This window comes from Triticum urartu, chromosome 5A (assembly GCF_056163025.1).
Source record: "Triticum urartu cultivar PI428250 chromosome 5A, HENAU_Tu73, whole genome shotgun sequence".
NCBI lineage: Eukaryota > Viridiplantae > Streptophyta > Magnoliopsida > Poales > Poaceae > Triticum > Triticum urartu.
Window position 1 is genome coordinate 30,111,925 of NC_141877.1, and position 72,089 is coordinate 30,184,013.

Here is a 72,089-nt window from a genome sequence, read left to right on the forward strand (position 1 = left end):
TTGATGGAGATTGCCCTCTCCCGATGAGAGGAGCGTTGGTGATGACGATGGCGATGATTTCCCCCTCCGGGAGGGAAGTTTGTTCGGCAGAACGGCTCTGCCGGAGCTCTAGATTGGATCTGCCAAGGTTCCGCCTCGTGGCGGCGGAGTTTCGTCCCGAAAGGTTGCTTCTTCTTTTTTCTCGACGAAAGACTTCATATAGGAGAAGATGGTCATCGGAGAGCCACCAGGGGGCCCACGAGGTAGAGGGCGCGCCCTAGGGGGGGCACCCTCGTGGGAAGGGTGTGGGCCCCCCTGGTCTTCATCTTTGGCGAGGATTTTTCATTATTTATTATAAGGTATTCCGTGGAGTTTCTGGACTTTTGGAGTTGTGCAGAATAGGTCTCTAATATTTGCTCCTTTTCCAGCCCAGAATCCAAGCTGCCGGCATTCTCCCTCCTTATGTAAACCTTGTAAAATAAGAGAGAATAGCCATAAGTATTGTGACATAATGTGAAATAACAGCCCATAATGCAATAAATGTCGATATAAAAGGATGATGCAAAATGGACGTATCAACTCCCCCAAGCTTAGACCTTGCTTGTCCTCAAGCGAAAGCCGATAACAATAAATATGTCCCCATGTTTAGAGGCAGAGGCGTCGATAAAAATAAAACACGGACATGAGGGCATCATGATTATTCTCATAACAGCAACTTATACAATTCTTGTCATATGATTTCTTATGCTAAAGTAGTAATTCAATCACAATATCAAGTATGAATCATAAACTTCATTGAAAACTAACAAACTATAATCTCAGTCATTGAGGCAATTGCAATTTATCATAACATAGGAAAGAGTCAATGTATAAGAGCTTTTCAGCAAGTCCACATACTCAAGTATCATATAACCTTTCACAATTGCTGACACTCACACAATATTTATGGGTATGGAGTTTTAATCAGACACAGAGAAAGATAGGGGCTTATAGTTTTGCTTCCCAATGTTTTACCTCAAGGGTAATGTCAACAGTAATAGTTCATGAAAACTCACATCCAATTAGATATATATATATATACCAAGATCTTTCCAACATATTGTGCTTGCCAAAAGATAAAAAGTAAAAAGGAAGGGTGAAGATCACCATGACACTTGCATAAGGTAGAAGATACTAATAATAGATAGGCCCTTCGCAGAGGGAAGCAGAGGTTGCCATGCGCTTTTATGGTTGGATGCACCAAATCTTAAAGCAAAAGAACGTCACTTTATATTGCCCCTTGTGATATGAACCTTTATTATGCAGTCTGTCGCTTTTATTACTTCCACATCACAAGATCGTATAAAGCTTATTTCTCCCACACTAATCATACATATTTAGAGAAATTTTTATTGCTTTGCACCGATGAAAACTTACTTGAAGGATCTTATTCAATCCATAGGTAGATATGGTGGACTCTCATGGCAAAACTGGTTTAAGGGTATTTGGAAGCACAAGTAGTATCTCTACTTGGTGCTGAGAATTTGGCTAGCATGAGGGGGAAAGGCAAGCTCAACATGTTGGAGGATCCAAGACAATATAATTTATCTCGGATGTAGGAAAACATAACCCATTATGTTGTCTTCCTTGTCCAATGTTAACTCTTTACCATGTCATATTTTAATGAGTGCTCACAGTCATAAAAGATGTCCAAGATAGTATATTTATATGTGAAGACCTCTCTTTATTTATTACTTCCTATTAATTGCAACGATGACCAAAACTATGTTTGTCAACCCTCAATAACTTTTATTCATCACACTCGTTCTATGTGAGCTCATTACTCTCCATAAGAGTCACATGATCTCTTTGTTTCTTTTTATTTCTTTCTCTTTTCTTTTATTCACTTGGGATCATGGCAAAAATAAGCAAGCCCTTGACTCAATACTAATATTTATTATATAGCTCATGGACTCGATTACATAGAAGGATAATAAAGCAAAACTCACGACTAGATCATACTAAGAACTTTTACTCTACTAGATAAAAATATTACCAAAAGGATCGAACTAAGAAAAACGGTAAAGATAAAGGTGAGGGTGATTGTGATACGATACCGGGGCACCTCCCCCAAGCTTGGCAATTGCCAAGGGGAGTGCCCATACCCATGTGATTCTCCTTGGTTGGTGAAGAAGGTGGAGTTGTTGATGATGGATAGTCGCACATCGAGCGTAGGAGGTCTTCTAGCTTGCGGATAATGCCCTTGAGTGCGATGATATGCTCCTTCAACAGAGTATTTTCACGTGCGAGATACTTATTTTGTATATGAGCCAACTCAATCATCTTGAAAGCTTCGATTTCTATAGGGGTAAGAAGATTATGATCCAGTTGAAGGGTGTCTTCTGTTGCTGGAACTTGGTCCTCCATGGCCTTCTTGAACCCTTCATCCTTGTTTATCTCCATAGGTTCTTCTCTCTTCAGCTCTATCTTCATTAGCCAAGCATCGTTGCCCTCATGGTTGGAGGAGGAGGGAGACGACATAGTGCCTGGCCTTGACAACCCTGACAGAAAACAGCTCGAAACAAGGACAGAAGATATTTGCGTGATACTGGAGTCAAAACCTTCGGGAGAATATATAATGAATTTTTACCGACCAAAATACGTATTCTGCAAGAAAACAGAGTCCGGAAGGCACACGAGGTGCTCACGAGGTAGGGGGCGCGTCCAGGGGGTAGGGCGCGCCCTCCACCCTCGTGGGGCCCTCGTGTCCTTCCCGGACTGCTACTTAATTTTCTATTTTTCTAAATATTCCAAAACGGAGAAATATTGCCTTAAAAATTGTTTTGCAGTCGGTTTACTTACCGTACCACATACCTATTCCTTTTCGGAGTCTGAAACGTTCTGGAAAGTGTCCCTTATGTATTCCTCTAGGGTTACGGTTTCAATAATATTGGTTTCAACATTTATGGGATTACTTGAGATATAATGTTTGATTCTTTGACCGTTTACCACCTTCGGATTTGTGCCTTCGAAGTTGTTAATTTTTATGGCACCGGAACGATAGACCTCCTCGATAACATATGGGCCTTCCCATTTAGAGAGAAGTTTACCTGCAAAAAATCTTAAACGAGAGTTGTATAGCAATACATAATCACCTACATTAAACTCACGCTTCTGTATCCTTTTGTCATGCCATCTTTTAACCTTTTCTTTAAACAACTTGGCATTTTCATAAGCTTGGGTTCTCCATTCATCAAGTGAGCTAATATCAAATAACCTCTTTTCACCGGCAAGTTTGAAATCATAGTTGAGCTCTTTAATAGCCCAATATGCCTTATGTTCTAGTTCGAGAGGTAAGTGACATGCTTTTCCATATACCATTTTATACGGAGACATACCCATAGGATTTTTATATGCAGTTCTATAGGCCCATAATGCATCATCAAGTTTCTTGGACCAATTCTTTCTAGACCTATTAACAGTCTTTTGCAAAATTAATTTGAGTTCTCTATTACTCAATTCTACTTGACCACTAGATTGTGGGTGATATGGAGATGCAATTCTATGATTAACATCATATTTAGCAAGCATTTTACGGAAAGCACCATGAATAAAATGTGAACCACCATCGGTCATTAAATATCTAGGGACTCCAAACCTCGGAAAAATAACTTCTTTAAGCATTTTAATAGAAGTGTTATGATCAGCACTACTAGTTGGAATAGCTTCTACCCACTTAGTAACGTAATCAACAGCAACCAAAATATGTGTATATCCATTAGACGCAAGAAAAGGTCCCATATAATCAAAGCCCCAAACATCAAATGGTTCAATAACAAGTGAATAATTCATAGGCATTTCTTGACGTCTACTAATATTACCAATTCTTTGACATTCATCACAAGATAGGACAAACTTACGGGCATCCTTGAAGAGAATAGGCCAATAAAAACCGGATTGCAATACCTTATGTGCAGTTCTATCTCCCGCGTGGTGTCCTCCATAAGTTTGGGAGTGGCACTTGCGTAGGATCTGTTCCTGTTCATGCTCAGGTACACAACGTCTAATAACACCATCTACTCCTTCTTTATAAAGATGTGGGTCATCCCAAAAGTAATGTCTCAAATCATAGAAGAACTTTTTCTTTTGTTGGTATGTGAAGCTAGGTGGTATAAATTTAGCAACTATGTAATTAGCATAATCAGCATACCAAGGGGTACTACGAGAAGTACTTATGACATTTAATTGTTCATCAGGAAAGCTATCATCAATAGGTAGTGGGTCATCAAGAACATTCTCTAACCTAGATAAGTTGTCTGCAACGGGGTTCTTAGCTCCTTTTCTATCAACGATATGCAAATCAAATTCTTGTAGCAAGAGAACCCATCTAATAAGTCTAGGTTTAGCATCTTTCTTCTCCATAAGATATTTAATAGTAGCATGATCAGTGTGAATAGTTACTTTAGAATCAACAATATAAGGTCTGAACTTATCACAAGCAAATACAACTGCTAAAAGTTCTTTTTCAGTAGTAGCATAATTTCTTTGAGCATTGTCTAGAGTCTTACTAGCATAATGGATAACATTTAGTTTCTTATCAACTCTTTGCCCTAGAACATCACCTACAGCATAATCGCTAGCATCACACATAATTTCAAAGGGTAAATTCCAATCAGGTGGCTGAACAATAGGTGCAGAGACTAATGCTTTATTAAGTATTTCAAATGCTTCTATACAATCATCATCAAAGACAAATGGTATATATTTTTGTAATAAATTGGTCAGAGGCCGAACCTCCTATAAAATCTGGCGTGACCAAGGAAACTTCTTATACCTTTGATGTCCTTGGGACATGGCATCTTTTCAATAGCATCAACCTTGGCTTTATCAACTTCAATACCTCTTTCAGAAACTTTATGCCCCAAGACAATACCCTCATTTACCATAAAGTGGCATTTTTTCCAATTCAAGACAAGATTAGTTTCTTCACATCTCTGCAAAACTCGATCAAGATTGCTCAAGCAATCATCAAAAGAAGATCCATAGACGGAAAAGTCGTCCATGAAAACCTCACAAATCTTTTCACAAAAGTCAGAGAATATAGCCATCATGCATCTTTGAAAGGTAGCAGGTGCATTACACAAACCAAAAGGCATACGTCTATAAGCAAAAGTACCAAAAGGGCATGTAAAAGTAGTCTTTGATTGATCTTTAGCCGACACAGGTATTTGAGAGAAACCAGAATAACCATCTAGAAAGCAGTAATGTGTATGTTTGCATAATCTTTCTAGCATTTGATCGATAAAAGGTAAGGGGTAATGATCTTTCTTAGTAGCCTTATTTAATTTGCGGAAATCAATTACCATCCTATAACCTGTAATAATTCTTTGTGGAATCAATTCATCTTTATCATTAGGAACAACAGTAATACCTCCCTTCTTAGGGACACAATGAACAGGACTTACCCACTGACTATCGGCAACGGGATAAATTATACCTGCCTCCAGAAGCTTTAGTGTTTCTTTTCTTACCACTTCTTTCATTTTAGGATTCAGACGTCATTGAGGATCACGAACTGGTTTGGCATCTGCTTCCAAATTTATTTTATGTTGACATAGAGTGGGACTAATGCCCTTAAGATCATCAAGAGTATATCCAATAGCAGCACGATGCTTCTTCAGAAGTTTTCAATAATCTTTCTTATTCATGCTCTGAAAGGTTAGCACTAATAATAACAAGATATATCTTCTTTTCATCAAGATAAGCATATTTAAGATTATCAGGCAATGGTTTAAGCTCAAACACGGGATCACCCTTATGTGGAGGGGAATCCCCTAGGATTTCAACAGGCAAATTGTGTCTCAGCATAGGTTCCTGTTTAAAGAATACTTCATCTATTTCCCTTCTTTCATTCATAAACATATCATTCTCATGGTCTAGCAAATATTGTTCTAAAGGATCATTAGGAGGTACGGCAATAGAAGCAAGACCAATAATTTCATCCTTACTAGGCAATTCTTATTCACGGTGTTGTTTACTAAATTTAGAGAAATTAAACTCATGAGTCATATCATCTAAGCCGACAGTAACAACATCCCTTGTGCAATCTATGGTAGCATTAACAGTATTTAAGAAGGGTCTACCAAATATAATGAGACAAAAGCTATCTTGTGGGGATCCAAGAACAAGAAAATTAGCAGAATATTTAGTTTTCCCACACAAGACTTCAACATCTCTAACAATTCCCATTGGTGAAATGGTATCTCTATTAGCAAGTTTAATAGTAACATCAATTTCTTCTAACTCAGCAGGTGCAATGTCATGCATAATTTCTTTGTATAAGTCAATAGGTATTGCACTAGCACTAGCAACCATATCACATAAGCCATGATAACAATGATCCCCTATTTTAACAGAAATAACAGGCATGCCTACCACATGTCTAGGTTTATCTATATCACGGGGTTTAGCAATTCTAGCAGTTTCATTACAGAAGTAAATAACATGCCCATCTATATTATTAGACAAGAGATCTTTAACAATAGCAATATTAGGTTCTACTTTAACTTGCTCAGGAGGTGTATATGTTTTAATATTGCTTTTACGAACCATAGTTGAAGCTTTAGCATGATCCTTTATCCTAAAAGGGAAAGGTGGTTTCTCAACATAAGAAGTAGGAACAATAGGATCATTATAAGTGACAGTCTTTTCTTCAACTTTAATAGGTGCAGCTACTTTTACTTCTATGGGAGGATGATATTTAAACCACTTCTCCTTAGGGAGATCAACATAAGTAGAAAAAGATTCACAAAAAGAAGCTACTATCTCAGAATCAAGTCCATATTTAGTGCTAAACTTACGGAAAATATCGGTATCCATAAAAGATTTAACACAATCAAACTTAGGTGTCATACCTGACTCCTTACCATTGTCGAGGTACCAATCTTCAGAGTTGCGTTTAATTCTATCCAATAATTCCCATCTAAATCCAATAGTCTTCATCATAAAAGAGCCAGCACAAGAAGTAACAAGCATGGTGCGTTTGTTTTCAGAAAGCCGAGCATAAAAATTTTGAATAATCATTTCTCTTGAGAGCTCATGATTGGGGCATGAATATAACATTTATTTGAGCCTCCCCCAAGCTTGAGTGATGCTTTCTCCTTCGCGAGGCCAAAAATTATATATATAATTGCGATCATGATGAACAAGATGCATAGGATAAAACTTCTGATGAAATTCCAATTTCAATCGTCTGTAATTCCAAGACCTCATATCATCACATAGCCTATACCATGTCGATGCATCTCCCCTCAAAGATAAGGGGAAGACCTTCTTCTTAACAACATCTCCGGGTACACCTGCAAGCTTAAATAATCCACAAACTTCATCCACATATATTAGATGTTCATCATGATGTTTTGTTCCATCTCCTAAAAAGGGATTAGCTAGCAGTTTTTCTATTATACCCGAAGGAACTTCAAAGCAAGTATTTTTATTTTCATTTTCAGTAGGTTCAGTAGGTTGAGGAGCAACTCTTTGCTCTACTGGTCGGGGTGAAGATACCCCGAACAAGCCCCTCAGAGGATTACTTTCCATAGTAACAAGTGACAGTAAATTTCAGCACACTATATAATTTTTTCCTTACCAAATTCCACCTACCAAAGGCGCTTCACTCCCCGGCAACGGTGCCAGAAAAGAGTCTTGATGACCCACAAGTATAGGGGATCTATCGTAGTCCTTTCGATAAGTAAGAGTGTCGTACCCAACGAGGAGCAGAAGGAAATGATAAACGGTTTTCAGCAAGGTATTCTCTGCAAGTACTGAAATAAGTGGTAACAGATAGTTTTTTGATAAGATAATTTGTAACGAGCAACGAGTAACAAAAGTAAATAAAGTGCAGCAAGGTGGCCCAATCCTTTTTGTAGCAAAGGACAAGCCTGGACAAACTCTTATATAAGGAAAAGCGCTCCCGAGGACACATGGGAATATCGTCAAGCTAGTTTTCATCATGTTCATATGATTCGCGTTTGGTACTTTGATAATTTGATATGTGGGTGGACCGGTGCTTGGGTGCTGTTCTTACTTGAACAAGCATCCCACTTATGATTAACCTCTATTGCAAGCATCCGCAACTACAATAAAAGTATTAAGGTAAACCTAACCATAGCATGAAACATATGGATCCAAATCAGCCCCTTACGAAGCAACACATAAACTAGGGTTTAAGCTTCTGTCACTCTAACAACCCATCATCTAGTTATTACTTCCCAATGCCTTCCTCTAGGCCCAAACAATGGTTAAGTGTTATGTAGTCGACGTTCACATAACACCACTAGAGGCTAGACAACATACATCTCATCAAAATATCGAACGAATACCAAATTCACATGACTACTAATAGCAAGACTTCTCCCTTGTCCTCAGGAACAAACGTAACTACTCACAAAGCATAAACATGTTCATAATCAGAGGAGTATTAATATGCATAAAGGATCTGAACATATGATCTTCCACCAATTAAACCAACTAGCATCAACTACAAGGAGTAATTAACACTACTGGCAACCTACTAGCACCAATCCCGGACTTGGAGACAAGAATTGGATACAAGAGACGAACTAGGGTTTTGAGATGAGATGGTTTTGAGACGACAAGATAATATAATAGCATGGAACAATCAAAAATTATAGATACGTTGGAGACGTATCAAGGGGTGGCTAATATTTTCCATGCTAGATGTGTTATTCTCAAGATGAGTGTTTATTCACTTTTCATTGCACGAGAGTAAGGCAAAGGTATTAGGGATGCCCAGTCCCGAAATAAAAAAATGAATTTACTTCATGTTGTCAAATAATAAATTCCTTGAAAAGTGTTGGTATGGCGGGCACCCGTGGATACGGTTAGCCATGGAAAGTGAAAGTTTGGTGGAAAAACGAATAAACTTTATTTTCTGTTTGGGAACCGTCTATGATATATCTATGCATGGAAAGTATTGGGAACTCTAAGTCATATTCGTTGGTGGGATGGATACACCTCCCAAAATGTTTTTATCTCTAAGTTTTTCGTTTGAGCTCTGGCACCTCTACAAATCCCTACTTCCCTCTACGAAGGGCCTATCTTTTACTTTATGCAATTTTTATTTTGAATTTGAGTCTCCATCTTCTCTTATAAAAAGCACCAACTAGGAGGCAATATGATTGTACTTGAGTATTGGGTGTAGCTAATATGCGAGTGTGTTTCATGAATGGATCGATGGTTGAGCATGATGGGCTAGGGATAGCTTGTTTTAGCGTTGATATTTTGAAATACATGGTTGCTTGTTGATATGCTTGAGTATTTAAATTATCATGTCAAAACTAGACTATTGCTTTGAACAATATAAAAGTCCAAATTTCCATGCTATAAAGAACGAAATATGATATGACATGTTAGGAAGCATTCCACATCAAAAATTCTGTTTTTGTCCCTTCCCTACTCGAGGATGAGTAGGAGTTAAGCTTGGGGATGCTGATACGTCTCCAACGTATCTATAATTTTTTATTGTTCCATGTTGTTATATTATCAATCTTGGATGTTTTGTAATAGTTTTATAGTCATTTTATATCATTTTTGGTACTAACCTATTGACATAGTGCAAAGTGCCAGTTGTTGTTTTTTCCTATGTTTTTTACATCGCAGAAAATCAATATCAAACGGAGTCCAAATGCCAAGAAACTTTATGGAGAATTTCTATGGGCCAAAAGGAACACAACGGGCCCTGGTTGCGCCTGGGGGGTGCCCTGATACGTCTCCGCCGTATCTACTTTTCCAAACACTTTTGCCCTTGTTTTGGACTCTAACTTGTATGATTTGAATGGAACTAACCCGGACTGACGCTGTTTCAGCAGAATTGCCATGATGTTGTTTTATGTGCAGAAAACAAAAGTTCTCGGAATGACCTGAAACTCCACGGAATATCTTACAATAAATAATAAAAAATCCTCGCCAAAGATGAAGACTAGGGGGCCCACACCCTGTCCACGATGGTGGGGGCGCCCCCCTAGGGCGCGCCCCCTACCTCGTGGGCCCCCTGGAGACCTCCCGACTCCAACTCCAACTCTATACATCTGCTTTCGGGGAGAAAAAAATAGGAGAGAAGATTTCATCGCGTTTTACGATACGGAGCCACCGCCAAGCCCTAAAACCTCTCGGGAGGGCTGATCTGGAGTCCGTTCGGGGCTCCGGAGAGGGGGATTCGTCGCCGTTGTCATCATCAACCATCCTCCATCACCAATTTCATGATGCTCACTGCCGTGCGTGAGTAATTCCATCGTAGGCTTGCTGGACGGTGATGGGTTCGATGAGATTTACCATGTAATCGAGTTAGTTTTGTTAGGGTTTGATCCCTAGTATCCACTATGTTCTGAGATTGATGTTGCTATGACTTTGCTATGCTTAATGCTTGTCACTAGGGTCCGAGTGCCATGATTTCAGATCTGAACCTATTATGTTTTCATCAATATATGAGAGTTCTTGATCCTATCTTGCAAGTCTATAGTCACCAATTATGTGTTATGATCCGTTAACCCTGAAGTGACAATAATCGGGATACTTACCGGTGATGACCGTAGTTTGAGGAGTTCATGTATTCACTATGTGCTAATGCTTTGTTCCGGTTCTCTATTAAAAGGAGGCCTTAATATCCCTTAGTTTCCATTAGGATCCTGCTGCCACGGGAGGGTAGGACAAAAGATGCCATGCAAGTTCTTTTCCATAAGCACGTATGACTATATTCGGAATACATGCCTACATTACATTGATGAATATGAGCTAGTTCTGTGTCACCCTATGTTATGACTGTTACATGATGAACCACATCCGGCATAATTATCCATCACTGATCCGATGCCTACGAGCTTTCCATATACTGGTTTACGCTTATGTACTTTCCCATTGCTATTGTTACAATCACTACATAATATCAAAAATATTACTTTGCTTTCATTACCCTTTTGTTATCGTTACCACCACTATCGTATTACTTTTCTACTAAACACTCTGTTGCAGATACTGAGTTTCCAGGTGTGGTTGAATTGACAACTCAGCTGCTAATACTTGAGAATATTCTTTGGCTCCCCTTGTGTCGAATCAATAAATTTGGGTTGAATACTCTACCCTCGAAAGCTGTTGCGATCCCCTATACTTGTGGGTTATCAAGACTAATTTATGGCGTCGTTGCCGGGGAGCATAGCTCCATTCTTTGAGTCACTTGGGATTTATATCTGCTGGACACTATGAAGAATTTGAAAGACGCTAAGACAACAATTTATCCCTCAACTACGAGGGGAGGTAAGGAACTGCCATCTAGCTCTGCACTTGATTCACCTTCTGTTATGAGTAAGATTGCGACACCTAAACCTGCTTCTGCTATTCGTTCTGATATGTCGTATGTTATTGATGATGCTACTTCTGCTATACATGATACTTATGATGAAACTACTTCTATGCTTGATACTACTGTGCCACTTGATGATTTTCTCGAGGAACGACTTGCTAGGGCTAGAGAGATTGAAAATATTGAATCTGATTATGATGATGAAAATGATGATGAAGAATCACTTGTTATTCCTGAGGCTTATTTGTTTGATCAAGGAGCTTCTTTAGCTATTTTAGCTTGCAAAGATAGATATGAACTCAAAAGGTTATTAGCTAAATGGAATAAGAAATCTCTAAATGCTAGGATGAAACCTGACCCTAGTTTTGCTACTTCACCTATCTGTGTTACTGATAAGGATTATGAATTCTCTATTGATCCTGATATAATTACTTTAGTTGAATCTGATCCTTTTCATGGCTATGAATCTGAAACTGTTGTGGCACATCTTACTAAATTAAATGATATAGCCACCCTGTTCACTAATGATGAGAGATCTCGCTACTTTTATATCCTCAAAATATTTCCGTTCTCATTAAAGGGTGATGCTAAAATATGTTTTAATTCTCTTGATTCTGGTTGTGTGCGTAGTCCCCGGGATATGATCTATTACTTCTCTGCTAAATATTTCCCTGCTCATAAGAAACAAGCTGCTTTAAAGGAAATATACAACTTTGTGCAAATTAAAGAAGAGAGTCTCCCACAAGCTTGGGGGAGGCTTCTCAAGTTACTTGATGCTTTGCCTGATCATCCTCTTAAGAAAAACGAAATACTTGATATCTTTTATAATGGACTAACTGATGCTTCCAGAGATTACCTGGACAGTTATGCTGGTTCTCTTTTCAGGGAAAGAACACCGGATGAAGCTGAAATCTTATTGAATAATATGTTGACAAATGAAAATAATTGGGCACCTCCTGAGCCAGCTCCTGAGCTAGCTCCTGCTCCAATTAATGATCCTATTCCTAAACCAACTCCGAAGAAGAGAGGTGTTCTATTTCTCAGTCCCGAAGACATGCAAGAGGCAAAGAAATCTATGAAAGAAAAATGTATTAAAGCTGAAGATGTTAAGAATTTACCTTCTATTGAAGAAATACATGGTCTTAATTTACCGCCTATTGAAGAAACATATGATCTTAATCCTTTATTTATTGAAGAACCTCCAGACCTTGATAACCCGACACAGGTAGTAAAGGTAAATTCTCTCTATAGATATGATAAAGCTGAAATCCCCCTGCTAAAATTGCTAGTCAATGCTTGGATGAGTTTGATAATTTTATGTTTAAGCAAGAAGACTTCAATGCTTATTTTGGTAGACAATTAAAACAAGATGTTGATATGATTAAATACTTGGGTGATTATATTTCTAATATTAGAGGTGAACTTAAACTTGTTAGCAAACATGCTTCTATGGTTACCACTCAAGTAGAACAAGTACTTAAAGCTCAAAAGGAATTGCTCAATGAGATGAATAGTAAGAAAAATAATTATGCTATTAAAGTGGCTACTAGAACTGGTAGAATGACTCAGGAACCTTTGTATCCTGAAGGCCACCCTAAGAGAATTGAGCGAGATTCTCAGATAAATAATATTGATGCACCTAGTTCTTCTAAAAGGAAGAAAAAGAAAATGATAGAACTGTGCAAACTTCTAGTGAACCTATTGCTGAACCACCTGATAATCCAAATGATATATCATGTCTGATCCTGAAACACAACCTGGTAATGAACATGAACCTAATGAAAATGTTAATGATGATGTTCATAATGATGCTCAACCTAGTAATGATAATGATGTAGAAATTGAACCTGCTGTTGATCTTGATAACCCGCAATCAAAGAATCAACATTATGATAAGAAAGAGTTTGTTGCTAGGAAACATGGTAAAGAAAGAGAGCCTTGGTTCTCCTATTATTTGTCTTTGCGATATATTTTATTTGCCATTTATTTTCAGATCTATTAATCCAAAAACCCAAAAATACTTTGCTGCAATTTATTCTCATTTATTTGTTTGGCGTTCAATCTATCAACCTACTACAAATTTACCTCACGTACGTTTTCCTATCTTGAGACGCCGTACCCCGGAAGGGATTGACAACCCCTTTAACACGTCGGGTTGCGAGAAGTTGTTATTTGTGTGCAGGTGCTGTTTACGTTGTGTTGCTTGGTTCTCCTACTGGTTCGATAACCTTGGTTTCATATCTGAGGGAAATACCTACCACCGCTGTGCTGCATCATCCCTTCCTCTTTGGGGAAATATCGACGTAGCTTTGAGCGACATCACATTCTCCACTTCATTTCCATCAGTCACCATCTCTGAATTGCCAATGGGGTAAGCAGGCACAACACGTGGTTTGACTTTCGATTTGGTTGGATGGCTGTTAGAGGGCTGGGGAACACGGAAATCGTTGTACTTGGTGGATCGCATGCTACGACGAGATCGGTCATGTCAACATGCACCTGAGCTTTATCACGATGTCCAGCCGGAAGAGATGAGCTAGCAAAATTTGGCACAAACCCAACCTAAGTCTCAAAAGCAGCACTCGACACCAAAGATGTGACTGCAAATAGCATTTTGTTCAGTGTCTGGTTCCCTTGGGACAATGGCATGTGGAAGACATATGGCTTTACATGGGTTTTTTGTGAACTATTTTATATTCTACCATAGGAAATAGAACTATATAAATAATATAGGTCAACTACTTCTTTGTGATCTACTTGAATCATTATGCGGGAGCCGTGGTATTTGCTAGATCTTGTGTGCATCCTAGTGATGCAGAGTCCAAGAGAACCTTTTAAGACAATGAAATTATTTTGTTGTTTATAGCCTCTACATTTACATGTTCACAATCAATATTATTACAACACCAAGTTCATATGTGCGAAGAAAAAATGTTATGTGACTCGGACTAAATCAAACGCTAGCAATCTTGCGGGAAACATATCCAAATTAGGGCATAAATACAGTTGTAAATCACTTTGATCTCATGGTTCTAGCTTCCATGTGTGCCTTACCAGGCAATGGCTGAAGTAAATCCCACGATCAAAGTCATTTGATACACGAGAACATCATCACAACATGTCCTAGAATTTTCTTCTCTTACAAAAAATACTATCACAGCCAAGCCAAAACTAGCAACAAGGGCAATGATTGTAACATGAGATAGTGTAAAGACTTAGGTACACTCCAATGAGGACACGAAAATATGTGTCATACCAGAGGGAGTATAGTATTAAACGTTAAATGCATCACATGCCACGCTACTCGAGTATTCAAACTTAAAAAATAATTGAACCGTCTCATGTTTCAAACAAAGGCGGCATTGAGTGTTACCCTCTAATTCCGCTTGGCCGAGTGTCATTAGTTGAAAGGACACATTAACATAAATACCAAAGAAGAAACTTGATATCTAGTAAGTCTCACAATCTTTCCATCTTGAACCTCACTTGGCATATATACCAAAGAGTTTGGAAGAATAACACAATCTTTCATCTAATAACTTCTTTTCGAGATCATATAAGGAGAAATATTTTTCTACTTTATTCTCTTTTGTCCCATGTCAAATTCAAGATACTTCATGTACATGACAATGAAAGAACTTTGTTTCCCTCCCCCCTATGCATCATATTGCTCACAATCGAGGGAGGTTCTGGGCAGGAAGGTGATAGAAGTTAAGCCTAAGAGATATTGTATTGTTACACTATTTTACATGTGTCAAGCAAAACATGTGTGCATGACAAGTGCAAAATCAAATGCTAGCAAGCCAGTTGCGTGCACGACAACCAAACCAAGATACAGACACACCTGTAGGCCAATCTAATGCCAGCTTCCATCAGTTTCGTATCAAGCGATCATTGAAGTAAAGCCCACAACCTCCTTTAGTTGATACACACAAGGACATCACCCACAAAATCTCATGGGGTTTTCTTCTCTTACAAACAATATCATCACGACAATGCCAAAACAACCAAAAAGGGCAACAATCCCAACATATATGAAATATTGTAAACACCAGGCACCCTCCATATCCAAGACCCAAAAACATGTCACATACTAGGGGAGTAGTATTAAATGCTAAATGTATCACACACCATGCTAATCAAGCATTCAAACATTCAAAAAATCTAAATGGAATTATCTCATATTTCAAACAAAGGCAACATTGAGTGTTACCCTCTAGCTTTGCTCGGTCAAGTTATCACCGGACAAAATGACACACCATCATAAATACCAAAGAAACACTTGATATTTAGTAAGATTCCACAATTTTACCGCCCATAATCTCACTTGGCATAATAAACATCTAAGAATACTGAAGCCTAACAGGTTTTTTCATCTATAATTTGTTTGGAGATCACACAGATAGGCAAAACATTTTTTGGTTATTAACTTAACCTCTTTTGTCCCATGTCTAAGGTAAACAAAATATGGTTAGAGGCCGTGGTTTTGGTTACAAAGTAAGACAATCTCCGATGCATGAGAAGAGTTCAATTGTGCGTGAATTCAAACTCTTGCCAGCTTCTTATGCTACCATTCAAACCAGAAAATAATTCACTTGTAAGGCGCTCCAATCCCGCAACGGCAACATTCTTCGATGCCTTATCAAGCAATCACTATAGTAAAACCCATGACCGCGTCTAATTAATACATGAGAACATTACCAGTATCATGTTATGGGATTTTCTTCTCTTAAAAACAATATCATCGTGACCAAGCCAAAAGGGGTAACAACCCCAACATATATCAGATAGCATAAAGACTTAAGTACACTCCATAACAAGAACCCAAAACCACGTGTCATACTAGGTGAGTAGTATTAAACAATCGCACGCCACACTATTCAAGCATGCAAAAAAGATATGTTCAATTGTCTCATGTTTCAACATAGGGTGATAACCTTATGGCACCACCTGGCCAAGTTATCATCGATTAAAGTACACGCCAAGATAAATACCAAATAAAAAACTTAATATCTTGTACGCTTCCCGAATCTTTCCGCCCGAAACCTCACTTGGCATAAATATCCAAGGATACAGGATCAACAAGTTCTTTTATGTACTGTTTTATTTAGAGATCAGTCACATAGGCAAACCACTGTCTTTTTTTTTTAACTTTATATTCTCTTCTGTCCCATGTCAAAGGTCAAGATTTCCTATAAAGATAATGTACAACGGCTAGAGGCCGGGGTCCTGAGAATTGCTAGTGCGCCCCAGAAAGAAAGTCAAAAGAGCCTTCATTGCGCTTTCATGGGCAAAGCTTTCTCGTTGCTCTCATCACAAAGCACGTCACATAGATGGATGGATAACTTGATGTGTCATGGTGTTGTCTTCTCCAAAGAAAGCAAATAAGATACTACAATAGCCGGTGAAGTATTTCTAGGGGAAGTCCCTAGGGAAAAAGTATTTCTAGGGGAGAACTTTGGCATCTTGCAGAGAGCAAGCATTGGAACGTACCATGGCACATGTGGTGTGGATGCCCCTTGCTAGCTTGGAATTGCTTGTACGCAGGCATACTATTCTCCTAGCTGTCCGGCAAAACCGATGGACGAGGAATTCCTCTGCTGCAAAATGCACATGGTGGCAGCTGGACAGCATATCCATACCTTCTTGCATGGTCCACCCCATCCTTTTTTTTTCATGTCTCAAATTTGATTATCTTTGTTAAAAATACCTTGATTAGGAATTTTTCTGTCACATATTTTTCTTTTTGGGAAAACAAGCTCCGGTGATAGATCACTTTATACTATAATAATAAAGTCAATCGGCTAAACAAGGATATATATAGTGTTGAAGAAATCCTCAAAAGCTGATAAAAATGAAAAACACGAGAAAACACATCAAAGACGCGATAAGAATTAGCATACGCTGCTAGAGTGTCGCCAAGGAGAAGCGTAGGAGATTCGCCACCACGACCGATAGTCATCCACACTCAACGACGATGTCCCCAAGAAGTTAACGCCGCCATGCGCCGCCGCTGTCATGCCTACCAAAGTGGAGGAAGGTTTTTACCCAGAGTGTTGACGGGAAAGGAGAGGACCAAGGCGGCGCCCCCAAGGGGACTCCGACACCCACATGCATCAATATCGTCGACGTCAAAACACAAAGCTTTCGCTCAACCCCTCCATCCACCGCGCCGATGGGACCGGCCACAGACCCATATATCCTAACGAGGGCACACCACGATTGGCTGAGAACTTTAGATCCAGATCAGGGCGAGGCCGCCACCGTCGGCGACAACTTTTCCATGACCAGCAGCAACCGCGCACCTGCCACCCAGATGACCGAAGCACACCACCAACACCTGCCTCAACGCCGCTCGCTGGAGAGCCAGCCACGAGGATCGCCGCCCCGGCAATCATAGCTTTCCTATCTTTTTGGTAAAAATGAAAAAACTTGATTAGAAATTTCCCTATCATGCATTATCTCCGTCCCAAATTTTTTGTCTTAGGTTTGTTTAGATACGGGTCTATCTAGCAATTTTGGGACGGAGGGAGTATTTCCTAATTGTTGTGATGCTTAACTAATTTCTTGTAGTACTTGTCGAATGCCAAACATAAGTGATATGTGTTCTTTCTATAGCAATTGTTTTCCTAGAATAGCATATACCCCACCAATCCACCGATGAGAAACTAGTCCATAGATAGGTCGATGAGAAGGACGCCTCATATCGAACGCAAAAGACTTTCCATGGAATTACTTTTGCAGCTTGCTTATCTTCGAAGGATGGTAATAAGCTCGTCCCGCCGGTGATGGCGAGTGTAACACATGTACTCCAGTTGGAGAGGGCCCTGATGATGGCGATCCCGTAGGCCAATCCACGTGTCAAGACCATGTGCTGCCAGATGGGTTAAGGAACCCAAACCCAGTATATAGCTTTCCCAAGATCACGATCAAGAGTAAAACACAAGCACAAAGCACACGCTTAGCTTTGAATAATGCCTCTGCTTTTGGCTCCACTAGAGAGCCTTTTAAGCCGGAGCCTTGACCGAGGACGCAGACTAACCTACCCATGATTAATTAGCTGGGTTGCACACGCATGTCTTGTACTTACGTACTACTTTTAACTTAATCAACCTTGCCTTTTGTCCTCTTGTAGAATATTTTCTCGAGTATAGTATGTTTCTTAGTGGTGAAGCCATATATGCATGCTATCCAGCCATACATATATATCTTTACTGTAAATAGTTTCATCCTTGTGAACCAAGCAACTTGATGTGTTTACCCCGTGAAGAAGTGCAAAGGCTTATGTTTGTGGAAATTCAAACACGTGCTTCCCCGGTCGAAACGGCTATCCTCGTAATGTAAAATGGATAATTTCGAAAGAAAACAAGACGTGTAAATGTCTGAGTTCTTTTGTCTGCTTATTATAAAATCAGTGGAGATTAAGAACATGAGTTTTTGTGACATGTGTGAAAGGATTAAAAAGCCAAAAAAATTATAACAATAGAGCACCAAATTTTGCCCACCACGTTTCTTTATGAAGAATTGCATGCACATACAAGACATAAAAAAATATGTGTAATATGTTCTGGATTTTTTTTATCATTTTATATTTTTATGCATCTATTGTCTATATATCCTAATTTCACCTCTCTTAACCCATCTGTGGCTATAGGTAGTATTGTGCCATGCCATGTAGGAAAAACAATCATTTTTATAACATTAATATGCACTATACTTTCTGCCATATATATCTTACTGTAAATAGTTTCATCCTTGTGAACCAAGCAACTTGATGTGTGTTTACCCGTGAAGAAGTGCAAAGCTTATGTGTGTGGAAATTCAAACACGTGCTTCCCTGTCGAAATGGTTATCCTCATAATGTAAGATGGATAGGATTTCGAAATAAACTAGACATAAAAAAAGTATATGTGTAATATGTTTTGGATTTTTTATCATTTTATATTTTTATACATATATTGTCTATATGTCCCGACTTCTCCTCTCTTAATCTACCCGTGGCTATAGATAATATCGTGCCATGCCATCTAGTCTAGGAAAAACAGTCATTTTTACAACATTAATACGTACTATTCTTTCTGCTTGACGTTATCACGACATGCAAGACGACATATATTTGTGGAGCATTGATTATGAACTCCCCCCCCCCCCCCTAGTAACGCTACGCCGCTGCACAGGGTGAGGCACATGTCACCGACTACCCCTGCATGCCCGTTTGCAATTATGCCGGCGTACTATCTGTTTTGCCCCTCCTAACCTATCTTTGGCTATAGATAGCATTGTTCCATGACATACATGGAAAAAATCATTTCTGCAACATTAATATGCACTATTTTTTGCTTGTTGTTAGAAATAACCACGACACGGGAGATCACACCATGGCATGATCTTATACAACAAGGTTCGGCCAAATTCTACATTTGCGGAGCATTGATCGCGAGCTCTCCTCCCCATCGTACCACTATGCCGCCGCCGCACGGGGGTGGGCCACATGCCACCTATCTTAACAAGTGTGGCGGTGTTACGTGGCGTAGGATACAAACCGGTTCGACACCGACACTACCGACACCTTATCCACGGTAATTACAGCTCCGGGGCCAAACACAACCTCACGTGTACAACGTTCATTTACGATAGCTTTCCGACATGTCACATTTATGATGCCCCATCTGTCCCGAGATATAAGGCATTTTACTGTCTCCAAAAGCCAAACTTGATCAAATTTAGAGGAGTTTTATAGGGGAAAATAATATCAAGATGATCTATAATACTCCCTCTGTAAACTAGTATAGAACGTTTTCGGTCAGAATTTCAGAGGAGTACGTACCAAATAAATACTCCTAGAATATCAACATATATTTTCATGATGGGTCCAATTAATGGAGCTGGCCCAAAAAATAGAGATGTTTGACTTTATTAAAAGAAAAACAATACTACACCTTATTACTCCATCGGTCCCAAAATAAATGTCTCAAGCTTAGTAGAGTTGGTACAAATTTAAGATACTTATTTTGAAACGAAGTGAATATTATATATATCAATATTTTAAAAGCGGAGGGTGCAATATTTCGCGAGGAATTATCCATAGCAATTAACCGCGCCCCTAACCGCTTGGAGCTGGTCCAAGGGCACCAAATACGCGAGCAGTAACAAACATGAACGCACCGTCCTCCAACAAACCTATTCCATCGGTCCACCCACATCGCCGCCCTCGCTCCGGCATCCGACGGCCGCCGTCAGCCCAAACACGTCCCGCAACCAAAGATCCAACCGACTAACCCGAATTTTAACACCACGGATAACAATATCCGGGAGGCCGACCGGCGGGCCCCACCGCGCCCTGGAGTAAACTACCATGCACCTTTTCGTCATAAATAAAATATAAATTACGAGAATGGGCCTCCTCCTGCCCCCGCGTGTGTTATTATTTCTCTCTTGCTCACTCTCCTCCGTCCGCCCCGTGCATCTCTCTCCTCTCTCCTCTCTCCTCGTATATTCTTCTTCTTCCTCCTCCGCCTCCGCGTCCCAATCTCCAACGAACTCCCCGAATCCCGCCCCGCCCCGACACAAATCCGCTCCCCCCTTGTCAATCCCGCCCCCACCCCCTCGCCGCAATCCGTCCCATCACGCCCGATTCCAGCCTCGCCCGCCCGCCGGCGCAATCCGCTCCCAAGGCGCCGTTCTTGGACGGAGAAGGAGTTCCCTTTCGGTTAGGCGCTGCGGAGGCTCCTGCGCCGGAGTTCTACGCCGGAGGTAGAGTTCTCTGAGGCTCGTTGATGTTGGCGATGCGGTGGCCGTGGCCGCCGGCGGCGAGGAAGTTCAGCGTGCGGCTGGTGGTGCGGCGGGCGGAGGGCCTGCCCCCTGCCCCCGCGACGGACGCCGATGCCGAGGCCAGGATGGCCGTCGAGCTCAAGTGGAAGGGCCCCAAGGCCAGGTGGAAGGGCCTCCGGGTCTGCCGCAACCGCACGCGCCTGGAGGCGCCGGCGCCGGCGGTGGATGCGGAGCCCTCCGCGGCGGCCGTGGCGTGGGACGAGGAGTTCGAGGACGTGGTCACCCTCACCGCGGCCTCGCACCGCAAGCCCGCCGCCGCGTTCCACCCCTGGGACCTCTCCTTCTCCGTCCTCAATGTGAGCACACTCCCCCCTCTTTCTCTTTCCGCGTACTGCTACCTTTTTTCTTTTCGTGTGGAAATTAAAGTAATTTTGATATGTTCTTGACGTAATTGGATCGATGGATATGTTATTTTGACGATTTCTCCACCCGCACTTTGTGCCGATTCTGATTCGATTGGATCATTAGATTAAAAGTTTCGCGTGGGTGTTTGAATCATTCCTGTTTGGATATATTTTTTTAGAATTTCATCCCCGGTCATGGTGATGGTGAAAGTTTTGACTTTTTTCGTTGAAAAAGTCAGTCTCATTGGTTTTTCGTTGAAAACGATAACGTGTTTATAATTCGTTTGGATCTTGCCTTTTACAACAGCAACAGAACAATCCAAGGCAACAAACCCAAGCTTTTAACAATATATGACAATTCTAGATTTTATTATTAGCTTTAACAGAATAAGACAATTATAAAATTGATTAAAAGTTTTTTTTCTGAAAAACATGCAAGCAGTGTGGTTGGTGCTGGTTTTTATTTCAGTTTTTCTGACGATAGGATTATTGATCTTAGCCACTTTTCTGCCCTTTTTGGCTATTGTGATGTTCAATGATTAGGATTCTGGTGGTTAGGCCATGTAGTTTGTTATTTGGAATCTACAAATCGGTTTAGCTTTATTGCAAATTTAGAATAGCTTACTGGTGACAATGAGGTGTTTTTTAGCCAGTATATGCTTGTCTTGGCGACTGAGTTATTTGAATATATGAAAGCCGAGCTGTTGATTTAATGATAAGTATCTATGTTGTTCATATTAGTAGCTTCAGCTTTGCTGTTGTAAACTAGGTATGGTACAAGGAGAAAGCGATATAATGCAATATACGATTAATTATACTCTTGTCGGGCTTCGCAAACTCAGGAGAGATTGTCCATACATGAATTGATTAGGCTTATTGTACTTGTCCTGCCAATTGTTGCTTTGTGAGCCTTTAGACAAACACCGACACAATGAAAAAAATGATGCCGTGCCTTGTTGTCCCAGCTGTTTCCACTAGTTTGTGATTGGCGGTATTGTCATTTTGTCATGTTGTTTGCTTGGTGATTCGCCGTTGCGCCATTTATTGTTTTGAGTACACTGTGTAACTGGAAGCTAATCTAGTGGGAGCTTGCTAGTTGCCACCCATTTATCAGGGAAAAGAAACGGATAGTTACAATTGGTGCCATATACCCTCTACTGTACTTCTTCACCGACACATTTAAATTCCTATGAGGCAGGCTACCAGTTCTGCTGAGTTGAACTAGTGCAAAATGACCGCATCATTTAAAGCTGTACGCGGCAGGCTAGTGGTTTTGCTGAGTTAAACTATTGTTAATTGACCACAGCATTCAAATCCACATGAGGCAGGCTACCAGTTTTGCTGAGTTAAACTAGTGTAAATTGGAATGTGTAGAACACTTTGCATCTTCTTTTGATTAGTCTGTTCTAATGCATTCCTGCACTTTATTCTGACCTCTCAATGGTTTGTTTCTATTGTTGCAGGATTCAAATAAAGGCCCAAAAGGTGAATTAATTTTGGGAACTGCATCACTGAACCTAGCAGATTACACATCTGCTCCTGAAGAGGAAATCGAGATCATCCTCCCATTATCGGTGCCCAATGGCACACCTGAGTCTTCCCCATCACTTCATGTATGTTGGTGGATATGATGCTATAAACCAATGACACTTTCTTGTCCAATATATATTGTTTTCTCATTGGAACACCATATATCATATAGTCAACCAGTTTGTTAATTACTGTCCTTTTTTTTCAGCTCACTCTGAGTTTGGTGGAACTAAGACTTCCTCAGCAATCATCAGATGCAGCACAGCGTTCTGTTGCTTGTGTCCCATTGTCACCATCTTCTGGTGACTCTGTTCCTTCTGGAAAAGATGAGCATTCTGTTATTAAAGCTGGGCTGAGAAAGGTGAAAATCATCACAGATCTTGTGTCGACTCGGAGGTCTAAGAAGGCTAAGAGAGAGGATGACAGCAGTGATAAGTATGTTCATAGTGACGGCGCCGAATACCCTTGTGTTATTGACTCTGATGATGATCTAGATGATAGACAGAGGGATGATGACTTTGGGGGTTCAACTGTCAGGAAGTCCTTCAGCTACGGTTCGCTGCAGTCTGTGAATGTAGCTGGTGGCCTCTTTTATGCACATGCAAGGATTGATGGAGAGCATGAGGACTGGATATATTACAGTCACCGTAAATCTGACGCCGGCTATCATGTAGAGAAAGAGCCATCATCCACTTCGGAGGAGAATTCCTCTGTAGTTATTCCGCGAAAAAGGAGCATACTTCCTTGGAGAAAGGTCAAACTGCCGAAGAAAGGGGAACCCTTGTTGAAGAACAAGAATGGCGAAGAGGGTGGCGATGATATTGACTATGATCGTCGGCTATTAACCTCTTCTGATGAATCCGTTTCTGGGGTACCTATTTCTTTCATATCTTGGGACATGATTCTTGATATTCACTTTCTGTTTACTGCTTTCATGCCCATTTCCCTTTGTTTTTCTTGGTTTTGTGGCACCATCGTTGGAGGCTTGCTGATATAGCGTATGATCTTTCTTATTTTCAGGGATCAAGTGGTTCTGTTAGTACTATGGAGTCAGTATTTGGCGATGACAATTTTGTTGTGGGGAACTGGGAGTCAAAGGAGGTACTTAGTCGTGATGGGCATTTGAAGCTTTCCACCCAGGTGTTCTTCGCATCAATAGACCAGAGGAGTGAACGGGCTGCCGGGGAGAGTGCCTGCACCGCACTGGTGGCTGTCATCGCGGACTGGTTCCAGGCAAACCAGGAGCTGATGCCAATCCGCTCACAGTTTGACAGCCTCATCCGAGAAGGATCTCTAGAGTGGAGGAAACTTTGTGAGAATGAGACCTATAGAGAGCGCTTCCCCGACAAGCACTTTGATCTTGAGACAGTACTTCATGCCAAGATCCGCCCACTCACAGTTGCTCCTAACAAGTCATTCGTTGGGTTTTTCCAGCCTGAAAGTGCAGAGGATGGCAGTGGGTTTGACTTCCTTGATGGTGCCATGTCCTTCGATAACATCTGGGAAGAGATCAGCCAAGCAGCGGAGGCTTCCACTGAGAAGCCTACTCTTTATGTTGTCAGCTGGAACGACCATTTTTTTGTTCTCAAGGTCGAGGCTGACGCATATTACATCATTGATACGCTTGGTGAGAGGCTGTATGAAGGTTGCAACCAGGCATACATCTTGAAGTTCGACGACAGCACCACAATTCACAAAGAGCCAGCCGAAAAGAAAGAAGGCAGCCCTGATTCCAGCGCGCACCACAAGGATTCTGCGGAAAGCTCCTCCACCGAGCAGGACAGCGGAACCGACGACACCGAGGAGACCAAGCTCGTCGTGCTCAAGGGCAAGGAGGCATGCAAGGAGTACATCAAGAGCTTCCTGGCCGCCATCCCGATCCGGGAGCTGCAGGCCGACATCAAGAAGGGGCTCATGGCGTCGACGCCGCTGCACCACCGCCTCCAGATCGAGTTCCACTACACCGAGGCATGCCCCAGAGAGATCACCCTCCTGGCGGCCCAGGCCCCCGCGATCGAAGCCCCCTTCGAGTTTTGCTGGCCCGACCCGCCGCCCGCCATGGAGTTTCCCCTGGCACCTGCAGTCGCCGTTGTATAGTGCCCGCCGCCATGGCTGCCGAGAGCTAATCGACCGGCGTTTAACATACAGAGGGAGAGAGAGAGAGAGAGAGAGAGGCTCCTTTTTCAGGGCGAACCCTGAAGTGAACCGGGTCGAAGATCTGGCTTCATCTCGGGTTTGCGCCGTTTGCTGTCTAGTTAGTTAAGATGAAACCGAACTGACTAGTATAGGTAACCGAACCGAACCAAATTCCCGTTTTGCTCCGTGTGTGTGTGTGTGTGTGTGTGTGTGTGTGTGTGTGTGTTTTCCTTCACTTTCTCTGCCAGGCTATGGGAGGGAGGAGCTTTCATCTTGTACAAAGAAAGAAGAATGCTGTCTGCTCCGACCTGCCGTCCTGAATTGAGTGGTGATGGGACCTGTAATCATCCTTAGTAGATCCTCAATGTTAATTATGTTAATGCTAATTATTATGCCATGTTCCTTTCTTCTGAGAGATGCTGTATTTCACTACTGCTTTGAGCTTCCAGTTAGTTCAGGAGAGCTTGTAGTTTCACAGGTCCGAAAAATTGGATTGAAGATGGGGACATTTTCAGTTCAAAAAAGAAAGAAATAAAGGAAGGAAGTGGACATGTGGATGCAAAATACACACTAGCTAGTACTGATTGAGTTGATCATCTTGTGAACATGACATGATCCTTGGATGATGAGCAGTTTTATGTCTGCATCAGTGCAAAGATTTATCAAAACTAATTGAGTTGGATCATCTTGTGAACATGACATAACCCTCTCGCTGTCAACGACTGCTTTTCCGGTGCATGACAGGGAACTGATCCCATCCACCACAAATGTATTTCTTTTTGGATGAGTGTGACAGGTGAGCTGTAGCTGCCATTGTGGAACTGTTAGATGCAGTGTGTACATCGTGTGTACATGTGACAGGTCAAAGTCAAGCTTTATTTGTTTATACGTAGGATTTTAGAATATATATGGTGTATTTCAATGCTCATGCTAGCTGGCATCACTTTTCTGGAGTCAACTCTGACCTGTAGATACACGCTCATCAGATTCAGATGGCCCATGGCTGACCTGAAATGCAAAATAGAAACACAATACTAGTGCAGCATAGTTTACCTTGGCAAGATTGAAAACATTTTGTCTGCTGTCAAACTTCCTGCAGAATTCATCTTTCTTTTTTTCTGCAAAACTCCTACCAAATATCTATCCGTTCTAACAAAAGGATCCGGAAAATGCAGAGGGTTTACCAACCAGGAGCAATGGCAATGTACTCTACCACCAATTCATGGCACCGAAATAAAAGCAGCATTATGGCCAGGTCAGGGCAGTAGTACTTTCTCACAGCCATTGCAGGGCTGAAAAAGTTGGCATATGGTGGCCTTTTTGTGTGCTCAAAGCTATGCTGATTAACTGTTTGGTTAATTGGCTTACTGAAGTATTAATGGGTGGGTCCAGTTAAGTACACCTGTTGCAGTTTTGATGCCTGTACCTGTTGCATCTCTAATCATTCTATCAACTGAATGAAGGATCGTAGTTAGAATTATCGCCATGACATTTGTATACAAGTGACATTTCAAAAAGAAAAAAAAAACAGGCAAGAATATTACTACTAATATCTGATCCATGAGTTCCATTCAACCTGGGCAAGGAGAGGCATGTCTGGTTTCTCTCTGTGATGCAGCAAACAGATGCTGAGACAGAGAGATTTCATGGGCTATTTTTGGGTTTCAACTCATCACAAAGAGGCTGCTCAAACTGTCCTGGAACAGCAGAAAACTCACTTGGCTTCCTACTTGAAGAAGGTTCAGAACTGAAAGCCTGAAACTCTGCAGTTGTAGTCTATGTCTGGGACACAAGTACATACACATGCAAGACATGGATTTTGTGCACACAGTTGCGAATTACTATAAATAATATCAAAGCTCATGTTGAAATTTTGCCGGGCTTGAAAATTTGAGGCAACAAGAAAACAAATCCGTCCCTCGCAAAAATAAATAAATAATCCGTACATATGCTGTTTAGAGGCTTCAATTTCTTCTTCTTTCTGCAGAGCGCTTGCATTCATATTTTTGCAAAATATTATGATCAAATGTCCATACGAAATTTCCACAGATGGCCATATATCATGATGCTAATTATTTGATCACTGGGCTCTCCGTATGCAAGCATCAGGATGGCTGCCGTGCATTTCTGATAAGATGAGAAGCCCATCTTTTCAAGGGCATTCTCTTTGCACTCGAAATAATTATAGTATCTGACCACCCCCTCTCCAATACGGTTGAAAAGATGCCTACCCATATGGAAACGCTGCCGAAATTTTTGATGTTTGAACAACGGGTTGGTTGTGTCAAAGCAGTCCTTCCAAAGAAGGAAATGGTGACTCTATTGGTTGCGATTCAACGCCGGAAGGTGGCCTGGGATCGAGCCACGAAACAACGACTACTGCTTATTAAGGTGGTCATGGACCAACACGACAGCCAAGATCTCCTCCTCCTTGGACGAGTAATCGTCGGAGTCGCAAAGGAAATTGTGGGGAAAAAAACTCATCGGCGGAGTCCATTTTGTATCTTGGCAAACTGTCGAACAGCTTGTGGGCGTCGACGCAGAAGTTGGCCGGCGAAGAGACGCGTGCCTCCCTTGGACCAGGTGGCTGACCTGGCGGAGTCCGAGGAGCGTCCGGTGTCAGGACAGCGGGCGGTGCCGGACGAAGGAGCTGGCCGGGGCGGGGAGGCGGCTTCCTGCCCACGGCGGCGTCGGAAGGGGGGTGGGTGGGTGGGTGGGAAGTTTCGGTACCCCGGCAGCGAGGCGGTGGTGGCGGCGTTGGGGGGAGGTATGTCGGCACCGGCTGCTGGCAGAGGCACACGTCCGCTTCATATTCGTGCCGACGCGAATCAAGATCAAAATTGGGCCGGGAATGGATCGACAGGCGGATGAAAAGTGGACGTGCGTCCGTTTGAATCGGCGCGTTGGGCCGACTTTTCTGTCCGCGTCGACTCAAACGGACGCGCGCGGACGAAATGAGTCGGCCCGCTGGAGTTGCTCTAATTATTTGTGTCGGCCATTCCTTATTGCAGCATGGTCATAAATTATCGAGAATGTGCATTTGACTAGTGCTACTATATTCAGTTCCAAAACAGAAAACAAAGTGGCCATCATGAATAAGATGGCCCACGGCTCATGGCTGAGCTGATAAGGAAAAAAAGGAAAAATAATACTCGTTCCGTCCTAAAATAAGTGTCTCAACTTTGTACTAAGCTTAAAACACTTATTTTGGGACGGAGGAAGTAACAAGTAAAGCAAGCTGCATCAAAATTTACCATGAAAATAATTTTGATTGGTGAAACATTTTTTCTACTTCCAAAATTCCTTCGAAGTTCTTGACAAATTTCAAAAAGGGCACAGAAAACAAAAAAAGGAGGTGGAAATTGCAGAGGTTTACCAAGCAGGCGCAATAGCTAGCCCATGCACTCTACCAATTCTATCATGGCACCGTCAGGCTGTGGTACCTCTTCTCACAGCCGTTGCAGGGTTGAAAAATGTGGCATATGTGGTGCCCTTTTGTTGCTGAACATTGTTGTGTGTGCTCAACTCAAAGCTATGCTGGTAAATTGTTTGATTAATTGGCTTACTGAAGTTTTAATGGGTCTAGTTAAGTACGCCCATTGTAGCTCCACACCTGTACCATTTCTAATTAAACCCTTGTTAGAAACTGCATGTCCAGTTTCTGATCTGGGGCAGAAGGGGCATGTCTAGTTTCTCCAGTTCATCTGTGATGCAGCACATGTACTGAGAGAGACTGCAGAAGAGCAGAAAACTAGGCTTCCTACTTGTAGAAGGTTCAGAGATGAAAGCCTGAAGCATGATCACTGCAGACTGTATCTGCAATTGTAATCCGGGTCTGGGACTAGAGTACGCACGCAACCCGGATTTTGTGCACATGGTTGCACCTTGAACCTAGCTATCTTACACCCTCTGTACCTACTGTACATTTCTTTTTCTTTTTTCGAAGAATAGTAAAATTCAAAGATCATGCTGATTTTGTTGTTGTTGTTGGAAATTTGAGGCAAATACGAAAAGCAGATTCGGACATTTTGAATAGTGAATGGTATCCTGTTCAGAGGCTCAGATTTTCTTCTTCTTCCCGCAGGGCGCTTGCATTCATATGTGCAACAACTTTTGCCAAATAATCAGTATGATAAAATGGGTAGATGCCAATACATCAAGATGCTAATTATTTGATTAATTTGCTGACAGGTCCAATATAAAAAATACTAAGTATAGTACATGGGCTGCTACCTTTGCTAAGTCGCTCAAAATAAACAAAAAAATACTACACCACTCCTCCGCTTGGTAAGGGAAGCTAGCTGCGTGCTTACAATAATCGATCGATCCCCGTCCGCCTCATTGCTTGTGCTTTGGTGTGGCTAGCCGGCGACGATGGCGACGCAAGAAAAAGAAGAGGCACCCCACGCCGTCCGCCGCCGGGTCGTCTTGTTCCCGCTGCCGTTCCAGGGCCACCTCAGCCCCATGCTCCAGCTGGCCGAGCTCCTCCGCGCCCGCGGCCTGCCCGTCACCGTCCTCCACACCGACTTCAACGCGCCTGACCCTACACGGCACCCAGAGCTTGCCTTTGTCCCGATCCACGAGGCGCTTCCCACCTCAGCCACCTCCCCCGACGCCGACATCGTCGCGCAGCTCCTGGCCCTCAACAGCGGTTGCGAGGCGCCCTTCCGGGAGGCCCTGGCATCGCTGCTGCGCCGCGAGGACGTGGCCTGCGCCGTCGTCGACGGGCAGTGGTACGCGGCGCTGGGGGCGGCGAGCGCGCTCGGCGTCCCCGTGCTCGCGCTCCGCACGGACAGCGCCGCCACGTTCGGCAGCTTGCTTGCGTTCCCTCGGCTGCGCGACGCCGGCTACGTCCCAATCAAAGGCAAGTCGTGGTGCGAGTTCATTGAATTGAATTCGACGTACTCAACCTTGGAGCGCATGTATCGATGGATGCTTGTGAACTTTGTGTGCAGTTGCAGAGGAGCGACGGGACGAGCTTGTGCCGGAGCTGGAGCCGCTCCGCGTGCGCGACCTCATCCGCATCGACGGCAGCGACGTGGACGCGCTGTGCGGCTTCATCTCCCGCGTCGCCGACGCCGCGCGGGCCTCCGCGTCAGGGGTCGTGCTCAACTCGTTCGACGCCATCGAGGCGCCGGAGCTGGCCAGGATAGAGAAGGAGCTGTCCTGTCCGGCGTTCGCCGTCGGCCCGCTGCACAGGATGTGCCCCGGGCCGGCGCCGGCGGAGCACGGCCTGCACGCGCCAGACCGCGGCTGCCTGGCGTGGCTGGACGCGCACCCGGCGCGCTCCGTGCTGTACGTGAGCCTGGGGAGCGTCGCTCGCGTCGACCGCGGCGTGTTCGAGGAGATGGCGTGGGGGCTGGCGGGCAGCGGCGTGCCGTTCCTGTGGGTCGTCCGGCCCGGCTCCGTCCGCGGCGGCGGCGCCGACGAACCACCCAACGGGCTCGACGAGGAAGCCAGGAGCAGGGGGAAGGTGGTGGCATGGGCGCCGCAGCTGGAGGTCCTGGCCCACGAGGCCGTCGGCGCCTTCTGGACGCACTGCGGCTGGAACTCAACGCTGGAGAGTGTGTGCGCCGGCGTGCCGATGCTCGCGCAGCCGTGCTTCGCGGACCAGACGGTGAACGCGAGGTACGTGACGCACCGGTGGGGCGTCGGGCTGGAGGTGGGAGACGTGATCGACAGGGTCAGGGTCGCCGAGAGGGTGAGGATGGTGATGCTCGGGGAAGAAGGGGATCGGGCGAGGGAGAAGGTGCGTGACCTCAAGCTGCAAGCAGACCAGTGTGTTGCTGCTAGTTTGGCCGTCGACAATCTCGTGCGGTACGTGCTGTCACTCTGAGTCGCCGGCCGGCTTCTCTACACGATTCTCCCCGTGATATTGAATAATGATCTCATCGGTGAATCATCGTCAGCGATGCCCTGAGAAAAAAAAATGACACCGCTTCGGCAATGTGTGCTTGCAGTATGTGTAAAAGCAGGATCCACACTTGCATAGACACAATCATCTTTCTTCCATGCATCAAAGCAGGCTTGCGGTAAAATAATGTTTTTCTTTTCGAAAAAGAGGAAGATCATACTCTATTTATTATTCACAAAGATTTTATAAAGTAATACACCAGTAAGTCTGAAGGCATCATCTTGACAACATCTGTCGCTATTTTCTATCCACTTGATGAAGGGGTGCCGATAGTCCAAGCCTAATACCAAACAGACCTCGCACCTAAGCCTAACATCTAAAAGAGGAGGCCTCAGTCAAGCCATATACCTGGTCTGGGGCACACACCAGTTCGGCGCACTCACAGAGGTCGCCGGCGTCATCTTCCACCGATCCATCTTCAGAGCAGGTACTGACACCACGACCATGCCAGGTCTGCCATCGACGCCAGACAGCGCCATCCTCCCGCGTGAGTCCGTCTACACACATCAATCCTTACCGACAAAAAAAGATTGCAGTCAGGCTGATAATAGTCGAGTGACATTACTTCGTCGGTCCGAACTAAGGAATCTGTTAGAAGAACGCCGAGACTCCACTGCGCCACGCCACCGAGATCCACAGTCGTTGATGCATAAGATGAAACACCACTCCACCAAAGACGATGTCCGCTGGTCCCTCGAGCCCATGCACACCTCCAAGACTGACGCCCCCAAGGGGGAAACGACGCAAGAGCGCCGCTGTCATCCGATCTACCGATCTAGGGTTTCCCCTGAGGTAACAGATAGAGGTCTAGAACTTCTCCACGACAATGTCTTCAAGAAGAGAACGACATAGAAGAGAGCCGCCATCGTCGGCCTTGGCATCTAGCCGAGCGCAAGGATTTCACCCAGATCTATTCGAAGAACCACCATCTAGTCTTGTGTACGAATTGCCGCCGTCTCTACCCAGGACTGGAAGTAGGATCCAGGCAGCCGTTGCCTGACCAGCCAGCAGCCGTTGCCTGACCAGCCAGCAGCCGCGCCACCAGAGAGCCCTACACCAGACCCCACCGCCGGCCCAGGAGAGGACGACGCCACGTACGCCCAGCAGCCACTGCCGCCAGTCCGTGCCGCCGCGCCCCATGCCTGCGCCACGTCGTCAGTAGAAGAAAGTGTCCCGCGCCGCCATCCTTGGGCAGGAGGAGAAGAAGGCCCCCCGCCACCTAGGCCAAGCAGGCTTTGCCCGGCGACCTGCGCCGACAGCAGGGAGGAGGGACGGAGGAGGGGCGAGGGGCGGCAGATCTGGGCTTCCCCCGACCGCCCGCAAAGACGGCACGAGAAGAGGGACGAGGGGTCTGTTACGAGGAGAGGGCGGAGCGGTAAAATAATGCTACTTTGAGGCAGGAAGAAAGTGGCATCCGAGCAAGCAGGTGCTCTGATTTCCTAAACTTTTTCTATGACACCAATCGGGCAATGGAGGGCACCGGTGTCAAATGAAACAAAAGTAAATTTAATAGTGCTTTTAGCCTTCTTTGTTTTAATATTGTCCGTATGTGATTGGTGCAAATGAAGAGAAAGAAAAAACAATAAAGAATAGACTTTACCTATATGTAAGCCGTGTGGAAATTAATTTTTGGTTAGTCCATTTTTGAGACGTTGATTTCTGCTTTAAGATTCGTGTATTTAACTTTCTGGGTTCATATGCGTGTTGTTTGGCCTGTGTTTTCTTTACTGACCCATATTTAGGCCAATCAATTCTTTAATGGGCCGAAGCCTATTCCAGTGCATCATTGCCTTCTTCATTCTCTTTTGGCTTTTTTACTTTTTTGTTTTTATGTGTTTTTTGTTTTTTTCCTTTCCTTTATTAGTTGATTTTTGGGTATCTTTGGATGTTGGGTTAGTGTGTTAAAATTTCACTGTTATATGATTATTCTTTGCATATTAAAAAATTGCAAGTTGTGTGAAAGTTTTTATATTTTATTTTTTCTTACAGGAAAATACCAACGCCATTAATTCATTCTTTCTTAAAAAACTTCATTATTTTGATATTGTGCTGTTATTTTATTTTCATTCTACTTTAAGGGTAATACCAATGACACTAATTCATTCGCTCTTAGATTGTTTTGCAAAAATTCCACTTTTATATGCTTATTCTCACATATTTTTAAAAAACCCAATTTTGTGTCTATTTTGTGCAAATTTTGTCACTTTTTGTCTTTGAATATTTTTTCTATTTTCTTTCTTTCTAAATGATATTTTTTGAACACAGTACAGACGCAAGCGTTCATATACATGTGTATACACGCACCCCTATGAAAGCACACACGCACACCCTACCCCTATGAGCACCACTATCGCCGAAAATCCTGAAATAAATCCAGGAATAAATGCGAGCACTAGGATTTGAACCCTGATGGGCTGGGGATACCACAGTCCCTCAAACCATCCAACCACAGGTTGGTTTGCTTTCTAAATGGTACTTAATACCACTAATTCATTCTTCCTATTTTAATTTTGTTAGTTTTATCTTATTTTTTATTTTCTTTTAGTTTAAAGGGTAATACTAATGTCGATAATTCATTACTTATTAGTAAGTTTCTTTTTTGTGAGATTCCACTATTATATGCTTATTATAAAAACATATATTTTTTGTGTAAATTGCGTGCAAATTCATCATTATTTTTATTTATTGTTCCACTTTCTTTCTTATTAAAGTTAAAGACCAAAGCTGCTAATTCATTCCATTTTAGAAAATTTATATTTTATCTCTGCGTAATTATAAATGCAAGTACTAAATAATATGTTTAAATTATGGCAGAATGTAAAAATTGAGTAGGGCGTTTCGGTGCCCAAGCTCATCTGCACCCGGTTAGAAAAAAATCGTAAATATTTCAAAACAAATTCAAAAAATTCCAATTCTTTTTTGTGCAGTAGGAAATTTGATGCGTGAGGCCCACTCCAAATTTCAAGTCATTTGGATATATGAGCAGCTCTCAGCAAAGAAGACAAATCAGGCTAAAACAATACCTAAACAGTAAACATTTTTACAGACCCCCAATTTGTATTTTTTGCCGAGAGCTCCTCAAATGTCCAAACGATTTGAAATTTGGGGCGGACCTCACGTATCAAATTTTCTACAGCACAAAAACATTTTTGAATTTTTTGAGTTTTTCTAGTATTTTTTTTGATTTTTTTCGTCAGTGCGGGTGCATATGAGCTCAGGTGCAGAGATGGATTTTTGGTAAAAAATGCACTACTATATACTTATTCTTTGCGCATTTCTAAAAGTGTAATTTCAGTGCAAAGTTGTTGGCAAGTTTTTAAACGTTTTTTATTTTCTTTATTCTTAAAGGTTTCATTATTTCTTAGAAAAATTTATTATTTTAACTTTATTTTAGTTTTCTAATTTATTTATTTTAAAAGGGTAATACCAATGCCACAAATTCATGTTTTCCTAGAAAACTTATTATTTTATTACTTTTTAATTTTAACTATATATTTTTCTTTTGTAAGTGTAATACCAATGTCACTAATCCATTCTTTTAAAAAAAATGTGAAAAATTAACTATTATATGCTTATTTTTGCACATTACAATAATACATTTTATGTGTAAATTTTGTCCTTATTTGTTTTGTTTTTATTTTATTTATTATTAAAGGTAATAGCGATGTCACTAATTCATTCCCTCTTACTCCCTCTGTTTCAATTTATAGTGCGCATAGTTGCTAGCTCTTATACCAATGCAATGAGCTGGAGCTTTACTTTGTACCAAAATGACCCTGCATGCACGTTCTGCCCACACCCATGTGCAAGCACTGCTGTGTGTCCTGGTTTCCATGCAAGGGGTAACTTGTCCAAACCAGCATGCATGCACTACATTTCGGAATGTGAGCAAAAAATCTATGCGCACTATAAAATGGAATGGAGGGAGTAGAAAACTTCTTTTTTGCATAAATTCCACTCCTATATGCTTATTCTTGCATATTATACAAATGCACATTTTTTTGTAAATTATGTGCTATTTGTAATTATTTTTTGCATTACCTTATTCATTCCCCGTTAGAAAACTTTATTTTTTTTGTTTTTCTTTATTTTTGTTTTTGTTCATCAATTGGTTGTTTTTTTTTGCGTTGACCAAAGAAGTTGTGGGCTTGTGTTAGTTTTGTATGAAAAAGGCTAAAGTTGTGCTATAACACTAAAATTGAGTAAAACATGTTTTGGCTATGTCGATTGGTTAGAATCGACTGGCCCAAATCATAGAATCAGGCAACTTCCCCGTAGTTATTCCTTCTCATGAAACTTCTTTTTTGCGAAAATGCCACTATCATATGCTTGTTCCGCATCCTATAAAAAACCACAGTTTGTGTGTAAACTATGCGCTATTTTTTTCATTATTTGTTTAATTTTTTTCATTTCCTTTCTTCTTAATGGTTACACCCGTGACACTAATTCATTCTCCCTTAAAAAACTCCATTTTTTTTACATTTGCTTTATTTTATGATATTTCTTCTTTAAGGATAATGCTAATGCCACCAATTCATTCTTTAGAATTTTTTTCTTGCAAAAATTTCACTATTATATGCGTATTCTTGCATACATTATCAAAAAACACAAATTATGTGTAAATTTTGTCATTATTTGTTTATTTTTCTCATTTTATTTCTTCGTTTAGGGTAATACCAATGCCATTAATTCATTTTCCTTCAAAATATTTCTGTTGTTTAGGTTTTTTATGTTACTCCTATAAAGGATGCTGGAGGATCGCAATTTTGGCGCCTTGCGGGCGGAGAGGCCCTCCGAGTCATCCGTTATCGGGTAGCTTGCCGTGACGGCCTCTCGAGGACGATGCGAGTTGTCGGATCTGCCTAGATGGCTCATGCCTGGGAGACCCAGCTAGGATGTCCATGACGTGTGGAACGTGTGTCGGCCTGGGGCCACCATCATTAGGAATAGTCTGTGCCCCGACGAACCACCCAACGGGCTCGACGAGGAAGCCAGGAGCAGGGGGAAGGTGGTGGCATGGGCGCCGCAGCTGGAGGTCCTGGCCCACGAGGCCGTCGGCGCCTTCTGGACGCACTGCGGCTGGAACTCGACGGTGGAGAGCGTGTGCGCCGGCGTCGCGGACCAGACGGTGAACGCGAGGTACGTGACGGTTTAAGTGAAGCATGAGAGATCAATAGTTTCTTTAAAACAAATCCACCACCGTGCTCTAAAAGATCTAAGTGAAACACATAGAGCAAAATTATAACGCTTAAAAGATATAAGTGAAGCACATAGAGCAAAACTACATAGCTTAAAAAGATATAAGTGAAGCACATAGAGAAAAATTATAATGCTCAAAAGATATAAGTGAAGCACATAGAGTATTCTATCAAATTTTAATTCATGTATGGCTCTCTCAAAAGGTGTGTACAGCAAGGATGATTGTGGCATACTAAAACACAAAGACAAAAATAATACAAGACGCTCCAAGCAAAACACATATCATATTGGTGAATAAAAATATAGCTCCAAGTAAATTACCGATGGAAGTGGACGAAAGAGGGGATGCCCCAAGCTTTGACTTTTTGGTGTCCTTGGATTATCTTGGGGGTGCCATGGGCATCCTCAAGCTTAGGCTCTTGCCACTCCTTGTTTCATAATCCATCAAAAGAATTCACCCAAAATTTGAAAACTTCACAACACAAAACTTAAAGTAGGAAACTCGTGAGCTCCGTTAGCGAAAGAAAACCAAAGACCACTTCAAGATACTGTAATGAACTCATTCTTTATTTATATTGGTGTTAAGCCTACTGTATTCCAACTTCTCTATGGATTATAAACTATTTTACTAACCATAGATTCATCAAAATAAGCAAACAACACACGAAAAACAGAATCTGTCAAAAACAGAACAGTTTGTAGTAATCTGTAGCTAGCGCAAGATCTGGAACACCAAAAATTCTAAAATAAATTGCTGGACGTGAGGAATTTATCTATTAATCATCTGAAAAAAGAATTAACTAAATAGAACTTTTCAAATAAAAATGACAGAAGTTCTCGTGAGCGCTAAAGTTTCTGTTTTTTACAGCAAGTTCAACAAGACTTTCCCCAAGTCTTCCCAACGGTTCTACTTGACACAAACACTAATTAAACACAAAAAAACACAACCAAAACAGATGCTAAATAATTTATTTATTACTAAGCAGGAGCAAAAATCAAGGAATAAAAATAAAATTGGGCTTCCTCCCAACAAGCGCTATCGTTTAACGCCCCTAGCTAGGCATAAAAGCGAGGATAGATCTAGGTATTGCCATCTTTGGTAGGCAATCCATAAGTGGCTCTCATGATAGTTTCATATGGCAATTTTATTTTCTTTCTTGGAAAGTGTTCCATGCCCTTTTTAAATGGAAATTGAAATCTAATATTCCCTTCCTTTATATCAATAATCGCACCAACCGTTCTAAAGAAAGGTCTACCAAGAATAATAGGGCAAGAAGGATTGCAATCTATATCAAGAACAATGAAATCTACGGGCACATAATTCCTATTGGCAACAATAAGAACATCATTAATCCTTCTCATAGGTTTCTTAATAGTAGAATCCGCAAGATGCAAGTTTAGAGAGCAATCATCAAAATTACGGAAAACTAGCAAATCACACAAAGTCTTGGGAATAGTGGAGACACTAGCACCCAAATCACACAAAGCATAAAACTCATGATCTTTAATTTTAATTTTAATAGTTGGTTCCCACTCATCATAGAGTTTTCTAGGGATAGAAGCTTTCAACTCAAGTTTTTCTTCATAAGATTGCATCAAGGCATCAACAATATGTTCGGTGAAGGCTTTCTTTTGACTATAAGCATGTGGAGAATTTAGCACGGATTGCAACAAGGAAATACAATCAATTAAAGAGCAACTTTCATAATTAAATTCCTTGAAATCCAATATAGTGGGTTTAGCAACATCTAGATTTTTATTTCTTTCAATCCCACTTTCATCAATTTCATCATAAAGATCTAAATACTCCGAATTTTTAGAACGCCTTCTAGGTAAAGAAAGATCATATTCAGTTGCATCAAGATTCATATTGCAAAACAAAGATTTAATAGGGGACACATCAATAACTTTTAGATCTTCATCTTGATTTTCATAGGAATTCGGTTTAGCGGCCATCTTATTGACTAAGGTGGCTTGCATATCCGAAATTTCAGCAGTCATCTTTTCTAGACGAGCAATTTGGGATCTTATACCATCAAATTCTTTAGACATATCATCAAGCTCTTTATTCATATAACTCATAAAACTTTTTTGTTCCTTAAGCTCGTTTCTAAAGAAATTATTATGCTCAAATTGCAAAACCATAAACTTCCTAACGTTGGTTTCGATCTCCTCTAACCTTTTAAGGTGAAGATCACCAAATCTCGGTTGAGCCATCGCGACAAACAAGCAAACTAGCACACGAGCAAACAAGAGCAAACGGGCAAAAGAGGCAAATAGAGAGGGAGGATAGAGAGAGGGCGAATAAAATGGCAATGATGAAGTGGGGGAGAGGAAAACGAGAGGCAAATGGCAAATAATGTAATGCGAGAGATAGAGATTGTGATGGGTACTTGGTATGTTGACTTTTTGCGTAGACTCCCCGGCAACGGCGCCAGAAATCCTTTTGCTACCTCTTGAGCTTGCGTTGGTTTTCCGCGAAGAGGAAGGGATGATGCAGCAGAGTAGCGTAAGTATTTCCCTCAGTTTTTGAAAACCAAGGTATCGATCCAGTAGGAGGCCACGCTCAAGTCCCTCGTACCTGCACAAAACGATAACTACTCGCAACCAACGCGATTAGGGGTTGTCAATCCCTTCACGGTCACTTACGAGAGTGAGATCTGATAGATATTATATTTTTGATATTTTTGGTATAGAGATGCAAAGTGAAAAGTAAAAGGCAAAGTAAAAAAGCAAAGCAAGATTAAAGTGATGGAGATTGATATGATGAGAATAGACCCGCGGGCCATAGGTTTCACTAGTGGCTTCTCTCAAGAGCATAAGTATTCTACGGTGGGTGAACAAATTACTGTTGAGCAATTGACAGAATGGAGCATAGTTATGAGAATATCTAGGAATGATCATGTATATAGGCATCACGTCTGTGACAAGTAGACCGAAACGATTCTGCATCTACTACTATTACTCCACTCATCGACCGCTATCCAGCATGCATCTAGAGTATTAAGTTAAAAACAGAGTAACGCCTTAAGCAAGATGACATGATGTAGAGAGATAAATTCATGCAATATGAAATAAACCCCATCTTGTTATCCTCGATGGCAACGATACAATACGTGCCTTGCTGCCCCTTCTGTCACTGGGAAAGGACACCGCAAGATCAAACCCAAAAGCTAAGCACTTCTCCCATGGCAAGAACTACCAATCTAGTTGGCCAAACCAACCGGATAATTCGAAGAGACTTGCAAAGATAACCAATCATACATAAAAGAATTCAGAGAAGATTCAAATATTATTCATAGATAGACTTGATCATAAACCCACAATTCATTGGTCTCAACAAACACACCGCAAAAAGAAGATTACATCGAATAGATCTCCACAAGAGAGGGGGAGAACTTTGTATTGAGATCCAAAAAGAGAGAAGAAGCCATCTAGCTACTAACTATGGACCCGAAGGTCTGAGGTAAACTACTCACACTTCATCGGAGAGGCTATGATGATGTAGAAGCCCTCCGTGATGACAGCCCTCTCCGGCGGAGCTCCGGAACAGGCCCCAAGATGGGATCTCGTGGATACAGAAAGTTGCGGCGGTGGAATTAGGTTTTTGGCTCCTGTTCTGACCGTTTGGGGGTACGTAGGTATATATAGGAGGAAGGAGTACGTAAGTGGAGCACCGAGGGGCCCACGAGGCAGGGGGCGCGCCCTAGGGGGCGCCCCCACCCTCGTGACCGCCTCTTTGATGCCTTGGCGTAGGGTCCAAGTCTCCTGGATCACGTTCGGTGAGAAAATCATGTTCCCGAAGGTTTCATTCCGTTTGGACTCCGTTTGATATTCCGTTTCTTCGAACCACTGAAATAGGCAAAAAACAGCAATTCTGGGCTGGGCCTCCGGTTAATAGGTTAGTCCCAAAAATAATATAAAAGTGGAAAATAAAGCCCAATATAGTCCAAAACAGTACATAATATAGCATGGAGCAATCAAAAATTATAGATACGTTGGAGACGTATCAACAACATCTGTCGCTATTTCTATCCACTTGATGAAGAAATGCCGATAGTCCGAGCCTAATACCAAACAGACCTCGCACCTAAGCCTAACATCCAAAAGAGGAGGCCTTAGCCAAGCCTATACCTGGTCTGAGGCACACACCAGTCCGACGCACTCCACAGAGGCCGCCACCGTCATCTTCCACTGATCCATCTTCAGAGCAGGTACTGACACCACGACCATGCCAGGTCTGCCATGGACGCCACCACGACGCCAGACAGCGCCATCCTCCCGCGCGAGTCCGTCTACACACATCGATCCTTACCGACAGAAAAAGATTGTAGTCAGGCTGATAATGGTCGAGTGACATTACTTCGTCGGTCCGAACTAAGGAATCTGTTAGAAAAACTCCGAGACTCCACTGCGCCACGCCACCGAGATCCACAGTCGTCGATGCGTAAAATGAAACACTGCTCCACCAAAGATGCTGTCCGCTGGTCCCTCGAGCCCGTGCACACCTCCAAGACTGACGCCCCCAAGGGGGAAACGACGCAAGAGCGCCGCCGTCATATGATCTACCGATCTAGGGTTTCCCCGGAGGTAACAGATAGAGGTCTAGAACTTCTCCATGATGATGTCTTCAAGAAGAGAACGACACAGAAGAGCGCCGCCATCGTCGGCCTTGGCATCTAGCCGAGCGCAAGGATTTCACCCAGATCTATTCGAAGAGCCACCATCTAGTCTTGTGTACGAATTGCCGCCGTCTCTACCCGGGACTAGAAGTAGGATCCAGGCAGCCGTCGCCTGACCAGCCAGCAGCCGCGCCACCAGAGAGCCCTACACCAGACCCCACCGCCAGCCCAGGAGAGGACGACGCCACGTACGCCCAGCAGCCACTGCCGCCAGTCCGTGCCGCCGCGCCCCACGCCTGCGCCACGTCGCCACTAGAAGAAAGTGTCCCGCGCCGCCATCCTTGGGCAGGAGGAGAAGAAGGCCCTGCCGCCACCTAGGCCAAGCAGGCTTTGCCCGGCGACCTGCACCGACAACAGGGAGGAGGGATGGAGGAGGGGCGAGGGGCGGCAGATTTGGGCTTCCCCTGACCGCCCGCAAAGACGGCGCGAGAAGAGGGACGAGGGGTCTGTTACGAGGAGAGGGCAGAGTGGTAAAATAATGCTACTTCGAGGCAGGAAGGAAGTGGCATCCGAGCAAGCAGGTGCTCCGATTTCCTAAACTTTTTCTATGACACCAATCGGGCAATGGAGGGCACCGGTGTCAAATGAAACAAAAGTGAATTTAACAGTGCTTTTAGCCTACTTTGTTTTAATATTGTCCGTATGTGATTGATGCAAATGAAGAGAAAGAAAAAAACAATAAAGAATACACTTTACCTATATGTAAGCCGTGTGGAAATTAATTTTTGGTTAGTCGATTTTTGAGACATTGATTTCTGCTTTAAGATTCGTGTATTTAATTTTCTGGGTTCATATGCGTGTTGTTTGGCCTGTGTTTTCTTTACTGACCCATATTTTGGGCCAATCAATTCTTTAATGGGCCCAAGCCTATTCCAGTGCGTCATTGCCTTCTTCGTTCTCTTTTTTTTTGTTTTATGTGTTTTTTCTTTTTTTCCTTTCCTTTATTAGTTGATTTTTGGGTTTTTTTGGATGTTGGGTTAGTGTGTTAAAATTTCACTGTTATATGATTATTCTTTGCATACTAAAAAATTGCAAGTTGTGTGAAAGTTTTTATATTTTATTTCTTCTTACAGGAAAATACCAACGCCATTAATTCATTCTTTCTTAAAAAACTCCATTATTTTGATACTGTCCTAGCTGTTATTTTATTTTCATTCTACTTTAAGGGCAATACCAATGACACTAATTCATTCGCTCTTAGATTGTTTTGCAAAAATTCCACTTTTATATGCTTATTCTCACATATTTTTAAAAAACCCAATTTTGTGTCTATTTTGTGCAAATTTTGTCACTTTTTGTCTTTGAATATTTTTTCTATTTTCTTTCTTTCTAAATGATATTTTTTGAACACAGTACAGACGCAAGCGTTCATATACATGTGTATACACGCACCCCTATGAAAGCACACACGCGCACCCTACCCCTATAAGCACCACTATCGCCGAAAATCCTGAAATAAATCCAGGAATAAATGCGAGCACCAGGATTTGAACCCTGATGGGCTGGGGATACCACAGTCCCTCAAACCATCCAACCACAGGTTGGTTCGCTTTCTAAATGGTACTTAATACCACTAATTCATTCTTCCTTAGAAATTTTAATTTTGTTAGTTTTATCTTATTTTTTATTTTCTTTCATTTTAAAGGGTAATACTAATGTCACTAATTCATTACTTATTAGTAAGTTTCTTTTTTCTGAGCTATTATATGCTTATTATAAAAACATATATTTTTTGTGTAATTATTTTTATTTATTAGTAAGTTTCGTCATTATTTTTATTTATTGTTCCACTTTCTTTCTTATTAAAGATAAATACCAAAGCTACTAATTCATTCCATTTTAGAAAATTTATATTTTATTTGTGTGTAATTATAAATGCAAGTACTAAATAATATGTTTAAATTATGGTAGAATGTAAAAATTGAGTAGGGCGTTTCGGTGCCCAGGCTCATCTGCACTCGGTTAGAAATAAAATCGTAAATATTTCAAAACAAATTCAAAAAATGCCAATTCTTTTTTGTGCAGTAGGAAATTTGATGCGTGAGGCCCGCTCCAAATTTCAAGTCATTTGGACATATGAGCAACTCTCAGCAAAAAAGACAAACCAGGCTAAAACAATACCTGAAGAGTAAACATTTTTACAGACTCCCAATTTGTCTTTTTTGCCGAGAGCTCCTCAGATGTCCAAACGATTTGAAATTTGGGGAGGACCTCACGTATCAAATTTTCTACAGCACAAAAACATTTTTGAAAATTTTGAGTTTTTCTAGTATTTGTTTTGATTTTTTTCGTCAGCGCGGGTGCAGATGGGCTCGGGTGCAGAGATGGATTTTCGGTAAAAAATGCACTACTATATACTTATTCTTTGCGCATTTCTAAATGTGTAATTTCAGTGCAAATTTGTTGGCAAGTTTTTAAAGGTTTTTTATTTTCTTTCTTCCTAAAGGGTTTCATTATTTCTTAGAAAAATTTATTATTTTAACTTTACTTTAGTTTTTTAATTTATTTCTTTTGAAAGGGTAATACCAATGCCACAAATTCATGTTTTCCTAGAGAACTTATTATTTTAGTATTTTTTAATTTTAACTATATATATTTCTTTTGTAAGTGTAATACCAATGTCACTAATCCATTCTTTTTAGAAAAAATGTGAAAAATTAACTATTATATGCTTATTTTTGCACATTATGATAATGCATTTTATGTGTAAATTTTGTCCTTATTTGTTTTATTTTATTTTATTTCTTATTAAAGGTAATAGCGATGTCACTAATTTATTCCCTCTTAGAAAACTTCTTTTTTTGCATAAATCCCACTCCTATATGCTTATTCTCGCATATTATACAAATGCACATTTTTTTGTAAATTATGTGCTATCTGTAATTATTTTTTGCATTACCTTATTCATTCCCCGTTAGAAAACTTTATTTTTTTGTTTTTCTTTATTTTTGTTTTTGTTCATCAATTGGCTGTTTTTTTTTGCGTTGGCCAAAGAAGTTGTGGGCTTGTGTTAGTTTTGTATGAAAAAGACTAAAGTTGTACTATAACACTAAAATTGAGTAAAACATGTTTTGGTTATGTCGATTGGTTAGAATCGACTGGCCCAAATCATAGAATCAGGCAACTTCCCCGTAGTTATTCCTTCTCATGAAACTTCTTTTTTGCGAAAATGCCACTATCATATGCTTGTTCCGCATCCTATAAAAAACCAAAGTTTGTGTGTAAACTATGCGCGATTTTTTCATTATTTGTTTAAATGTTTTCATTTCCTTTCTTCTTAATAGTTACACCCGTGACACTAATTCATTCTCCCTTAAAAAACTCCATTTTTTAGATTTGTTTTATTTTATGATATTTCTTCTTTAAGGATAATACTAATGCCACCAATTCATTCTTTAGAATTTTTTTCTTGCAAAAATTTCACTATTATATGCGTATTCTTGCATACATTACCAAAAAATGCAAATTATGTGTAAATTTTGTCATTATTTGTTTATTTTTCTCATTTTATTTCTTCGTTTAGGGTAATACCAATGCCACTAATTCATTTTCCTTCAAAATATTTCTGTTGTTTAGTTTTTTATGTTACTCCTATAAAGGATGCTGGAGGATCGCAATTTTGGCGCCTTGCGGGCGGAGAGGCCCTCCGAGTCATCCGTTATCGGGTAGCTTGCCGTGACGGCCTCTCGAGGGCGATGCGAGTTGTCGGATCTGCCTAGATGGCTCTGTTGGGGAACATAGTAATTTAAAAAAATTCCTACGCACACGCAGGATCATGGTGATGCATAGCAACGTGAGGGGAGAGTGTCGTCCACGTACCCTCGTAGACCGTTAAGCGAAAGCGTTATGACAACGCGGTTGATGTAGTCGTATGTCTTCATGATCGACCGATCCTCAGTACCGAACATACGGCACCTCTGCGTTCAGCACATGTTCAGCTCGATGACGTCCCGCGAACTCATGATCCAGTAGAGCTCGGGGAAGAGTTTCGTCAGCACGAGGCGTGGTGACGATGTTGATGAAGCTACCGCAGCAGGGCTTCGCCTAAACACCGCTACAGTATGACCGAGGTGGATTATGGTGGAGGGGGGCACCGTACACGGCTGGGAGAGATCTTAGCGATCAACTTGTGTGTCTAGAGGTGCCCCCTGCCCCCGTATATAAAGGAGCAAGGGGGGAGAGGCGGCCGGCCAGGAGGAGGCGCGCCAGGGAGGAGTCCTACTCCTACCGGGAGTAGGACTCCCTCCTTTCCTAGTTGGAGTAGGAGAAGGGGGAAGGAGGAGGGAGAGAGGAAGGAAAGGGGGGCGCCGCCCCCCTCCTTGTCCAATTCGGACTAGAGGGAGAGGGGGCGCGCGGCCTGCCCTGGCCGCCCCTCCTCTTCTCCACTAAGGCCCATCTTGGCCCATTAACCCCCCCCCCCCCCGGGGGGGGGGGGTCCGGTAACCCCCGGTACTCCGGTAAAATCCCAATTTCATCCGGAACACTTACGATATCCAAATATAGGCTTCCAATATATCAATCTTTATGTCTCGACCATTTCGAGACTCCTCGTCATGTCCTTGATCACATCCGAGGCTCCGAACTTCCTTCGGTACATCAAAACACATAAACTCATAATATAACCGTCATCGAACTTTAAGCGTGCGGACCCCACGGGTTCGAGAACTATGTAGACATGACTGAGATATGTCTCCGGTCAATAACCAATAGCGGAACCTGGATGCTCATATTGGTTCCTACATATTCTACGAAGATCTTTATCGGTCAAACCGCACAACACTATATGTTGTTCTTTTTGTCATCGGTATGTTACTTGCCCGAGATTCGATCGTCGGTATCCAATACCTAGTTCAATCTCGTTACCGGCAAGTCTCTTTACTCATTCCTTCATACATCACCCCGTAACTAACTCATTAGTTATCATGCTTGCAAGGCTTATAGTGATGTGTATTACCAAGAGGGCCCAGAGATACCTATCCGACAATCAGAGTGACAAATCCTAATCTTGATCTATGCCAACTCAACAAGTACCATCGGAGACACCTGTAGAGCACCTTTATAATCACCCAGTTACGTTGTGACATTTGGTAGCACACAAAGTGTTCCTCCGGTATTCAGGAGTTGCATAATCTCATAGTCATAAGAACATGTATAAGTCATGAAGAAATCAATAGCAGTAAACAAATGATCAAGTGCTAAGTTAACGGAATGGGTCAAGTCAATCACATCATTCTCCTAATGATGTGATCCCATTGATCAAATAACAACTCATGTCTATGGTTAGGAAACTTAACCATCTTTGATCAATGAGCTAGTCAAGTAGAGGCATACTAGTGACACTATGTTTTTCTATGTATTCACACATGTATTATGTTTCCGGTTAATACAATTCTAGCATGAATAATAAACATTTATCATGATATAAGGAAATAAATAATAACTTTATTATTGCCTATAGGGCATATTTCCTTCAGGCTCATGCCTGGGAGACCCAGCTAGGATGTCCATGACATGTGGAACGCGTGTCAGCCTGGGGCCACCACCATTAGGAATAGTCTGTGCCCTAGCCCATGCGTGAGAGCCTTGCCGGACCCGCATGTCGGTGTTTTGGGCGGAACCGGTCACGTAAGACGGGCATGCGGTGCGGCCGCGCGCATGGTGTGGTGGCACCAGCCGCGCTCGTTCGATGCGACCAACCCAGAGAGGGCCCTCTGCGTCGTCTGTTGTCGGGTGGTTTGCCGCAAGGGCCTCTCACAGGCGATGCCAGCCGTTCGATCTATCAGACGGTGATGGCTCTATATTTTACGCATTTATAGATCTCATTTGTTGCATGTTCTCTTTATATGCCATGTCCCGTTGAACCAAATATGTGTCCATTATGCATGATTACCAGGTTTTTTTGCACTTTTCATTGTGAGCATTGCATATTTGTGGTTTATTTAGTTTTTATCAGTTTTTTGTTTTTTTTGTGTCTACACGTGTTTTGGAGCAACCTAGGATCAAACATGAGGAAAGGCCAAAGACAGGTTCAATACGGAGGATAGATGACGCGAGACTTACGCATTTGGAAGGCCAAAAAAGTAATTTCTCCAAAGTGATACATACCAAAATCTAATACCCTTCGTGTGTTAGCGTCGCTCTCATGATTCCAGTGAGCCCAAGAACGTCAAAATCACAATCAGTATGAAGAAACGGGGACCAAAACACCAAAGACCTCGAGAGTGCAAGACAACATTTGGTACAACCGCGTGCGGTCGTATAGGCGGTCATACTAAGTGTTGAAATCCCCGAATGTTGCCTTTCCAGATTAGATTCTTCTCTGATTTCATCCCCATTGATGAGTGTTATTTTTACGCTCATCAAACCGAAGTTTAAACCGAGTTATTTCCTAAAAACCGAGATATCCACTCCGATATTGCCCCTAATGACTAATGAATGCAAAGGATTCCAAGTACCCTATCTTTATTTGTTTCCACAGAAAATGGGCTATTTGTGGACGAAATTAAGCCAATACATGGAAAGGAGTAAGGAGGAAATAATGGAGATCAAGTGGGAGGCACACATGAAGAAAGAGAGCAAAGACAACGCACGCGCTTGTTGCTACCTCTTGAGCACTTGCGTTGGTTTTCCCTTGAAGAGGAAAGGGTGATGCAGTAGAGTAGCGTAAGTATTTCCCTCAGTTTTTGAGAACCAATGTATCAATCTAGTAGGAGGCTACGCGCGAGTCCCTCGCACCTACACAAAACAAATAAATCCTCGCAACCAACGCGATAAGGGGTTGTCAATCCCTACACGGTCACTTACGAGAGTGAGATCTGATAGATATGATAAGATAATATTTTTGGTATTTTTAAGATAAAGATGCAAAGTAAAATAAAAGCAATGAAAATAACTAAGTATTGGAAGATTAATATGATGAAGATAGACCCGAGGGCCATAGGTTTCACTAGTGGCTTCTCTCAAGAGCATAAGTATTTTATGGTGGGTGAACAAATTACTGTTGAGCAATTGACAAAATTGAGCATAGTTATGAGAATATCTAGGTATGATCATGTATATAGGCATCACGTCCAAGACAAGTAGACCGACTCCTGCTTGCATCTACTACTATTACTCCACACATCGACCGCTATCCAGCATGCATCTAGAGTATTAAGTTCATAAGAACAGAGTAACGCCTTAAGCAAGATGATATGATGTAGAGGGATAAATTCATGCAATATGATAAAACCCCCATCTTGTTATCCTCGATGGCAACAATACAATACATGCCTTGCTGCCCCTACTGTCATTGGGAAAGGACACCGCAAGATTGAACCCAAAGCTAAGCACTTCTCCCATTGCAAGAAAGATCAATCTAGTAGGCCAAACCAAACTGATAATTCGAAGAGACTTGCAAAGATAACCAATCATACATAAAAGAATTCAGAGAAGATTCAAAACTTGATCATAAACCCACAATTCATCGGTCTCAACAAACACACTGCAAAAAGAAGATTACATCGAATAGATCTCCACAAGAGAGGGGGAGAACTTTGTATTGAGATCCAAAAAGAGAGAAGAAGCCATCTAGCTAATAACTATGGACCCTAAGGTCTGAGGTAAACTACTCACACATCATCGGAGAGGCTATGGTGTTGATGTAGAAGCCCTCCGTGATCGATGCCCCCTCCGGCGGAGCTTCAGAACAGGCCCCAAGATGGGATCTCGTGGATACAGAAAGTTACGATGGTGGAATTAGGGTTTTGGCTCCGTATCTTATCATTTGGGGGTACGTAGGTATATATAGGAGGAAGAAGTACGTCGGTGGAGCAACAGGGGGCCCATGAGGGTGGAGGGCGCGCCTGGGGGGGGTAGGCGCGCCCCCTACCTCGTGGCTTACCTCTTGGTTGCTTGACGTAGGGTCCAAGTCTCTTGGATCTTATTCGTTCCAAAAATCACGTTCCCGAAGGTTTCATTCTGTTTGGACTCCGTTTGATATTCCTTTTCTTCGAAACCCTAAAATAGGCAAAAAAACAACAATTCTGGGCTGGGCCTCCGGTTAGTAGGTTAGTCCCAAAAATAATATAAAAATGGATAATAAAGCCCAATAATGTCCAAAATAGAAGATAATATAGCATTGAGCAATCAAAAATTATAGATACATTGGAGACGTATCAAGCATCCCCAAGCTTAATTCCTGCTCGTCCTCGAGTAGGTAAATGATAAAAATAGAATTTTTGATGTGGAATGCTACTAGGCATAATTTCAATGTAATTCTTCTTAATTGTGGCATGAATATTCAGATCCGAAAGATTCAAGATAAAAGTTTAATATTGACATAGAAATAATAATACTTCAAGCATACTAACTAAGCAATTATGTCCTCTCAAAATAACATGGCCAAAGAAAGTTCATCCCCACAAAATCATATAGTTTAGTCATGCTCCATTTTCGTCACACAAGAATGCTCTCATCATGCACAACCCCGATGACAAGCCAAGCAATTGTTTCATACTTTAGTAATCTCAAACTTTATAAACCTCCATGTAATACATGAGCGTGAGCCATGGATATAGCACTATGGGTGGCATAGAGTATAATGATGGGGGTTATGTGGAGAAGACAAAAAGGAGAAAGTCTCACATCAACGAGGCTAATCAATGGGCTATGGATATGCCCATCAATTGATGTTAATGCAAGGAGTAGGGATTGCCATGCAACGGATGCACTAGAGCTATAAATGCATGAAAGCTCAACAAAAGAAACTAGTGGGTGTGCATCCAACTTGCTTGCTCACGAAGACCTAGGGCACTTGAGGAGGCCCATTGTTGGAATATACAAGCGAAGTGCTATAATGAAAAATTCCCACTAGTATATGAAAGTGACAAAACAAGAGACTCTCTATCATGAAGATCATGGTGCTACTTTGAAGCACAAGTGTGGAAAAAAAGATAGTAGCATTGTCCCTTTTCATTTCTCTTTTTTTGGGCCTTCTTTTTTTGGCCTTTCTCCTTTTTTTATTGGGACAATGCTCTATTAAATGATGATCATCACACTTCTATTTATTTACAACTCAATGATTACAACTCGATACTAGAACAAGGTATGACCCTATATGAATGCCTCCGGCGGTGTACCGGGATATGCAATGAATCAAGTGTGACATGTATGAAAGAATTATGAACGGTGGCTTTGCCACAAATACGATGTCAACTACATGATCATGCAAAGCAATATGACAATGATGAATGTGTCATGATAAACGGGATGGTGAAAAGTTGCATGGCAATATATCTCGGAATGGCTATGGAAATGCCATAATAGGTAGGTATGGTGGCTGTTTTGAGGAAGATATAAGGAGGTTTATGTGTGACAGAGCGTATCATATCACGGGGTTTGGATGCACCGGCGAAGTTTGCACCAACTCTCAATGTGAGAAAGGGCAATGCACGGTATCGAAGAGGCTAGCAATGATGAAAAGGTGAGAGTGCTTATAATTCATGGACTCAACATTAGTCATAAAGAACTCACATACTTATTGCAAAAATCTACAAGTCATCAAAAACCAAGCACTACGCACATGCTCCTAGGGGGATAGATTGGTAGGAAAAGACCATCGCTCGTCCCCGACCGCCACTCATAAGGAAGACAATCAAAGAACATCTCATGTTTCAAATTTGTTACATAACGTTTACCATACGTGCATGCTACGGGACTTGCAAACTTCAACACAAGTATTTCTCAATTTCACAACTACTCAACTAGCACAACTTTAATATCACTACCTCGATATCTCAAAACAATCGTCAAGCATCAAACTTCTCTCAGTATTCAAAACACTCATAAGAAAGTTTTTACTAATCTTGAATACCTAGCATATTAGAATTATTTAAGCAAATTACCATGCTATTTAAGACTCTCAAAATAATCTAAGTGGAGCATGAGAGACCAATAGTTTCTATAAAACAAATCCACCACCGTGCTCTAAAAAATATAAGTGAAGTACTAGAGCAAAACTATATAACTCAAAAGATATAAGTGAAGCACATAGAGTATTCTAACAATTTCCGAATCATGTCTCTCTCTCTCAAAAGGTGTGTACAGAAAACATGATTGTGGTAAAATAAAAAGAAAAGACTCAAATCATATAAGACGCTCCAAGCAAAACACATATAATGTGGTGAATAAAAATATAGCTCCAAGTAAAGTTACCGATGGAAGTAGACGAAAGAGGGGTTGCCTTCCGGGGCATCCCCAAGCTTTGGATTTTTGGTGTCCTTAGATTATCTTGGGGATGCCATGGGCATCCCCAAGCTTAGGCTCTTGCCACTCCTTGTTCCATAGTCCATCAAATCCTTACCCAAAATTTGAAAACTTCACAACACAAAACTTAAAGTAGAAAATCTCGTGAGCTCCGTTAGCGAAAGAAAACAAAAGACCACTTCAAGGTACTGTAATGAACTCATTATTTATTTATATTGGTGTTAAACCTACTGTATTCCAACTTCTCTATGGTTTATAAACTATTTTACTAGCCATAGATTCATCAAAATAAGCAAACAACACACGAAAAACAGAATATGTCAAAAACAGAACAGTCTGTAGTAATCTGCAGCTAGCGCAAGATCTGGAACCCTAAAAATTCTAAAATAAATTTATGGACGTGAGTAATTTATCTATTAATCATCTGCAACACGAATTAACTAAATAGCACTTTCCAAATAAAAATGGCAGCAGTTCTCGTGAGCGCTAAAGTTTCTGTTTTTTACAGCAAGATTAACAAGACTTTCCCAAGTCTTCCCAACGGTTCTACTTGGCACAAACATTAATTAAACACAAAAAAGCCGCAGCGGCCTGGGAAAATGTCTCGAGGACAACATGAAAGCCGCGTTTGAACAGGCTACCGGCGTTGTCGGTGTCAAAACCGGCGGATCTCGGGTAGGGGGTCCCGAACTGTGCGTCTAAGGCGGATGGTAACAGGAGGCAGGGGACACGATGTTTTACCCAGGTTCGGGCCCTCTTGATGGAGGTAAAACCCTACGTCCTGCTTGATTTATTCTTGATGATGTGAGTATTACAAGAGTTGATCTATCACGAGATCAGAGAGGCTAAACCCTAGAAGCTAGCCTATGGTATGATTGTATGTTGTCCTATGGACTAAAACCCTCCGGTTTATATAGACACCAGAGGGGGCTAGGGTTACACAAGGTCGGTTACAAAGGAGGAGATATACATATCCATATTGCCTAGCTTGCCTTCCACGCCAAGTAGAGTCCCATCCGGACACGACACAAAGTCTTCAATATTGTATCTTCATAGTCCAACAGTCCGGCCAAAGGATATAGTCTGGCCGTCTGGAGACCCCCTAATCCAGGACTCCCTCAGTAGCCCCTGAACCAGGCTTCAATGACGATGAGTCCGGCGCTCAGTATTATCTTCGGCATTGCAAGGCGGGTTCCTCCTCCGAATACACCACGGAAGAATTTGAATACAAGGATAGTGTCCAACCCTGCAAAATAAGTTCCACATACCACCGTAGAGAGAATAATATTTCCATAAATCTAATCTGCTGACACGTTTTGGCAACATGACATTATGCCATGGCCCGGTGATTATTCGAACCGTTTCCTTTAACTAGCCCCGCACATAACACGAGGCAGTTTCTTAACACGTCTTGTCAAAGCAGAGATCGTGTCCCCCTTATTACGGGATTCTCATCAATACGGTCGTGAGTAACCCAACCACGCCTATAGGGGTGTAAATGGATCGGATCGGATCGGATAATGCTTTTACCATATCCTTTACCATATTTTTTTGTCGGATTCGGAGCGGAGCGGATATTGACCGGATGCGGATTCGAATGCGGATTATATCGGACTACAGATTCGCAGCGGATTCGGAGCGGACTCGGACCAGAAACGGACAAAAAATATCGGATGATACATGCAAAAGAGATGAACCTTTTTCTACTTATCCAAACAATATGAAAACATGTTTTGATCCAACCGCATTACACTAGAGATTGGCCAAAAAATTTAAAGTCATAACTCACACCCATATGGCAACAATAAATAGTACCGGTAAAATAATGGTAGCATTACACACGTCCAAAACAAAGGTCATACATAAGAAATACTTAATTCAATGTTCAATTGAAGTTTGTATATATTATAAAGGGCAAGTGGTCGGTCAAGTAGAAGCCCATAGCACATCCTTGACTTCTCTTCAACATGGTATTTCTTCCAGTCCACTTGCAACTTCCTGTGAGAATGATAAGAGATATTTAGATGCTATACTTGACAATAAGAAATGATAATTAGTTGTGGACAATGAACAATCAATTTGTTCGAACACACACGCATTATTCTAAGGTGTATGCATCCACCTGGTTAACTTGCAAATTTTTAGCGTGTGTATATATAGAGAGAAGAGAAACATGAGGCATCACATATTATATGCACGCACTATATATACATGTATTGATGTATACACACGACATGCACACACTTATGGCTGTTATATCTTGTATGCTTTCTCACATGCAACAAAAACTAGCATGAGATGATGCATGGCTAATTAAATTATATTATAAAATCTGACCGGTAAGTAGGAACACACATATTCACTGTCAGGACTAGGGATTGGTAACCAGCAAGTATATATACGTGATTGGTAACTAGCAAGTAGCAACGGCAACGCACATATTCAAGCATGTGTGTGAGTCCAAAGAAAACAGACAAATATAAAAGAGACCGACGGTCTGACCATAGTTACATCGATTCAGCGAGACGTGTAAGTGCAAGAAGCTAACCCAAGGCCCAAGCAAGCAAGCAGTTGAATTGATATCTAGCTACTAGATTCGCTGCTTTCAATCAGGTGAGTGTAGAGGAGTACGCGCATACAGAGTACATGCTAGACTGCTAGTAGTCACGTTCCTATCAGATTTTACGGCCGCGCCGAAGCAAACCCACGTCAGATCCATGGCGGACCGCCGTCCCGACGTGCGTGGGTCGCACGGGCGGACGCTGCCCATCGTTGTATCCGGGCTGCCGAGCATGGCCGCTGTAAGCGTCGGCCACGCCTGTCGGCCGTTGAGGCTCTACGAAGTTGGCGTGCCTGATGTCGTGGCACAGGTGTGCGGCTGCTCACGGCATCAACTGACAGCCGGAAATGATCACAGATCATCGGGCTCTAAACTTGCGCAGGACTTTGTGCATCTACCAAATCACTTACCTCCGTTGTTGGAACGAACGGATCGGCTATGCACATCTTTGACCATTGTTAAACTAACAGAGATGCAAACGGCGGCCGGGGAGAAGCAACAATGCAAGATGGCGATGGAAAGAAGGATATGTACGCACTATCGCCGCTATGCTACCAATTTTGGATGCGGTGACTGCGTACGATTATGGTAGAGTATATGGGGTGACTGCAAATTAACAATCACTAACCTAAATGGGCATACATATGGACCGGACGTTTGGGCTTATTTTGTCGGATATAATCCGGTTTACATACCTCGGATAATCCGCAAAAAATAGCGGATAATCCATATCTGCTGGATAGTAGGGATACCATATCCGCTACCATATCCGTCGGATATTCGATTGATCAAAATCCGTATCCGTATCCATATCCGGCGGATTCACATAATTGCATACCATATCCTTAAAAACGGGCGCGGATGCGGATTCGGAGCGGAAATTATCCGTACCATTTACATCCCTACACGCCTAGGACTTCTAGATTTTAGGCAAGTCCCAAACGGCCACGAGGAGGATGCTTAATATTCACCCTCTTTATAAAGGGTCAAGGCTTTTACTTTTTTCCTCCCGTGCTCAATCGAATCCCTCCCCCGCCTCGAGTTCTAACACTCAAAGCCTAGGTCAGGTGCTTCGGATCTTCAATCATGTCCGGATCCAGCCTCCAGGGCCGGTGGATGCCCTCCTCCGTCACGGAAGAGGATATAAAGAAGTTGAGGGAGGCAAGATACCTGACCGCCGAAGTCTCACATCGGCTGCCCGCCCGAGGGCAGGTCGTCCCTACTCCTGAACCCAATGAAGACGTCGTGTTCATCTCCCACTTCCTCCGAGGACTAGGCCTCACTCTGGATCCCTTCGTAAGGGGTTTGATGTTCTATTACGAGCTTGATTTCCACGATCTAGCCCCGGATTTCTTTCTCCACATCTCGGCATTTATTGTCGTATGTGAGGCCTTCCTCTGCATTACCCCTCACTTCGGCCTGTGACTCAAGACCTTTGATGTGAAGCCGAAGACGGTCGAAGGGGAGTATGCAGCGTGCGGGGGTGCATTAATAAGCAAGATTGCCGGAGCTCCATGGCCAAAAGGTTCATTTTCAGAGGTGTCCGGATTATGGCAACGGGAGTGGTTCTACGTCACCGCTCCCAGAAGTGCCAAGTGGGTAGCTTCCCCCGCCTTTCGCTCGGGCCCTCCACCACAACTGATGTCATGGATCAGCAGGGGGCTGAGCTGAGGTCCAGCCAAGGATGTGCCCATACTGCAGAGCCGCATCCGGGATCTCTTCGAGGGAGATTTTAGTTTAGTTATGGTAGTGCAAGTCATGCTGGTTCGTCAAGTCCAGCCTTGCAAATGCCGACCCCTCTGCTTGTGGGAATTCAACCCAGAAGGACCGCGCACTATTCAGAATTTCCTCGGCCTGACGCACGAGGAGATGTACAAGTCGTTCTTCGGACCCCAAACAGAGTGTCCGGACACCTCCGAGGACGTGGGCCTGAGCAGCAACCGCACCGCGGCCCAAGTAAGTAATCCTCTAGCCGAACACACTGACTTTCATTTATCATGACGTCATTCTAAAGAATCGCTTTTTGACCAGGACTGGATAACAAAGGCGAAGATGATCCGGTGTTCTGCCCCCCTTCCCGAAGGCTTGGACAATCTGGTGCTGGAAAAGATGCTCGAGCCAGCACCTTTCCTGGTGCCCTCAAAGGAAGATGAAGGGGGGAATAAAGAGGGCGAAAGCAGGCCCCCACCGCTACCTATTCCAACCGAGGGAACGGGCGCCTCCGTGAGGGAGGATAACCAAGGGAAGGAATCTGACATTCCCTCGCCCCGGGGGAAGAAGAGGACTACCTATGATGACCCGGAAACCAAGGTTTCCAAACGGGAGAAGAAAACTCCACCAGAGGGTCCCGCCTCGGAGGGTGCTCTTGCCGCACAAAGTCCGTGCGGGGATCAGCCCTCTAACGAGCTGTAAGTAATCAAAAAGTACTTAATAGTGAAGAGATACTACCTTACTTCTGAGGAAGATAACCGAAGCATCTATCTTGCAGTTCGGATCTGAGCCCTTCTCAGCAGAACTCGTCTTCGGGGGATCTTCTTCCAGAGATGATGGAGAGCGCAACGCCTCCTCCGAACTCCCTGGCTCAAGAACCGGGCGACCTTGAAGTGTCGTCACAGAGAGTTTCTCTAGATCCGGCAAGGCCAGAAGGTAATCCCATGGTCACCCGAAGCCCTCAGTATCCGGCTCTTGAAGAGAGCAATCAAAAGATTCCGGCACCACTTGGTATGCGGTCGGACATACTGAAGGGTCTGCTAGAGCGAGCGACTATCTCAGAAGAGCACTGTACATTAATGTGTACGGTGATTGAAAGGATTTCGTCCGCCGAAAACGGGTTGCATGAAGCCTTTATGAGTCTACTGATGGGCTTTGAGGTGCGTGGAATGATATGCGTTTGTGGTAGTACCGCACATTTTTAGGCGCGCCCTGTGTAGATAGTAGCCCCTGAGACTCTGGTTGTCGTCGAGAACGGCGACGAACAGAGGATCATAGTCCCAGGTAATGACCAGACTGCCCTTATGTGCAGGTGTCTGAAGCTCCGGTGGCTAGCCGGACTGATGGGGTTGCCGAATTAAAACGGCAACTGGATGCGGTGGATGCCGACATCGAGCTTGTTAACAAGCGGCTTGACGAGGCACATGGTAGGTGATATTTATAGTGAATGTCACATAGTAAGAGCAGCGTGATGCCAATATCTTTAATATGTTGTGACTGCAGATGGAGCTGCCACTGTGGAGGCCCTGCGGGCGGAGCTTGCCCGAGCCAAGGAGCAAGCAAGGAGTAGTAATGCGGCCGCTTTGAAGGCGGCCGAAGAGTTGAAAGCCGAGAAGGCCGCTCATAGCGAGAGCAAAGAGAAAATGGCCGAAATGGCTGTGAAGTTAAAAGACACTGCCGACCGCTGCCAGTTTCATGAGGAAGAAAACCGGGCGAAGGCTACAGACCTTGAAAAGGCCACAATGGCTACCAAAGACACCCGCTCTGCTATGAGAGCGAAGAAGGAGGAACTGCGTGAAGCCGGGGACATTGTGGCTGGGAAGCCCTTTATGCTGTGGAGGAAGTTCGGCGATCCACGGTATGCCCCTCTGGATTGGTTGTGGAGTTCGACCGACGCATATCTGGACTTAGCGGCGAGCACTGTCGATGCGACCGAATACTTCTGAGATCAGACAGATCGTGAAGTGGACAAGCTGTTCTGGTCGCAATTTAACGTTCCAGAGCGTCCGCTTCCATTGACTGATCAGCTTGCCGAATGGGCCGAACTCAATAGATTGTCCGGACTCGCCATGAGGTCTGTCGTGGATCATCTGTGGCCGAAAAGGCCAAAGCCGAACATCTATTTTAGCTTGGTGCAGCAGTTCCTTGGTGCGGTGCCGCGCATTAATGCGATGAAGAGGTCGGCGTGCATAGAAGGCTCGCGGATGGCCCTTGCCCGTGTCAAAACATACTGGGCGGAGATGGATGCCACCATTATCGCGGCGCAGGGTTCAGCCATAGGCCGAGTGGCTGCCGAGCACTATTTTGAAGAAGTTCTTGAGGGCGCTCGTATGATAGAGGCCCAGTGCTTGAAGAATGTTATGTTTGAGTGACATGTATTCCCATTGTAAGGACAACGTTTTATTGAATTTATCAAGGTTGTATTTATACTTTTGCCCGAAAGTATTGTGATGCCTCCTGTGCGGCCGTTTTATGTATACATGTAGATAACCTGAAAGATTGCAGTCGTCGGCTTCAGCCCCCACGCATATAATGTGGGGGTGTTCGCAGAAGACGCGTACTCACACTTAATCCAACGTCTTGGTCCTTATAAGGAGGTGATAGCGCAGCGAACTAGGCAACCGGACTATAATGCTTTAACACTTTCACTTAGCCATAGGAGTTTGACAGTGGGGCTACTATATAGCCCCTGGTGGCTCCGCACTCGTCCGGATTCAGGGTGCGTACATGCCTGGCCGGGAAACGGCCCTTCGTTAATGCGGAGGAATCCCGAAGATTCCAATAGGTCATCGAGTGGTTGACCAGTCTCATGCTATATCATGACAGTCAGTTTTAGGCTTTCTCTACTGAGGTGCTCGTCCAGATGAACCAGGGCACAATCGCAGTAGTTCTCCTGGTGCCGCCTTAGCCGATAGAGCGGAATGTAAGGCAGAAAAACATAGGAGCCGGGCAAACCCAATATTTGACCAAAGACATGATTCGGAGTTGATGCATATAAGGCCAAACTCGCGACGCTGAACACTCCCTAAGGTATTCGGTCTTTATGGTGTAAACCGGGTCTAAACAGTACCCTTTGTAATAAGCCCCTGGTGTCCAGGTACGTGCATTATTCTGGCATGGCCACATGCCAAGACGTCAGCATCCTTCTCAGTTGTACTGAGAATCCGAGGGATGTAAATCAACAAGAGACAGTAAAAAAGGTTCACGCAGGGTCTTAATCTACAAAGAATCCTTGGAACAGGTCCCTGCTGCACGTCTGCGCCTGTGTCTCCGTTGTGCCGTATCCTGGACGGGTGTAGCACGATGGTCATCTAAAAAAGAGAGGAACTTAATTGAAAAGTTGCCGTGCAAAAGTTAAGTTATACTAAATAAACAATATATAGTTGAAAATGAGTAAAGGTGAGCCTTATTGCCACATTTGCGCGCGCGTTGAGCCCCTTGTATTGTAATAGAGGTATAGCAATCAAACCTGTATTAATTACATATAGCTGAGCCAGACTCGTCTAGCCGTGTCCGTGGTCTTATCGACCTGTCAAATGCTTGAGTTGGTGAGGCCGTTTAGTGTGCGGCGGCCAAGGCGGCCGCACCGTCTTCGGCGCGCAAGGAGCGCTCAATATTTCCATTTACTGTAATGATGCCACGTGGACCGGGCATCTTGAGCTTGAGGGAAGCGTAATGCGGTATTGCATTAAAGCGAGTGAAAGCTTCGCGTCCGAGTAGTGCTTGATAGCCACTTTGCAACGGAGCGACGTGGAAAGTTAAATTTTCTCTACGGAAGTTATCGCGGAAGCCGAATATAACCTCTAGTAGCAGGGAGCCCCTGAAGTGAGCCTCCGGGCCTGGCGTTACTCCTTTAAAGGTAGCAATGCTGCAGTGATGGAGGTGTGTACCTGGGGTAGGAGCACGGACCCGTCCCAAAGAGTCCTACCCAAGGACATCCCTAGAAGAAATCACCCATCAATCGACTTGAAGGTACTCCACTCGACGGGTTCAAGACACTCGACCGAGAAGCTACCACTCGACCATGAAGCTATTCACTCGACTGCCAGGAGACCTACAGTCACTCCGTAGGCAAACGGTCAGCTGTTAAGTAGTCTTCATGGTCATTACAACACTTTATTAGAGGCGTTACCAGTAACGCCCCATCTTAAATGTACTTTAAACCCTGCATTACTGAGGGCAGGAGGGGGCCGGAGAACTCTATATAAGCCACCCCCTCCTCAGTAGGAAGGGTTCGCACCCCTATAATCTATACACGCATAATCCAGTCGACCGCCTCCGGGCTCCGAGACGTAGGGCTATTACTTCCTCTGAGAAGGGCCTAAACTCGTAAACCTCGCGTGTAACAACTTCCCAATAGCTAGGATCTCGCCTCTCCATACTCACCACCCTACATCACTGTCAGAGTTAGAACCACGACAGTTGGCGCCCACCGTGGGGCCGGAATCTTAGCGCTTAGTTGGAGAAGTTGTGATTTTTCTCGATCCCTTTGATCATGTTTTCTTGCGGAGTTTTGGTGGAGGACCGCGAGATCCGTCTCGGCGCGCTCACCTTCATCGTCGACGACTCCGCCTGGCTTCAGGAGGCACCGCTCGACATCGATGCGCTCCCCGCCCGCGGTGCGACACATTTCCGCGCATGCGTTCGTGGCGTCCTCCTGCGGCAACCGTCGACCCAATATGGGTCGGCCCCCGTATCGTCTCCCCGCCCTGTCTCCCACCAGCGCAAGCGCTCCGGTCGGTCAAGACTTCAGCGGTGGGTGAGGCACGCCGTGGCCCGCCAATCGGCAGCCCCGCAAGTCGCGGCCATCGAGCCCGTCGAATCCCTCTACGGCCTGTTCGACCTGTCGACTGGCTCCGTGGAGACCGCATCCGAGTGCGACAGCAGCGATCCAGCGGCTGAGGTTCTGGCGGTCGATGGAACACACAGTCCCCCTGGTTTCCCTCGCAGTGATGGAGGCGCGGGTGGGGGCGATCCGTCGCATCCCCACGACGAGTATCTCCCCGAACCTCTCACGTCATTGCAGCAAGAGGAGCTTCGCCGCCGGAACATGGACGCGCTCCGCACTCCTATCGTCGGAGAGACCCCCGAGGCCCGGGCCTTGGAGGACGCGCGTTTGGCCAACTTGGCCGAGCGCACTCGACTGGAGAATCTCCAGCGGGCACTCGACGAGCAAGCGCGTCAGCGGGCTCCCGAGTCTAGTCGACGCCAGCTCTTCCCGCCGACGCAGGTATATCGAACCCCAGTTCAGAATCTGGCCGTCGCGGCCCGTATAGCAGAATCGATTCAGCCCTCCCAGTCGGAGGCTGGCAGGGGCTTGTTACAGATCAGAGCATTGCTCCGGGCGGCGGGAGACCAGAATTCCGCTGTCTCTCAGTCGCGGAATAGGATCCACAGTCGGTCTGTCGCAACAGATACAGTCGAGTCAGCTCACAGCCCGAGATCGCCCCCGAGGCGTGAGGGACGTGGTGGCCAGCATGATCAGTACAGGAGGAATGAGCAGTATGATCACCGATTCGACCGTGATGATCGACGTCGAGTGCCAACCCCTCCCCCGAGGAGTGGGTCATATGCGCCTCGATGGCAAGATGACAGACGCCCTCATAGTGTTGGGCAGAGGATTCCAGTCGACCCCAGAGACCCAGGCTTTGATGCGAGATCCATCCTCGTTCAAGGTTTGGTTGACAGGAACAGAGCTCATCGAGAAGGCCACAACAGAGATGCGCCTGCCAGCAGCAGAGTACGTGCTTCAGGGCCAGAGTGTTTCAGTCGAGCCATCAGAGCCGTAGTGATACCTCCCAATTTCAGGTTGGCGACTGGAATCGGCAAGTTCACCGGTGAATCTAAGCCTGACACCTGGCTCGAAGATTACCGAGTGGCTGTACAGATTGGCGGTGGCAATGACGAGGTGGCCATGAAGCATTTGCCTCTCATGTTAGAGGGCTCGGCCAGAGCATGGCTAAATCAGTTGGCACCCAGCAGCATTTACACTTGGGAGGACCTCTTCCGAGTGTTTATCACAACCTTTGAAGGAACATGCAAGCGACCCGCAGGCCTAACCGAGCTGCGGTCTTGCGTGCAGAAGCCGAATGAAACTCTGAGGGAATACATCCAGAGGTGGATCACGCTGCATCACTCGGTTGAGAACGTGCCGGACCATCAAGCGGTTTGTGCCTTCAAGGAAGGTGTTAAATACAGAGAGTTGAATCTGAAGTTCGGTCGAACTGGAGAGATGTCTCTGAATCGGATGATGGAGATTGCCACCAAGTATGCTAACGGAGAAGACGAAGATCGACTCCGGAGTGGCAAGCAGAAAACAATCGCCCAGGAAACTGGAGGCAATTCCGGTCGGAAGCAGAAGCGGAAGGCCGAGCCAGCCGCCCCTGGAGAGGCCCTGGCCGTAACCCAGGGAAACTTCAAGGGAAAACCCAAGGGCACCTGGAAGCCCAAAAAAGTCAAGGATCAAGACGGAAATAATGTTTTGGATCTGCCATGTCACATCCACACCAAGAAGGATGAAGAGGGTAATTTTATTTACCCAAAGCATACCACTCGACAGTGCCGGCTCCTGATCCAGCAGTTCCAAGGAAAACAGTCCAAGGATAAGGAAAAAGAGTCGGATAGAGTCGAGGACAAGGAAGATAGTGACGATGGATACCCCCAAGTCAATTCCACCCTGATGATTTTTGCCGATGTCGAAAGCAAAAGTCGACTGAAAGTCATTAACCGAGAGGTGAACATGGTTGCCCCGGCAACACCCAGTTACCTGAAGTGGTCCCAGACTGCCATCACATTCGACCAGTATGATCACCCGACGCACATTGCCACCCCTGGGAGGCAAGCTTTGGTGGTCGACCCAATTGTTGAAGGCACCCGACTGACTAAAGTCCTGATGGATGGAGGCAGTGGCCTGAACATATTGTATGCTGAAATATTGAAAGGAATGGGCATTCTGATGTCCAGACTCAGCACTAGTAACATGAGTTTCCATGGAGTCATTCCTGGGAAGAAAGCCCAATCACTCGGCCAGATCGCTCTTGATGTGGTTTTCGGTGATTCAAAGAATTACCGCAAGGAAAAGTTGACATTCGAGGTCGTGGACTTCCAAAGTGCTTATCACGCCATTTTGGGCAGGCCAGCTTACGCACGCTTCATGGCCCGGCCATGTTACGTGTACCTCAAACTGAAGATGCCTAGCCCCAAAGGTGTGATCACTGTCACAGGCAATCGGAAGAAGGCGGAAGAGTGCTTTCAGAAGGGCTCAAAGATTGCAGATGCTCAGATGGCAGTGGTCGAGCTGCAAGAGTACCAAAAGACTGCCGACCCAAGCGAGTTGCTACGAGCCAAGAAGCCTGCTTCAGAATCAGCTTTTCAGTCGTCCGGTGAAACAAAAACAGTCGACATTCACCCGACCGACCCCAACGCTGCCCCGATTCACATCTCAACGACGCTTGACTCCAAATAGGAAGAAGTGCTCATCCAGCTCCTCCGTGAGAACTGGGACATCTTCGCATGGAAACCCTCCGACATGCCTGGAGTTCCCAGGGGGCTGGCTGAGCACCGTCTATGGGTCGACCCAAAATTCAAGCCTGTGAAGGAACATCTTCGACGGTCCGCCGTCAAGAAGAAGCAAGCCATTGGCGAGGAGGTGGCTCGGCTCTTAGCAGCAGGGTTCATCCGAGAAATTTACCACTCCGAGTGGCTCGCCAATGTCGTCATGGTCCCCAAGAAGGACAAGTCACTTCGCATGTGCATTGATTTCAAACATATCAATCGGGCCTGCCCGAAAGATCATTTTCCTCTCCCTCGCATCGACCAAATAGTCGACTCGACTGCGGGGTGCGAGAGATTGTCTTTTCTAGATGCTTATTCCGGGTACCATCAGATCCGTCTGTATGGACCCGACGAAATCAAAACAGCTTTCATCACCCCATTCGGATGCTTCTGTTATGTCACTATGCCGTTCGGCCTCAAGAACGCCGGAGCCACGTTCATGAGAATGATTCAGAAGTGTTTACTCACTCAAATCAGTCGGAATGTGGAGGCATACATGGATGATATTGTGGTCAAGTCACGCAAAGGTTCCGACCTGCGAGCTGACCTTACCGAAACTTTTGCCAACCTCAGGAGGTATGATATCAAGCTCAATCCATCAAAATGCACATTCGGAGTTCCAGGCGGAAAGTTACTCGGTTTTCTCGTTTCCGAATGAGGGATCGACGCCAATCCTGAGAAAATTGGCACCATACTCCGGATGAAGCGTCCTGTACGTGTGCACGATGTCCAAAAGCTTACAGGCTGCTTGGCCGCTTTGAGTCGATTCATTTCTCGCCTCGGTGAAAAGGCGTTGCCTCTCTACCGACTGATGAAGAAGTCTGACAAGTTCGAGTGGACTCCAGAAGCTGATGCAGCGTTTGCAGAACTCAAAGCTCTGCTCTCCACCCAGCCGGTGCTTGCTGCCCCAATCAGCAAAGAGCCTCTGCTGCTGTACATTGCGGCCACGGGACAAGTTGTCAGTACAGTACTCACGGTCGAGCGGGAAGAAGAAGGAAAGGCCTTCAGAGTTCAGCGCCCAGTCTATTATCTGTCTGAAGTTTTGACCCCTTCAAAACAAAGATACCCTCACTACCAGAAGCTTGTATATGGGATTTACATGACCACGAAGAAGGTTGCACATTACTTCTCTGACCACTCCATTACAGTCGTCAGCGATGCCCCACTGTCAAAGATACTGCATAACAGAGATGCAACTGGTCGAGTGGCCAAGTGGGCGATTGAACTCCTTCCCTTAGATATCAGGTTTGAAGCAAAGAAGGCTATTAAGTCCCAAGCAATCGCAGATTTCGTCGCCGAGTGGATGGAATAGCAGCTTCCGACTCAAGTTCACTCGGAGCACTGGACCATGTTCTTCGATGGATCTAAGATGCTGAATGGTTCTGGTGCTGGGGTAGTTCTAGTCTCCCCCCGAGGAGAAAAGCTCAGATACGTCCTCCAGATTCACTTCGATTCCTCCAACAATGAAGCAGAGTATGAAGCACTTCTATATGGGTTGTGCATGGCCATTTCACTCGGCGTCCGTCGCCTCATGGTCTACGGCGACTCAGATTTGGTGGTTAATCAGGTGATGAAGGAGTGGGACATCAGAAGTCTGGCTATGACCGGTTATTGCAACGCAGTGAGAAAGCTAGAAAAGAAATTCAAGGAGTTAGAGCTTCATCACATCCCCCGACTCAAAAATCAAGCAGCCGATGATCTGGCAAAGATAGGCTCCAAGAGAGAAGCCATTCCCAACAATGTGTTTTTGGAGCACATCCGCTCGCCGTCAGTCCAGGAGGATCCTTTCACAGAAGAAGCCCCACAACCAAAAAGTGCCACAGATCCGACTGAAGTCAAAGTTCCTGCTGTGGTCGACCTGATCATGGAAGTCTTGGCCATCACTCCCGACTGGACGATACCATACATCGCGTATATCCTAAGGAAAGAGCTCCCAGAGGACGAGGAAGAGGCTCGACAGATCGTCCGCCGATCCAAGGCCTTCACAGTCATAAAGGGGCAGTTGTACAGAGAAAGCGCGACTGGAATCGGTCAGAAGTGCATAACTCCGGAAGAAGGTCAGATGATCCTTGATGAGATCCATTCGGGGACCTGCGGTCACCATGCGTCCTCCCGGACCATTGTGGCCAAAGCATACCGAGCGGGATTTTACTGGCCAAGAGCAAATGAGATGGCAAAGGAGATAGTTGACAAGTGTGAGGGGTGTCAGTTCTACTCCAACATGTCCCACAAACCCGCATCAGCCCTGAAGACCATTCCACTCGTCTGGCCCTTCGCTGTCTGGGGACTGGACATGGTCGGTCCTCTGAGAACAGGCAGGAGCGGTTTCACCCATGTGCTTGTGGCAGTCGACAAGTTTACCAAGTGGATTGAAGCTAAACCCATCAAGAACCTCGATGCTGGCACTGCTATTAGTTTCGTCAGAGGACTAACATTCAGATATGGAGTCCCTCACAGCATCATCACTGACAATGGGTCAAACTTCGATCCAGACCAGTTCAGAGCCTTTTGCGCCTCTCAAGGCACTCGTGTCGACTATGCGTCAGTCGCCCATCCCCAGTCGAATGGACAAGCTGAAAGAGCAAATGGTCTGATCCTCAAAGGACTAAAGCCTCGGCTAATGCGTGATCTCAAGCACGCAGCAGGTGCCTGGGTCGACGAGCTTCCGTCAGTTTTTTGGGGATTAAGGACCACCCCTAACCGGTCGACTGGAAGAACCCCATTCTTTCTTGTTTATGGAGCCGAAGCCGTTCTGCCAAGTGATCTCCTTCACAACGCTCCCCGAGTCGAGCTTTACACCAAAGATGAAGCAGAACAGGCTCGGCAAGATGCAGTAGACCTCCTGGAAGAAGAAAGAGAGATGGCCATGATCAGATCGACCATTTATCAGCAAGACTTGCGTCGATTCCATGCCCGACATGTGAAGAGTCGAGCCTTCCAAGAAGGAGATTTGGTCCTCCGAGTGGATCAACAGAAACCACACAAGCTTGCTCCCACTTGGGAAGGCCCCTTCATCATCACCAGAGTCCTCCACAACGGAGCGTATCACCTCTACAATGTTGATCGCCAGATTGACGAGCCGCGAGCTTGGAATGCAGAACTACTCCGCCCCTTTTACACTTAAGTTCCTTCCCATAAAGATGTAATAAGAGAAACTTCCGCAGTTCATTTTTATCAAAGTCAAGAGTGTTCCAATGATTGCTGTCACTTCTGTTTACATGCGAGAACCCCCAGTGGGTGACTTAGCCGCGAACCCGTTTCGCCTAAGTTCAAAAAAAATCCTACCGAGTGGAGAGCAAACCTCCCACTCGGGGGCTTAGCTGCAGTCCAGCACTCGCCTAAGTTCTCCTACGCAGAGACTTAGCTGCAGTCAGCACTCGCCTAAGTTTGAAAAATCCTACCGAGTGGAGAGCAAACCTCCCACTCGGAGGCTTAGTTGCAGTCCAGCACTCGCCTAAGTTCTCCTACGAAGAGACTTAGCTGCGGTCAGCACTCGCCTAAGTTTGAAAAATCCTACCGAGTGGAGAGCAAACCTCCCACTCGGAGGCTTAGCTGCAGTCCAGCACTCGCCTAAGTTCTCCTACGAAGAGACTTAGCTGCGGTCAGCACTCGCCTAAGTTTGAAAAATCCTACCGAGTGGAGAGCAAACCTCCCACTCGGGGGCTTAGCTGCAGTCCAGCACTCGCCTAAGTTCTCCTACGCAGAGACTTAGCTGCAGTCAGCACTCGCCTAAGTTTGAAAAATCCTACCGAGTGGAGAGCAAACCTCCCATTCGGGGGCTTAGCTGCATTCCAGCACTCGCCTAAGTTCTCCTACGCAGAGACTTAGCTGCAGTCAGCACTCGCATAAGTTTGAAAAATCCTACCGAGTGGAGAGCAAACCTCCCACTCGGGGGCTTAGCTGCAGTCCAGCGCTCGCCTAAGTTCTCCTACGAAGAGACTTAGCTGCGGTCAGCACTCGCTTAAGTTTGAAAAATCCTACCGAGTGGAGAGCAAACCTCCCACTCGGGGGCTTAGCTGCAGTCCAGCACTCGCCTAAGTTCTCCTACGAAGAGACTTAGCTGCGGTCAGCACTCGCCTAAGTTTGAAAAATCCTACTGAGTGGAGAGCAAACCTCCCACTTGGGGGCTTAGCTGCAGTCCAGCACTCGCCTAAGTTCTCTTACGAAGAGACTTAGCTGCAGTCAGCACTCGCCTAAGTTTGAAAAATCCTACCGAGTGGAGAGCAAACCTCCCACTCGGGGGCTTAGCTGCAGTCCAGCACTCGCCTAAGTTCTCTTACGAAGAGACTTAGCTGCAGTCAGCACTCGCCTAAGTTTGAAAAATCCTACTGAGTGGAGAGCAATCCTCCCACTCGGAGGCTTAGCTGCAGTCCCGCACTCGCCTAAGTATGAAACGCTTCTCATTTCCCAAGGACGACGAGAGGCAGGTCGGCCGCCACCTTCTCCTTCGGAGCTGCACCACAGACACAAAGTTATTTCGAGTGAAGATCAAATCCCACTCGACGGGTCATCCACAAAGAGAGTCAATGACAAATCAAGTTCAAATAAAGCCTAAAATATCCGAGAGACCTCAGATCGAAGTACTCGAGCCCACAGCTCAGCAGAGTTTAACTGTTACACTTCCACTCGGCATTCCGAGGCAAATTTAAGGCAGAGTTTAACGGATTAAAAAATACACTCGGCATCCCGAGGCAAGTTTTTTCATTCCTCAGGAGGAGGAGGACTGGCAGGGGTGACAAATTCATCCAAGTCGATCCCATCTGCGATGCGGGTAGCAGCAGCAATAAATGTCTCCATGAAGTCCTGGAAGTTGTGCTTCCTCGTGTTGGCAACTTGGATGGCGGCCAGCTTCTCCTCCCGCACCTCCTTGCAATGGACGCGGACCAGAGACAGAGCCACGTCGGCACCACACCGAGCTGAAGACTTCTTCCACTCTTACACTCGGTCAGGGATTCCGTTGAGTCGAGTCATCAGAGACTCGAGATCATTCTGGAGCGTGGACTCTGGCCAAAGCGTCGGGTCGATCCGCGTCATGGCGACCTTCAGTCGAGCCAAGTAATCCACGACGCCGTCAACGCGGGATTCCAGTCGAAGCAGGTTCATGGCAGCTTCGTCTTGCACCGGAGAGTTGATTGGATCCAAACCTGTTTCGATCCGCCCGGTCTCCTCTTCGAAGTTCTGGCAAAGTTCTGCATGCATGACCCAAGGATAAGTCGAATTTCATAAAACTGAGTCGACACAAAAAGAACCAGTCGGAACTGATTGTGCACCTTCGAGCTTGATGTACAGCTTCTTGGCAAAGCTCCTCAAGTAGCTCTCCAGGTCGTCTCTCCTGCGAGCGATGCTTTCCATCTTCTCGCTCAGGGTGAGGTGCTCCTTCTTCCAACGCGAACACTCCCTGTTGGCTTCCTTCAGAGCGGTCTTCAACTTGGTGTTCTCCCCTTCTAATTGGTCGACCGAAGCCAGCTTCTGTGCGGCCAGAGCGGTCTTGTCATCAGCCTCCTTATGGGCAGCAGCCAAGTCCTGATCCTTCTTCGCCAGAGCTTCTTTCAGTTTTTCTGCAAAAATGATGATTGAGTCGGAGAAAGCGAAGAGATGCTCAAGCCTGAAAACTAACCAGTCGACAAAGGCGTCTTACCTGCGGCGCCGTCTCTGACCTTCTGCAGCTCCGTCCTGGCCAGCTCCAGATCGAGGTTCATTTGAATTTGCTGCTTCTCCAGGTCAGCCAAGCGGGTTCCAAGATCACAAGACTTCTGAAGTCGAAGGGGAGGAGTTGCAATCTCAGTAAAAAAAAGAAGAAGAGCAACAAAGACAATAAATACTAAGACTACGGTCGACTGCCAGCAGTCCACCATAGTCTCGGGGACTACACCCAGTGGGTGCACTTAGCGTGCCCCCACCGGTTCCTATCCCACCCGACCGACCCCCGAAGTCGATTCAAAGACCACCCGACCGACCCCTGAAGTCGAGTCAAAGACAAGTTGCTTCCGAGCAGCTAAGAGACAATAAGCCTACACCCAGTAAAAAAAAAGAAGAGAGAGAAAGACGTCGACTGCCCGCAGTCGACGGGATACCGTTCCATTCGACATGGCCCGATTAGACAGAGCGAAGAAACTCAACTACGACTCAATTTAAAGACTACAGCCGACTGCCAGCAGCCGGCCGTAGTCTCGGGGACTACACCCAGTGGGTGCACTTAGCGTGCCCCCACTCGTCCAAAAAAAAACCAGTGGGTGTACAAACTTAAAGATCTTTGGAAAAGAGATTCTTCAAAGAACATACCAAAACAGACCAAGTGTTGAAGTCGACTGACCTGGACATTGCTCTGAAGAGCCGAGCTTGCGTCGTAAGCCGCCTGGCAAGCCTCCCGAGCCACTTTTACCTGTTCCATCATGACTCCAGCCTGGCGTACAGCCTCCTTCGCAGCAGCCGCTTGGTCCTCGGGGACGGGGTACGCAGCAAAAAGCGAAGACGGATCTGCAGTCGACGCTGAAGGCCGCACACTCATCAAAGGAACAGCGAAAGTCACGGAAGCCCGAGTGGGTTCGCCATCATCCCGAACTGCAGCCTCAGGCGCGGGAGTGGATTGCGGAGTCTTGCCAGCCAACACCTTCTTCTTCCTCTTCACCCTCAGTGGTGCGTTGTCGTCGTCGTCCGGAAGGTCGATAACATGAGGAGGAGCTGCAAGGAAAACATTCAATCGACCAATGCTTCAGTCGACTCGTAAGCAGGACAGCAGTGATCGTACCAGGGTTGGAGGTGGCAGCGTCCTCCATCTCTTGGTCGTCGTTCCTGGCGGAGACCTCAGAAGTTGCACCACTGCAAATCTCGAAAGTTAGTCAGTTGGCCCAGTGAATCGACCAAGGATCCGTCCACAGTCGACAAAGGAAAGCTAGTGTTGTTGTTACCCCGAAATGGTGGGAACAGCTATCTTCATCTTGGGCAAGGCCTTGGGCGGCTTAGATGGCGCCGTTCCTGGGTGCTTGGGAGCCTTCCCGGTCGGCGGAGGAGAAGTCCGAGGGCGTTTCGACGACTGCCCAACAGGAGCGGCCACCTTGCCACGTTCCTGCGCTGGATCGTGGGCGAGCTTGGACCGTCCCTCCGGGCGGGAGGGTTCAGCCTCCTCCTCCTCTTCACTGGAGAAGATGTCGTCGCCCTCCTCCCCCTCACCGTCGGACTCCCACTCGACCTGGTCGTCCCCGCTCTCGCCTCCACTCCCCTCACCTTCCTCGGTCGGCCTTTGTGCCCCGTTGGGCGTCGAGTACATCTCAGTGGTAGCCTGGAGGACAACGGACAGGACGAAAGTCAGTCGACTTACACAAAGAAGACTAATACAGAAGGCCAGATATCCGACACAAAGACATACCTGATCCACTTCATATGAGTTGTCGAGTGGAATCACCCTTCTGGCTCCTCGGGGGTTGTCTTTGTTCCCCGTGATGCTTGACAGTCACCCCTCCAGCATCTCATCGGTGACCTCCTCCGGGTGGATCCGAGTGGTGTCGTCAAGGCCAGAATACAGCCACATCGGATGGTCTCGCGCCTGGAGCGGTTGGATGCGCCTCTGGAGAAAGACCTCTAACAAGTCCATCCCAGTCACCCCCTCACGAACAAGTTCAACCACTCGACCCGCCAATACCTTGACTTGGGCACTTTCCTCCGGCGTGACTTTCAGAGAGATAGGCTTCTCGGCTCGGTCGAGTGAAAAAGGAGGAAGACCGGTCGACTGTCCGGGGGTCGCCTGGTCCTGGCAGTAGAACCAGGTCGACTGCCAGCCGCGGACCGACTCCGGGAAGGTGATAGAGGGGAAACAGCTCTTCCCCCTCGTCTGGATCGCCAAACCCCCGCACAACTGGATGACTTGCGTCTTCTCGTCACTCGACTTGGCCTTCTTCACCGACTGAAAGCGGCAAGTAAAGATATGCTTGAAAAGCCCCCAATGCGGACGGCAACCCAGGAAGGCCTTGCACATGGAAATGAACGCGGCAAGGTAGATTATGGAATTGGGGGTAAAATGATGGAGCTGCGCTCCGAAGAAATTCAAGAAGCTCTGGAAGAATGGGTGGGGAGGCAGAGAAAACCCTCGGTCGATGTGGGTGGCGAGGAGCACGCACTCACCGCCGCGGGGTTGCGGCTCGATCTCCCTCCCCGGGAGACGCGCAGCCTCGTGGGGAATGGCTCCTCCCTAGACCATGTCGTCGAGATCTTCCTGCCGGAGCACCGATGGCATCCAATCGCCCTGAATCCAACCCTTGGGCAGGGTGGTCCGGGAGGAAGATCCACCTCGCGAAGACTTCTTTCCTTTCCCCGCCGCTGCCGCCTTCTTCGCGCGCTCCAAAGCAGTGGTCTTGCCCTTCACCATCGTCATCGGCGAGGTCTCGCACGGGCTAACGACGCTAGGGTACGGTCGAGGGTCGCAGGAGGGCTGGCGAAGGGAGAGAGGAAGAAAGAAAGAAGGAAGCAGAAGAGAAGCGCGCGGCTTGGAAACCCCGAGCCGGCAACTTATAAGGGGCCGCTCCCGAGTGGCTGACCGGTAGGCCCAGGCAGCCCAGTCAAATCCCGCAACGGACGCGCGCGCAGTACGTGGCGAAAAAGGCGACGCGAGGATTGAGGAGTTTCTGCTTTATCACTTCCGATTACTGCGGCTGCTCCCGTCCCGCGCGCTTCCCAAAATCCAAATCCCGTGAGATCCGCGGGCCGCAGAACCGCTTGCCAAAAACAGAGTATCCCGTTCGTACCAACACTCGGCATGTCGCAAGCAAGGATATTCGCTCGACGAAGGGCTTGGAATGGATCAAGGCGACTGAAAGAGGTTGGTGACATCGTCCGCGACAACTGACCCTGAGTGAGGCACTCTTACAGCCCCGAAGAACCGGTCGGAAAGGATCCCCAACTCTTCCCCCACTCTAACCTCGATCCATTCGGGGGCTAATGATGAAGGTGTGTACCTGGGGTAGGAGAACGGACCCGTCCCAAAGAGTCCTACCCAAGGACATCCCTAGAAGAAATTACCCATCAATCGACTTGAAGGTACTCCACTCGACGGGTTCAA

At 44.7% G+C, this 72,089-nt stretch overlaps 2 protein-coding genes across 2 annotated transcripts; both read left to right on the plus strand.

Moving 5' to 3' along the window:
- The first annotated feature begins 20,747 nt into the window (after positions 1-20,747).
- LOC125507472 (uncharacterized) lies at positions 20,748-25,559 on the plus strand. Its single transcript, XM_048672044.2, has 4 exons — positions 20,748-21,459; positions 22,971-23,120; positions 23,246-23,908; positions 24,058-25,559. The coding sequence occupies exons 1-4, from the start codon at positions 21,109-21,111 to the stop codon at positions 25,132-25,134; spliced, it is 2,241 nt and encodes a 746-aa protein (XP_048528001.2). The 5' UTR covers positions 20,748-21,108; the 3' UTR covers positions 25,135-25,559.
- Positions 25,560-29,329: 3,770 nt separating this feature from the next.
- On the plus strand, positions 29,330-31,258 carry LOC125507473 (DIMBOA UDP-glucosyltransferase BX8). The gene is made up of 2 exons (XM_048672045.2): positions 29,330-30,037; positions 30,129-31,258. The coding sequence occupies exons 1-2, from the start codon at positions 29,548-29,550 to the stop codon at positions 31,007-31,009; spliced, it is 1,371 nt and encodes a 456-aa protein (XP_048528002.2). The 5' UTR covers positions 29,330-29,547; the 3' UTR covers positions 31,010-31,258.
- The last annotated feature ends 40,831 nt before the right edge of the window (positions 31,259-72,089 follow it).

What these genes read in the sequence shown, in the direction of transcription:
- LOC125507473 (XM_048672045.2), top strand. Translation starts at nt 29,548, where the DNA reads ATGGCGACGCAAGAAAAAGAAGAGGCACCCCACGCCGTCCGCCGCCGG. An exon ending in CGGCTACGTCCCAATCAAAG is followed by an intron (nt 30,038 to 30,128) that starts GCAAGTCGTGGT and finishes CTTTGTGTGCAG; the next exon opens with TTGCAGAGGAGCGACGGGAC.
- LOC125507472 (XM_048672044.2), top strand. Translation starts at nt 21,109, where the DNA reads ATGTTGGCGATGCGGTGGCCGTGGCCGCCGGCGGCGAGGAAGTTCAGC. An exon ending in TCTCCTTCTCCGTCCTCAAT is followed by an intron (nt 21,460 to 22,970) that starts GTGAGCACACTC and finishes CTATTGTTGCAG; the next exon opens with GATTCAAATAAAGGCCCAAA. An exon ending in AGTCTTCCCCATCACTTCAT is followed by an intron (nt 23,121 to 23,245) that starts GTATGTTGGTGG and finishes CTTTTTTTTCAG; the next exon opens with CTCACTCTGAGTTTGGTGGA.